Here is a 70869-nt window from a genome sequence, read left to right as displayed (position 1 = left end):
TGACCGAGACACGGGTGAGCAGGAGGTAAACCTGAGGCTTTAGGTAAAAGGGGCCCAGGGACACCATCCAAGATGCAGCCTTTGCAGGGCATGGACCATCATACCCTGGGCCAACACTCGGTCTGCTCTTCCTCTAGCCCTGTAACTGTCATAAAGTTCCAAGTGTCTCTACGCCTGAGATCCCTCAGCTCTTGGAGTCTTAGAGCAAGTGGTGCCCTCTCTGTCCAAAATGACGGCTGGATATGGGAGCAGGACAGGAGGCCAGCAGCCCCTCAGGGGATGGTGGATGAGACACTGAGCCACCAAAATGAGTCCTAGCACAGGATAGCCTGGGAAAAGATGAGAGGAGCATGATCGCCCAGGAGGGTCACAAAGATCTCAGAGCCCCCCCCCCCCCCCTTTATCACAGAGCTACATTCAGCCTCGGGGAGACACCCAGGGACTGAGAAAAATGTCTGTGACTTAGAGAATTCCAGAGGATGAAAATGAAGACATGAACAGTATTGGCCTAGGGCTGGGGCCTCTGTGGAGAAAGACTGTAGCAGAGGTGACAGCTGCATGCTTGTGGTTTACATGTCCCCCATAGGCTCGTGTATGAGATGCTTGCTGCCTGACTGGAGAAGCTGACTTGGGAGGCCATGGAACTTGTAAAAGGCGGCCTCAGCTGGCGAAAGTAGGGGTTGAACCTTTGAGGGCTGTACCCAAACCCTGGCTCAGCCCCGCCCACTCTCCTTGGCCATCACATGCCCTGTCACCCGCCCCTGCTGCCATTGAGCAGATCTAAGGTTGGGGAGGTGCAGACTGAGGGTTCCAGGTTCTCGTGCCCCTGAACAACGCACTGGACAGGTGGGGCGCAGCAGCAAAGGAGACAGTTTAGTAACATGAACTTCGCGATGGGTCAGAGCTGGACCCAGGTCTGGACCTGAGGTCAAAGTGGTACCTATGACCTTTGAGGGTTCATTTACTTATTAACCCCCCTCTGTGTGTTCATGCTCCATTTTATCACACAACAGAAGCGGGGCCAGGGGGTTTCCAGTCTTTCTCTGCTGTTGCTCCACTCCGTGAGCTCCCTAAAATGGCGCCACCAACACTATGGACCAAGTGTTCAAACATGAGCCTGTGGGGGAAACTTCACATTTGAACCCCAGGAGCACGGGAACTTTTAGTATTTAGGGGATTTTTTTTTTTTTTGGTTTTTCGAGACAGGGTTTGTCTGTGTAGTTTTGCGCCTTTCCTGGAACTCACTTGGTAGCCCAGGCTGGCCTCGAACTCACAGAGATCCGCCGGCCTCTGCCTCCTGACTACTGGGATTAAAGGGGTGCGCCATCACCACCTGGCTGGGATTCCTGAAGTAGAACAAGCGAGATGCATGCTGCCCTTGCTCATCCCACATGGCCGTGCTGTCTCTGCATGCTCAGAGAGGATGCGTCCCGCTGTGCTGCCTGTGGATTTGCCTTTTGTGACATTGGTTTACAGTTTCCCACACTGCCCTCATTAACTCCTAAGAAGTGAAGGTGTCACGGAGAGGACGACGGCCCGGCCCACGGGAGGAAGGGGGGCCGGTTTGGCTTTTGCTCCTGTGCTTGGGTGGCAGAGGCACTGTGATGGCTGGTTTTGTCCACTTGGCACAGCCTCACATCCTTTGGGAAGAATGTCTTAACGAGGGATGGTCTAGAGCAGGCTGGCCCGTAGGCACGTCTTTGGGGGAATATCTGGATTACATTAGTTCGTGTGAGAAGACCTGCCCCGCATGGGTGGCAACATTCCCTAAGCGGGAGGTCCTGAACCGTACCCGTGGGGAAAGCAAGCTGAGCAAGGCGTGCATGCATTTTACCCCTGTTCCGCTCCTGACTGTGGTTGTGACTAGATGTCTCAAGCTTTGTTTGCACCTGGACCTCCCCGCCATGATGGGCTGTAACCTGGAACTGTGAACTGAAATAAGATCCTTTCTCCCTAAATTGCTTTTCCATTTTTTTTTTTTAATTACAGCAACGTGAAACAGAACTAAGAGAAATAACGGTGACTTCCCCATCCAAAGCACACAGATAAACTGGCATGTGAGCCAGAGCTGGCTTAGACACGTTGGAGGTGGGATTCTCGTGGGACAGAGACAGAGTCATTATCACCAACAGTCAGGGGAGCGGGGCTCAGGCATGGGGAGCTACAGGGCTCAAGAAACCTGGTGGGCAGGCACGGGGAGTCTTCAGTGGCCTCACCAATGAGGCTGATACTGGTTGTTTTTCACAGTCCTTCCCCCACTGAACCCTGAAATTACTTGGGGGTGGTAATGTCTGTGCAGAGGAATCCAGCTCCCAGAGGCCCCGTATGGCTAAGAGTTACAATTCATGATTTGTAAGTACAGCTTATGTCTGTGAACTTCTTTGCATGGCTTTTGGAACAGGCTCTCACTATGTAGCCTTGGCTAACCTTGAATGCATGGTGATTCTCCCGCCTCACCCTCCCAAATGCTGAGATTGTAGGTCTGTGACACCTTCCTAAGAAGTGTTTGTAAATTCTTGAAGTGGGGCCATGTGCCGTCCTTTATCCTCTCAGACGGGATGTTCCGCTGGAGCGCTCACCTTGGTCTGGGAGGCTGTGAGGAAGAAGGGAAGGCCCTGCAAACAGCTGGATCTGCATTTCACATACAAGTAAACGTGGCCTGTGGACGTCACTTTTAATGTAGCTTTCTGTGACATTCAGATGAACTTGGTCTAAATGAATCCACGATAATTCTGTGACATTTGGTCACGCTTCTGCCTCACACCTGGGGGCATTTTCGCCTCGGCATTAATCTGTGCGAGATTAACAGGGCTCCAGCCTGGCCTGGCCCTGTTGGCAGTTTGAAGTGTTGAGCGCCACCTGGCGGCCACATGGCACATGGCGCTACCCCAAGGTGCCCCAGGGAAGACTTGTTTCCCCGCCATTTGCATCCCAGGCCCAGTTTATCCTTTGGTCAGCACCCTGAATCTTGAACGTCAGCGGCTTGGCAAGCACTACAGGAATTTAAGACACCATCGAACTTCCTAGCTTATGTGGGCTCCGGAAATTGGGGGGGGGGGGGGTTGCTTCTAGGAAGTGTCTGGCTATCCTTCCCCTCCTGCCAATCGAGAACTGGCTACTAAATAAAGATGCCATGTGACCTCCCTTCTGCAGACTCCAGTCTCAGAGCAACAGTTAAAGTGGAGAGGAGGGAGGCAGATGACTCACCGATACTCCGGAGCAGGAAATTAGCACCCTGGGAGCCTGACCCGGCAGCAGCTCTTACAGAATTGACTGGCGGCGGTTTTGAGCCGTGGGTGGAGTGGCTTTAATGTAGCCGAGCTTATTAATGCTTCCTTCTGCTGACCTTGGGTACAAACCTAAAATGGAGCTAGGTATGGTGGCTCAGGCCTGTAATTTTAGCTCTCAGGAAGCTGAGGCAGGAGGATTGCCATGAGTTCCAGGGCAGCCGGAGCTCAAGAACAAAACAAACAGAAGAAAAAACCCCAAACAAATTCTGAAATGACCAATAATGGCTCCCACTGGCATTCTTCAAGGTTCAGACATTGGCGAGGTTGATGGAGAGACTCTGGGCGGGGCCACACAGCCTGCCACCCACACCGGTCACTGCAGGTGGTGGGCTGTCTTCTCCCTAGGGGACCCTTTTCTAATGGAACTGCCTGATGCTGCCTGGGTGCAGGGTCCCTCTCAGCCTTTGGACTAAGTGTGGCTCCAAGCAACAGAGACAAGATGGCAGAGGTCCTTGGAGAAAGCGCAGCGGAGAGCAAGAAGCAGACAATTTCTACCTTTCAGTCAAGAGCAGAAACTGCAGCGCTGTGGTGGCCGTGGTGGCCGTGGTGGCCGTGGTGTGCAGGCTGCTCCCCAGGGGTGTGTGTGGGAGGAAGGCATGGATCCGTGGCAAGTGCTGTTCTGAGAACTCAATGTCTGTGGCTTGCCTTGCTGGGGTCAGTGAAGCAGGTGAGGTGGGGAGCCCTGTCCATGTGGATGACAGCCCCAGGGCAGACAGAGTGGCCACAGGGTCACAGTCTCAGCTGACACTGAGAAGCCGGGCCAGGGACACAAAGAACTGCTTGCCACCTAGGCAGTGCACCCTTCAGGCCTGGGACGAGGGGACTTGAAAGTCAGCTGGACATTTTCCTGCTAGAGAAATTGAGGTCCCAGAGGTCATGTGACTCCTCTGTGAATCTGAAGAGCTAGGTGGCACCAGCCTTCCACCCCAGTAGAGCTTCCTCCCACAAGGCTGTGGGGTCCAGACAACCCAGAGGCCCCTGTTCCAAAATGCTTTGCCTTGTTTTGTGCTTAAAATAACCAAGTTTTTGTTTGTTGTTTGTTTGTTTTGGGTTTTGAGACAGGGTCTCCACTTAGGTTCACTTAGGCTGGGCTTGAACTCCTTCATAGGAGAGCTCTGATCCATGCTGATGCTGAGCCAGGATTTCTGTCTGTTGGAGAATGCAGGACAGGTGGTCACAGCCTCCCTCCCTTCCCTCTCCCAAAGGCCTCTAAAGCAACAGGCTCCGTGGCCACATGGCTTCCTCCTCCTCATGTGAAACAGTCGAGTTCTCCAACAGCTTTCCATTTGCATCTCCACCTGGCAGGGGAGGAACCACAAACAAAATCACATTCTGCTTTACATGGGGCTGACATGAATCAGGGTTACAGGGAGACAGGTGGGCAGGACACATCGGGCTTATGTCCTCTGCTCTCCCTCTGCTGCAGGCTGGGCTGGCTGAGGGTCTTTGTAAAGATGGCTCAGGGCATGGCAGGGGTATCTCTTCTCCGAGCCCGGCCCCACGTGCTCTTCCCATGCATGTGGCACTCCTGCCAGCCTGTCTGTCCCGGGGGAGAATGGCTCTGTTCCTGGTGAGGCACAGGTGGGTGGCTGTGTGTTGAACAAGGCTCTCCCTCCTGGGAATGTCTTTTGGTCTAGAAACCAAAAGCACACAGAGAGGTGTCCCAGGCAGATCCCAGCCTAGATCCCTGCCCCCTGCCCACATTCTGGGGCCTGAGAGCTGCCAAATGACCAGAGCCATCTGGGGCCATGGAGGCAGATCATCAAACCAAGATCTTTACCATCTGCTACCCCAAAGGGTGTTGCTGGGGTCCTCCTCCAGGGCCTTTACCCATGGGTGTGACTTTGTTTCCAGGCAGGTGGTGTCTGTCCGAGCTCAGTTGGCCCTGGGTCCTGAGGCAGATGGTCCTGGAACTACTTAAGGGACAGCAGTGCCTGGGGTCAGATGGGGACAGAGGTGACACCTTTTCCTGCCTTCCCACCTGTGTTATTGGGTCCGGGTGTGTTTACCAGAACGATACTGGAGGGGGCCTCAGGGGCCATCTGTGACACAATGTCCAGGTCCTTCATGTCTGGAACAAGGACTTGAGACATAGAGTAGCAGGAAAGTGTAGATGTATTTGGAGTGAGAGTGAGTACAGTGTGTTCTCCGTGGACAGAGGGGGGCTGAACAAGCTTGTGGCTCATAGGCCCTCTGGCTGGGGCTTTTCTTTACAAAGTGGGTGTGTGTGTGTGCATTTTCCTGACAGGAGTGGACCTTTTCTTAACTGTAGCAAGTGATTGATTTTTCTTTTTGGTTTGCACAATCCTTGGAGGTCCAGGGCAGTCCAAGGGAAGGTCTTTCGGTCTTTCTTCATTGCTGGGCACCAAGTTAGCCTTCCTATGACTCACAGTCACGTGTGTCTGACTCTGGAACCCTCCCCTGCTCTCCTCTGTTCTGCTGCAGGGACAGACTCCTGCAGGTCACGTCTCTGTTCTTCCTGCTCCCATCCCTGGGAGGCGCTGCTGGGGCACTATGGCAGGATGGAGCCGGTTCCTCCTGTCCCCTTCCAGCGGTGACAGACAAGACTACAGAGGCTCCAACTTCCCTGGGTAACCCATCACTGGCCTTGAGGGCACCTCCCCCTCCTTCTGTCCCTCAGCTGTGATGTCAATTCTGGAATGCCTGGCTCATTTGTCCTTGGCTCCTTTATGCCCTGAGTTACCAGTTCCCGAAGGTCACGTCTCTGCATTAAACACTGGACACCTTCTTTTCTCCAGACCCGTGCAGGCATACACAGCAGAGGAGGACCTTGAGTGTCTTTCTCTGCTGCTCTCTGCCTCATTCTGTTGGGATAAGGTCTCTCACTGAATCTAGAGCTAGGCTGGCAGCCGACCAGTACTCCTCTCTACCCCACACAGTAAAGAAGTTACAGATATCAGTGGCCAGATTTCTTAGTACATCCTTGGGGGCTAGAACCCAGGTCCTCATATTTGTGCGGCGATAGCCCTCTCCCCCGGGCCAGCTCCCCAGCTCCTCTCCTGCTTTTTGACTATGAACCTGTCAGGCTCACAGAAAACCCTCAGCTGATATCCACTTCAGTTTTCCTACGCATCTCAGGTCAGCCTGACCCCCGGCTCAAGGCCTCTGCCAGGTCAGTCCTTCCTTTCCTACACCTGCAGTACCACTGGGACGAGCAGGTGTCTGTGTGGGGGGCAATTTTTAGGACAACTAGTTCTGGAGGAGGTGTCTTCTGGCTCCCACAGCCCCCAAGCTCTGCTTGGAAGATATGCAAATACAGCTCTGTTGCTGTGCTTGAGTTCTTCCAGAACATGGTGGAACCCGGAACTGCGTGGGGCCCAAGGACTCTGACACCTGCCTCCCGCCATCATCCACTCTGCAGCCCCCACCACGCAGCCTCTATCCCCACCAAGCCGCTCACATGATCTAATGTAGTAGGATTATCATTCCAGACTCCTGTGGCCATCGTTACAAGGTGCTCAAACCGAGTGCCTTGTAATAACGGGAATTTATTCTCTCAGAGTCTGGGGTCTGAGAGCATCGAGTGTTGGCAGGGCCGTGCTCTCGCCGAAGCTTTTAGGGGAAGATCCTTCCTTAGGCTCGCTGACTTCCAGAAGGCCACTGTTCCATGGCAGCGTTGTTCTAATCTCCGCCTCCGTTTTCATTTTTAAGTTATTTTTCTTTTTAGATAGGGCCCCAGTATGTAGCTCATGTTGGGCTCAAACTTGGGATCCTCCTGCCTCAGCTTTCTGAGTGTTGGGCTCATAGGACACATGCCACCACATTTGGCTGTCTCCATCATCAAACTTTTTTTTAATATTTATTTAATTTGTGTGTATGTTATCTGTGTGTACCTATGTGAACCATGTGTGTGCCTGGTGCCATCATTGGTCAAAAGTGGGCATTTGGATACCCTGGAATTTGAGTTACAGGCATCTGTGAGCCTTGTGGATGCTGGGGATGGAAACTGGGTCCTCTGTAAGAGCAGCAGCAGGTGCTCTTAACTGCTGAGCCATCTCATCACCCCTAAGCCCCTTTCTTTATGTGAACTTCTTTTGTAAATGTGTCTCTCTGTACCCTTTCCTATTGGAAGAAAGGAAGGAAAGGAGGGAGGGAGGGAAAAAGAAAGAAGAGATGAAGAAAGGAGAAAGCAAGTCAGAGGGAGTTATTGCAGTCGTGGGTGGCCCACAGAGGCCCCATCTGGCAGGCCAGGCCACGGTAGGAGCAATTTATAGCCAAGAAGTAATTGAACAGATTCAGGTCTCACAAGTCCAAACAGAGTCCCGGATTCTTGCTGTTAGGGAAGCTCATTAAAAAGAAGAATGAGAAGAAGGCAGCAGGCCAGGGAATAGAGCTCTCTCCAGAGTCTGGCGATTTTTCCAAAGCTCAAAGTCAAGAGCATCCAGCACTTTTCACCCTCTGAACTGTGACGGTGAGCTCTGGGGCTGTCTCCAGATGTGAGCCCACCCTGTAGAGACTCTGCCCACCTAGTTCCCCTGCCAGCCAGAGTCTGCTCTCACCTGGTCTTCAGGTTTGACTCACTTACCTTGTCTGTGGAATCATTCAGAGCAGCCAATCACAGCCTCCTGTGGGAACCAGTGAGACTTGCCTTCTTGCCGCTGCCCAGCCTATGGTCCCGGGGTTGCTGGCTCACTCCGTTCCCCAGAGCTTTTCGGAGATGTGACTGATGGCAGCTGCTGTGTGCTTGGCTCTCTTGTGCTAGTTAGTGCTGGAGAGTCTGTCCTCACTAACGGGGTGAGGTGGAGGCTATCTGAACATTCTAAACAGGGAGCAGTCTCAGCTCTCAGGCTATGTTGAGGTAGCCTGGGATCGTTGCCCACCTCCAGTCTCTTGGAGCAGGAAGGGAGTCGTCCACTGACGTGAGGGAAGAGGTCAGTGTGTGTGGGAGTGTGCTCCTCTCTCCACAGCTAACCAGGGAGGCTCCCCTAGGGAATAACCCTGAGAGCTTGCATATGCCTGCCTGGAGTAGGGACGAGGGAGGGCCGGTGCCCTGGAACTTGAAAGGTCATGAAGTCTACATGAACTTGAGAACTGGAGCCTACCTCTTGTCAGAAGTTTGAATCAACTGGAGATAGCCAGGCAGAGAGATCAGCCCTAATGCCACCCGCCTCAGTGATAAGGCTGACGACCTGCCCAACTATGGGGGACTCCAGAGAGTGGCTTGTCCTGTATGTCTTGCACACACCTACTGTGGATTGAGTTGTGTCTGCAAGCCCATGCTCCCCCCACCTGCCTACCTTCTCTGCTCCCCCCACCTGCCTACCTTCTATGCCTCCCCAATCCTTTAAGCTTGCAACTTACGAATTCAAATCAGTGTTTTTCCTGGCTATCAAGGCACAAAGTTTGTATTTTCCTGTTCTTTTGACTCAGAATTGAAAGCAGGCCTCACAGCACTCAGGAGATGTGGGGAGAGATGGAAGAATGCTTTTAGAGAGGACAGGAGAAGATGATTCCTGGGTTGGGGGCGCGGGGACAGGGGAGAAGGACCTGGGCAAATAAGACATGTCCCTTTGGGGCCTTCAGTGGAGACACAGGCTGCGAAGGGCAGGCAGGAGGCTGCTCACTCTTTAGCCCTGGATTCTTTCCAGCATCCTGTCTGGGCCTTAAGTTTGAGGTTTTGGTTCTGGTTGGAGCTGTAGAAGTTGGGGGTGCATGGGCTCCACCTACTGTCCAGTTGGTGTTGGTGCCGGAAAGGCATGCTGAGAAGGGAAGGTGGAGCCTGGCTCAGGGTGGGCCTGGGGTGACCGTGAGGACAGGAGCAGTCTGAGCTCACTTTCTTAAGAAACAACACAGATCCCTGAATTTGTGTGTAAATAGCACATGAATACATAGATCGTGCTTATCTGGTATGTGTTTGTAGATTAATGTCAGATTTGGATTTAAAAAACGATGTCGGGACAGGAAGGTGGTTTAGTGGGTAAAAATGCTTGCCACACAATTGTGAAGATGTGAGCCTGGGTCTCCAGAACACACATAATGGTGAGCATCTGTAATCCCAGCACTCCTGGGACAAGATGGACAATCTCTGGCAGCTTCCGGGCCAGCTAGTCTGGTGTGCACAGAGGTACAAGGCAGATGAGGACCAGCCGGATACCTTCTGACTTCCGCATGTGCGTTCACACACAAGGGTGCACACACACAGGCAGACTAATAAAGGAATACAAACCGTGTCTGATATGTATGTATAGATGAATGTCAAGCTTTATATTTAAAATAGTGCTCCATCTCTTTCTGTCTACATGGTCTTTGTTATTTTTAATAAAGTAGTAATTTCCAGGCTGCTTGGATTTTTCTTTTGTAGAGACAGGGTCCTGCTATGTCGCTCTGCTTGTCTAGAACCTACTGTACACCTTAAGCTGACCTTGAACTTGCTGCCATCCTCCTGCCTCTGCCTCTCCAGTGCGGGGCTTCCGGGTGTCCGCTGGCCTGCTGTCTTGTGAGTATCCAGCTCTCACATGAAGGAAGTGAAGAGTTGGTGCGACATGGCCACCACAGTGATCACGTATCTCGTCACCTTCAACAGCTTACAGCAGAAGACACCACACAGTTGAGAAGGTGACCGGCCGGCTTCACTCTTTGTGCATGCATTAAAAAAAGACTTTGAGCTTTGGAATAATAAACTCATGGGGGAACTGAAAAAAAAAAAAAGCAGACAATCAGACAATACTCACCCAGTTCTGTGTGCCCTTCGCTTCATTCCTTCAACAGTGAGAGCTGCAATGAAGGAAAAAATTCTTTTTCTCTAAAATCCCCATCCAGAGATCGTGGTTACTACAGGGCTGGCACTGGGCGGGGAGACCTTGGTGAGGTGTGATTAGGTCATGAGAGAGTCTTCACAAATGGGATTAGTATCCTTATTAAGCACACTCTGGAGTGCTTTCTTGTTATTTCTGTCTGCCACATAAGGCGACAGTGTGGAAGGTAGAATGTGTGAACCAGGACCCAGGCTGCTCCCAGGTTCGAAATCTACCGGTACCTTGGCCTTGGCCTTCTAGCTTCCCGAACCACGAGGAGCAAATGCATTCCTGCTGTTTAAGAGTCACTCAGTGTGTCGGGGCTCTCTCAAGGAATGCAGCGGGAGGCATGCACACGTGTTAGAAAAGGGGATTTCTTGCATGTCACTATAGGAGCTGGGTAGCCGTGTTAGTTACTTTTCAGTTGCCGAGATAAAATACTGTGAGTGAGGCAACGTTTGGAAGAGGGGTTCATTTGGGTTAAGGTCCCGAGGGTTAGACTCTGCAATGGCGGCAGGTAGCAGGAGCAGGGAGCTGAGGGCTCACACCCTGAGCCGCAAACCCAAAGCAGAGAGAGTGAACGGCCAGTTGGCGAAGCCTCAAGCTCTCAAAGCCCACCCCCAGCGACATACTTCCTCCAGCAAGGCCAGATCTCTTAAATCTCTCAAACAGCCCCAACAACTGCCGACCAAGTATTCGGATGCCTGAGACTCTGAGGCATTTCTCATTCAAACCGCTGTAGCTGCCAACGATTGCTGTGTGGACAGTGGGGAAGCGGAGAACCCGGTGCCCGCTCAGTGGTGAAGTTGGATGCTTTGGTAGTCCCAATCTGGAACTGAAGGCCTGGAAGATTCCCAGAGTGCTGCTGGGCTTCAGGCTGTGCTGGAAGGTTGAAGAAGCTGGAGTTTGACATGAATAAAGGGCAGTGGCCGCAGGGGGGCGCACTCACCGGTGAAGGCACCACTATCCTCCGGTCTTCTCACGTTGGGATGTGCCATTCATGACGAATGAAGGTCTTCTCTCCTCAGCTAATTCTTTCTGGAAATGTCCTCATAGACCCACCCAGGGAGGCCTGTCTCTTAGTTGATTCCAGACCCTGTCAAGGTGACAATAAGATTATCACACCTGGTGTGGGGTAGAGTTGGGGTACAACGTCAAAACCAGAAGATAGACATTAGTATAGACTTCGGGAAGTAATTCAGTTCCCACCCTCCCTCTGTCCCTCCCTCCTCTCCTCCTTCCCTCCCTCCCTCTCTCCCTCCCTCCCTCCTTCCCTCCCTCGCCCTCCCCCTCCCTCTCTCTCCTCCCATTCTTTTACTCTGTCTCCTCCTCCAGTTTTAGGCATTTTTGACTCACCTGTAGATTGGTTTAACCCCCATTTCAATGAAGATACCAAACTGCTCCATCATGGAGAAAGAACTCTGTCCAGCCGCCTCCTCCTCCTCCTCCTCCTCCTCCGTTCACACCCCTGTCCAGCTCTGCAAACCAGTTAAGCTCCACCCCATCTCTGCACTTCTGTCGTGAGCATGCTGTCTGAATAACGTCCTCCGGGTGCTTTCTGATGACTTATACCGGTGATGCCCGCCTAGCAGCAGTGCCTTATTGCCCCGCAGTAGCGACTTTGTTCAACGTGCCGTCCATCCCTGCTGCCTCTCAGCTGCTGTATGAGCAAGGCTGCCATGAACTCAGTCACAGGCTTTTGTGTGAACAGAAGTTTTCATGTCTCTGGGATGAGTGCCCAAATGTGGTTGTAGGACCATATGATAAGCGAGTGTTTAGTCTATAAAAAGCTGTCAGGTTCTTTGTTTATATTAAGCGGGATACAGCAGACTGAGTTTCTCAGAATTCCTCATTGGCTGATGCTATCGTAAGTTTTTTCACGTGTGTGGTATATGTGTGTGGTATGTGCATGTGTTTGAGTGTCAGAGGATGCCAAGTGTTCCTGCTCTGCTACTCTATGCCATGTTCCTTTGAGATGGGGTCTCTCACCGAGAGCCAGTGGGCCCCAGTGATCCACCGGTCTCTGTGCTGAGGCCTTAGGCACTCCTGTGGCCATGTCCTACTTTTTATGTGGGCACCAGGGATCTGAACTCATGTCCTCGTGCTTGCACAGCAGGTACTCTTACCTGCTGAGCCGTCTCCTCAGCCCACTATTAAGTTAACTATTCTAATTGATGTGCTTTGGAATCTCATGTGGCTTTAATTTGCATTTTACAGGGCTGTGTGTATGTAGTCTCTTTGAAGTCTGCCTTGGTTTCTGAATGAGTCCCTTCTGTCTTCTGCATTCCCCGAGCCATGACTAAGGAGCAGGGGCCAGGTGCTCTCCACCTTCTGCTTCCCTCCCCATCAGGCCATCTTTGCTCCTGAGCTCCTCTGGGCACTGGAAGAGACTTGGTAGATAGTCAAGTCTTCTGGTTCCCCAGGCCAAACTTGGTTTCTTTTTCTTTAATTTTTCGGGTCTTAGCTCCCTAGAAAATCTAACTCCATCTCAGCTTCTCAGTGTCTGCTTTCTGGAGAACTTCCTGGTACTTCCTGATATATACTCAGTACATTTGACTCATCTGTTCTCTGGTGATGGATCTGAGTTGCCTCCAACGCCCACACCCATGACACACACTGTGATGAACAGCCTTCCCATCTCCTAATAGCCCTGGGTGGGAATTTCCTTCAATCATCTAGTCCCTGGAATGTGATTTCTGAGTTTTATGGGATGTAGACACATTCCAGTTCATAATGTACATTCAGATTGTGTTCCAGAAGGTCTGCGTCCGTCTGTGTTGGCACCCATGTCTGGCTCACTTCTGTCCGTTCTCCCAGTGCCTTGCTTATATTTGACAGTATCTGCTGACTTTGAGTCTTCCTTGATATATTTGCTATCACTGTGCGCTTCCCTATAGATCGCTTAAGTACTTTACCATTTATATAGAGAGTTGCTGGCTTTTTCTTATTGATTTTCAGACATTCTTTATATAGTTTATTTTAACCCCTAATCCTTTTTTAATTTGAGGTACTAAAAGCACCTCTTCTCAGTCCATCAACTTTGTGATTTTGTTTTGTTGAATAGAAATTTGTAGTCTTTAAAAATGTTTTTAGTTTTTTTCCCATGTATGTAGATGTTTTGCTTGTGTGTATGTATGTGCGTGCAGTGCCCGTGGAGTCAGGAGAGGGAGTTGGATCTCCTGGAACCAGAGTTAAGGATTATTGTGAGCCACTGGGATCTTAGCCTCTAAGCCATCTCTTTAGAACTGAAGGCTTAACCCCTCCCTTTGTTTACCTAGGGACTTAAGCTTTTCAGGTCTTGTTTAGGAAAACTTCCATTGTTAGCTCAGAGAGATGTTTTCTTCCATCTTTGGACTGACTTTTCATGGAAGGCCCCCACTCTGTCGGGAGCCCCTGGCTTTACTCTTTGCCAGACTGCGGGATCGCTTCTCATTCTATTCCACCACAGTGCCTAGTTTTCACTCGCTGTTCTTTAAATTCATGGTTTGGAGTGTGATGTCTCTCTGCTTCCATTGTTCTGTCGGTCTGTGTTCAAGCCAACACCGTGGTTGTGAAAAATTCTATGGCCTTATTGTATAGTTGAGTATCTTACAGAACAAGTTCCACTTTGCCATTTGCACATTTGATCTTTTCACACATTGTAGAATGAATTCACACTACAATAGTGAAGGATTAGATTGGGGCTAGATGCCTTTACAGTGAGTGCTAGATGATTCCATCCAAGAATATGGTTCCCTTCTCATTACATCTTTTCATGATCAATGATTGTGTCAGAACATGGTCTGTGTGTTCTCAAAACTTTAGAATTTGAGACTTCCTCTATAATCATTATTTGGTCAGTTTACTGGAACGCATATACTCTGTGTATGTACATTCTTAATCTGCTAAGGATGGAGGCTCAGTATGTCAGTTTGCATTTATTAAATGCCACTCAGATAACTTGTATCTTTGCTTATGCTTTTAGAATGCCTGACAGTGTCTGGAAGTTACATACTAAATTCAATCATACTGTTGGTTTTTTTTCTCTTATACTTGAAAATATGTTGTTAATTACACGTGCACTGTATCTTGATCTCTCTTTTCTCTTATAAAGATGCATCATGCCTACCTCAAGTAATACCAAGAGAGAGTGAAGGACATAAGGAACCTCTTAAATCTATCACCCAGCTTGACAACCCAAGGCTATGCTATTCCATCTATATTCTACGTGCTCTTCTACACCTTAATTTGAAGCAAATAGAAAATGTTTTAACAATAAATATACTAGCATCTATCTGTGAAAAACAAAGAATTCTTTAAAAAAATGTAATCAAAACAGTCATGTCTCAAAAAAAAATGAAGATCCTGAATAACAGCAAGAGTCTGTTAGTAAAATTTTACAACATCCTATAAACAAGGTTCTCTTCACTGAAATAAGTGTTAATAAGGTTTGTGCATTGTAATTGGTTGGAACTCCTCTAAAGCTTGCTTGTCCCTTTGGAATTTCCTCACTACTAATCCTATTTTTCCATATTAGGATTGCTATCTTGTGATAATTAAGCCTTTTCAAAATTACAAAGGCAATATCTGAATAAATGATTATAAAATATTAAAACTCACACAAATATCATCCTTTCTATTTATGTAAATGAAATCATACGATGTTTGTTGTCCTGTGACTTACCTTTGTTGCTGAACAATAAATATCTCAGAGTATTATTACTTTCAAAGGATAATAGCTTTAGTGGGATATAGTTCACATGCTATAACATTTATTTTCTTAAAGTGTATATCCAACGACCTTTAGCATATTCAGAGTTGTGTGCCTATGACCACAATCAACTTTGAGCATTTTCATTACCTCATCTTAGTCAAATGTTCTGTTGCTGTGAAGAGAAACTATGACTATGGCAACCCTTTTTTTTTTTTTTTTGGTTTTTCGAGACAGGGTTTCTCTGTGTAGCTTTTCGCCTCTCCTGGAACTCACTTGGTAGCCCAGGCTGGCCTCGAACTCACAGAGATCCGCCTGCCTCTGCCTCCCGAGTGCTGGGATTAAAGGCGCAACCCTTTTAAAAGAAAGCATTTACTTGGGGCTGGCTGGCTTACACTCTCAGAGGTTTAGTTCATTATCGTCACGGCAGGGAGCATGGTCGCACACAGGCAGACATGATGCCTGAGGAGCTGAGAGTTCTGTATCTGGATCCTCAGGCAGCAGTCAGAGAAAGACCCTGGGCCTAACTTGGGCATTTGGAACCCCAAAGCCCACCCATAGTGATACACTTCCTCCAACAAGGCTACACTAATCCCTAATCCCTGTTAAGTCACCCCACTCCCTAATGACCAAGCATTCAAACACATGAGCATGTGGGGTCCATTCCTATTCAAACCACTACAACCCCCAAAGAAAACCCATTACTAATCCTTGTAGGCTCTCTCAATTTACTATGAAAAGAATCATATATTATGTGATTCTTTGTATCTGTCTTCTTTCATTCATTATAATGTTTTCAAGGTTCCTTCATGTAGTAGCTTGTGTAGTATTTCATTTTTTTATGGAATAATATTCCATCTTGTTTGTTCATCAGTTCTTGAACATTTGATTGTTTGCATTTAAAATATTTTAAGCTTTATTATAAAAATGTTGTACATAAGAAGATACCACACATGAAATTAATTGAACCCAAAGACCATACAACTCAATGAACTTCTCTACAGTTAGAGTAGCCATTTGGAACAGAAACTGTGGAGTTTCCCATTGGATTTTACTTTCACTATTGAGTGTATTTTGATGCACTTATCTGTTACCCCAAAATGAAAAGTCCATGATAGAGTTAGAAGTAGAAAGACAATTAACTTTATATCTTTTATAACTTGTATTCATTGCCTGCATTCAGTCACTCTTCATCTCCTAATTTTTAGCGTTTTTGACTCTTGGGGATATTGCTGCTATGAACATACATGTAAAAGTTCATGTGTGGACACGTTTTTATGTTTTATGTACATGGTTAGTTGTGGAATTCCTGTATTATGTGATAGCTGTGTTCAATCTCTGAAGAACATCTGGAATGTTCACCAAAGAGGTCTTAACATTAAAAAAAAATTCATTAATTTTTTAAATATTAGTTTATTTTGTTTTATGTGTATGGGTGTTTTACCTACATGTATGTGCACCATGTGTATGCAGTGCCTGTGGAGGCCAGCTGAGGATGTCAGATCCTCAGGCAGGAATGAGTTACAGACAGGTGTGAGCTACCATGTAGGTGGTAGGAACTGAACCAGGTCCTCTGGGAGAGCAGGTAGTGCTCTTAACCATTAAGCCATCTCTCCAGCCCCACCTTAACATTTTATATCCCCATTGGTCATGTACAAAATTTATAATTTCCTACAACACTTTACCAGCTTTTCAAAATTGTGGCCATCATGGTGGGTATGTGGTAACATCTTGTGATTTACATTTCCTTTGTGATTAATGACACCAAACAACATCTCATGTACTGTTGGCTACTTTTATACCTTTCTTGGAGAAATATTTGTTCAGAAAATTTGTGAATCTTAAATTGGGCTATTGGCCTTTATGTTGGTGGGTTGTAAGGGTTCTTTGTATATTCTAGATACAAACTTTTATCAGATGTGTGATTGAAAGTGTTTTTTTCCTGTGGTTTTCTCTGTCCCTGTTTCTGAAATGGGGATTGAACCCAGATCCTCACACATGCTCAGGGAGCTCTCCACCACCAGGCTACATTCCTCTTTCCCCCTTTTATTTTGACCCAGGGTCTCCCTAAATCACACAGGTTTGAGCTCCCTGTGGCTGAGGCTGGCCTTGAACTTGTGATCAGCCTGCCTTCACCTCTCTATAGCTGGGATTATAGGCCTGAAGCACCAGGCTGGAACATTTTCTTGAAAATGTCCCTTGAACCACAAAGGTTTTAAAATTTTGATGAAATTCAATGTATCTTTTATTTTTTTTCTCTCCTGTCTGTTTGGATGTCCTATCTCAGAAACCATTGTCAAGTCCCAGGCTATGAAGACTTAAGCTTTTATTTTATTCTTAGTTCAGCTGTTACATTTAGGTCTTTGATTTGTCTTGAGGTTATTTTTGTATATGATATGACAGGGCTCCAGTTCCATTCTTTGACATGTGAGTGTCTGGTTGTCACAGTGCGGTTTGTTAAAAACGCTGTCCGTTCTCAATTGAGTTATTTTGGTAGCACTGTAAATACCAGCTGGCTGTAAATGTGAGGCTTTATTTCTGGACTCTGCTCTGTTCATTGATCTGTGCGTCTGCTCTTTGCCACATTGTCTAGCTTCTGTAGGAAGTTTTGGAACCAGGAGGTACTGGTCTTTCAGTTTTGCTTTGGTTTCTCTGGATCCCTTGTGTTTCCATATGAATTTTAGCTTGTGCATTTCTACCAACAATTCAACAGAGGTTTTCATTTTTATTTTATTCTATTACCAGAACTTGCTATATATCCAAGGCTGGCCTTGAACTCATGATCTTCCTGCCTCAGCCTCCTGGTTACTAGGATTTCAGGGATGTATCACATGGAGGACTTATACTTAATGTTTTTTATAGATGTTATATTGATTTCAATTGCTTGTTTTTGTTTTTGAGATAGGGGCTAACTATGTAGTCCTGTATGTTTTGGGACTCACTATGTAGACCAGGCTGACCTTGAACTCACAGATATCCACCTGCCTCTGTCTTCCGAGTGCTGGGATTAAAGCATGCACTACCATGTCTGGCATTGAATCTGTTCATCAGTATTGCATATCTTGCCATCTCAACAATGTTATGTCTCTGACTCATGAACACGGTGTCTTTCCTCTGATTTAGGAATCTTTTGATCGCCCCCACCAATATTGTGGAATTATCAGAATATACATTATGTTCTTTTCTTGCTAAATTATTCCTAAATGTCTTATTCATCTTGATGGATTTAAAAATAGAATTAAACATGACTTTTGGCTATAATGGAATCTTGGAAGTCAGAGCTTTAGTTTTCTGGCCTCTGCTATCCAGAAAGATGCATTAGAAGAAAAGCAGATAAAGCTAAGGGAATGTCTGATGCACCGGCCAGTATGTGAGCTGGGGTGCTGGCCCTTCCCAGGCCTGGGAGACTGTTTGCAATCCTACCCCCACCTGTCCTCCAAAAGTCAGAGATACAGGGAGGATTTGTGTCGTGGGTTGAATTGTGAACCTCCAAAACATATTTAAGTCCTAACCCCCTAGTTCCTGTGAATGTGGCCTTATTTGGAAGTAGTGTCCGGAATGAGTTAAGATCTGGACATATAGGATCAGTGTAGGCTGTATTCCAACCTAAGAGGGGTCATGTAGAGGTACTGAGGCAAGATGGCTATACGAGGAAGAAGGCGAAGAGCTGTGTGATTCCAAAGTCTGCATGGGAAACTATGGCTGTGTGAACTTCTGGCCAGAGCAGCTACAGGGAATCCAGGATGTCTCACTGTCCTCTCATACTCCCTCTCCACATTACTTCACACTTTCTTCCTGGAGTTAATTTTCCATCTTAGAGATGGCTTGGGTAACATCAGGGTGGGGGGTCAAGGCTGGATCTACTGGAACAACATACTGAAAGTCATGTAGCAAGCCTCTTGAGATGCTGTGTGGGCAGCCCCTGCTCAAGAGGAAAGCCTATGATGATACAGAGAAGGGACAAACATCTACCGTTTGTCAGGTGTCAAGAGTCTAAGCTTTGTGGTTTGCTTTAGGAACTTAAACACCTACTGTGATATTGCTGTTAAGGGTCAGCCTCAAACCCAAGCATTGATATTTATTGTCACTACTGTTCTGGACTCAGAGAGGTGACAAGAAATGAATATTTTAAAATAAATTTTTTCATAATGTTAAATTCAGCATTCTCCAACCTGGCTCCTTTCTCACTACAGTGACCTTAAGAGCTGGCTCTCGGGGCTGGAGAGATGGCTAAATGGTTAAGAGCACTGACTGTTCTTCCAGAGGTCCTGAGTTCAATTCCCAGCAACCACATGGTGGCTCACAACCACCTGTAATGAGATCTGGTGCCCTCTTCTGGCCTGCAGGGACACATGCAGGCAGAATACTGTATACATAATAAATAAATAGGGGTTGGGGATTTAGCTCAGTGGTAGAGCACTTGCCTAGAGGGCCCAAGGCCCTGGGTTCGGTCCTCAGCTCTGAAAAAAAAAAAGAGCTGGCTTTCTCTCACACACATTAGGATGCTGAAGAGCTCACTCTCACACACACACTAGGATGCTGAAGAGCTCACTCTCTCTCACACACACTAGGATGCTGAAGAGCTCACTCTCTCTCACATACACTAGGATGCTGAAGAACTCACTCTCACACACACTAGGATGCTGAAGAGCTCACTCTCACACACACACACTAGGATGCTGAAGAGCTCACTCTCACACACACACACTAGGATGCTGAAGAGCTCACTCTCACACACACACACTAGGATGCTGAAGAGCTCACTCTCACACACACATCAGGATGCTGAAGAGCTCACTCTCTCACACACACTAGGATGCTGAAGAGCTCACTCTCACACACACACTAGGATGCTGAAGAGCTCACTCTCTCACACACACTAGGATGCTGAAGAACTCACTCTCTCTCACACACATCAGGACGAACTCTCAGGCAGTCTGGCATCATGGTCTTTGGCAGCAGCTGGACACTGGAGGCCTTTCTTTACAAATGGTGGCTGTCAGGTGATTCTAACACGCACTGGGAGAGACATGGACAACGAGCACTGTCTGAGAATGACGAACAAGAGGCACAGAGCGGCCACTGAGGGACAACCGGTGAGAACCAGGGGAGGCAGGGAGAGCCTCTTGGGATTGTATGGGGAGGACCACTCCACTAAAAACTGGCTGGAAGCCAGTATAAGGTGGTCTGATGCTTTTCCTCCCTCCCAGGAGGACCCCGCTCCTTTCCCTCCCTGTGTTTTGCTCACCACCCCACCCCTCTCCCTAGGAGATCAGATGCACAGCTTTGCACACTCAGGCAAGCCCTCTGTCACTGAGCTGCATCCCCAGCTCCGTATTCATAATGAATAAAATCCCACAGTGCTGGAGGCATCTGGTGTGTCGAGGAAGTCTTCTTTTATCAGAGTTGGGATAGCTGAGGTGGTGAAGGGTGGGTGAGATTAAGAAGATCAGCTGCATGGGTGATGGGAGAATTCCTAAGCTTCCGCTTCTGGGGTGTGCCACTCTTGGGCTGTGGCTGGGGTCTTGGCTAGGAACAGTTCATCCACCTGAGGAGGGCTGACAGCCGGGTCAGTGCTGCCCTCCAAGTGCTCATGGTCCTCGGAACTTGGTTTGCTATGGATTCGTGAAGGGTGTGCATCACACAATAAATCGAATGAGCTCTCAAAGACCAAGCTTTAGCTCACCAAGTGGGGACACTTGCAGCCCTACTACAGTCAGGCCGTATTTACATTTTTTATTCAAACAAACAAAACCTCCAGGAGACAGCAGTGTGAAGATGCCCACTTCAGGTTTTACCCTACTGTCCTTCAGACCTCTCTTCCCATGGGACTGTGGATGTCTTAAAGGCTTCAGTGAGGGAACATACAAATATTTTTCGGTGTTAATGGAGAGATCCTGGGGGCAAACCACAGACAATGCCTGAAGAATGAAGATGTTGGTAATTCGATTTCCCTGTAGCAGCTTCCTTAGGCATGCCCTTCACTGAAGTGACAATTCCCCTACAGCTTCTGAGAGAGAGAGAGAGAGAGAGAGAGAGAGAGAGAGAGAGAGAGAGAGAGAGAGAGCGAGAGCGAAAAACCCCACCTGGTGGTAGAGAAATCCAGCATCTTTGCCTGGGTACTGTGCGAGTACGTTTTCTGGGGAGACAGAAGCAAACTCCTGCTGCTCCCCGGATAGAGCCGTGATAACAGACCAAAGCACGATTCTACCAGAGTCCAAGCTGGGGAACTGTTGGGTTTAGTAGACCTTCAGGGCATGGGTAAGGGGCTACTTCCAAGGACATGAGTAAGAGCAAAGCAGCCTCACCCTAGCCTGGGTGGCTTCTTCCCCATAGCTTCACAGATGGAGTCCCCACCTTAACCTTCCCCGCACACTATATTCTAGAGCTTCCTGAGGTCATGAGGTCACGTGTAGTTAGGAAGAATTATACATAGCTTGTTGGAGGGTGCAGGTGGGAGTGGCTGGCATCTCAGATGAGAGCCCAATGACCCTGACTACTCCCTTCTTCTATGAAGGACCATCAACAAGCAACAGGCCTGATCTCCAGGGTTTCCTGCAAGTAGTCCCAGTTGCTTCCATGAGGATGGCAGTTCTGCTGGGGAGACAGGACTCTACAATTCCTGGTCATGAAAGCCTTTTTGTGATGTATTAGCTAAATATGAGTGGAACCCATAACCATCCATCCACATATGTGGTGCACACCCTCCACAATCTGTAAGTAGCAGCATACAATGGAGGAAGCCGAAGGGTTCATTATTTGCCCATGTGGATCTCTGGGACAATTCAGAAGAGTTTGGAGCTGGGAACCTCACAGAGGATATATTGTAGGTCCCATTGTAGCTGAAAGGGGGTAGGCCCTGTTCTCAGGGATCCAGTGCTGGGCATGGTTGTGACTTTGGTTTCTGGAGGCCATAGGTGGATACTCTGGAAGAAAGTTGAAGGTCTGGAACTGTGGCAGCACTGGGGACATCCTCAGGGATGTGCAGGAAGCCCACTGTCACCCAGGCCATCAAATCCTACGGGAAAGACACAGGATGCAGCGGGTAGGGCAGTGTGGAGAACCAGCTACTTCAGAGTACTCTGGCTTGGGACAGAATTGCTCTGAATGAATTCCTCAGAGACCATCAGTGGATCCAAAAGTTTGTTATGGTTGTAGATGTTGCTGCTCCAGTGCCCAGACTTCTGGTACTTGGTGACTGGCAGGGAGTGTCTGCATTCTGAGAAGAAGCCAGGTACCTCTGGCCACCAGGGTTGACTTGCAGCCTTTTCCAGGGAACAGCCTTAGGGCCAAGGATGGCAAAGTCACTGCTTTCCCAGAGTTATTACTTCCTTGGCATCTGCAAGACTGATCCTCAACGTCCCAGGGCCAGGAGTCCTGTTGGTCCTCTCCTCCCTCGCCGAGTGCATGAGGATGCATGCCAACACACACACACACACACACACACACACACACACACACACACACACACACACACACACACACACACACATATCACTAAGGGGAGTCCTTGCCCCTGCTTCCCAGCTGCCCTGGGTCTCCTCAGCAGGCCCAGGTGACAGCCCTCTCCTCCTGTCAGCATGGTGCAGCCGTGCCTCAGAGAAGAATAGATCTGCAGGTGGAGGCTGTGTCTGCAGCCCCAGAAATTCTCTCTAGGCTGTTGAAGAGCAGGTCTTTGGGCAGAGTCTGAAGTATAAGGAACGCTGTGTCTGCTTGAGGGTGGGGTTGGCCAGGCATACTCTTGGGCTCTGGGGTTTGGTGATGTTTTTCAATCTCATCTGGAGTATCTAAGAGCTGTTCTTGATGCCTGGAGGTATGCAGGGGGGAGGAGAGTTCCCTGGGTTCTCTGTCCTAGACCACACCTGCAGCCAGCTGCCAGCAAGAAGCCCAGCTGGGGACAGATGCAGGGCTAGCAGTGTGGGCAGAAGGGAAGCCAGAAGCCCAAACTGGAGGAGCTAGAGGACAGCTCATGGGTCAGTCCTGGTAACTGTGGCAATTTTGGTGTGACCCAGGCAGTTCTCTTTGCCTGTTGCTGTGGTTTTATCCTTGGCGCAGAGACACCCATGTTTCAGCAGGCTTGGGCAGTCTGTGTTGTCTGGGACAGTGGGTTAAGTGGGAAGAGCCACCCATCTGCTTTCCACATAGCACGGCAAGATAATTCAGCTACAGTGTTGGCTAGGCCACACCACAGCTATCGAGGATGAGGACATGGGGAGAGGTGCTGGCTTTTACAGTCATAGGCTGAGAAGCTGGTGCTGTCAAAGAAAATCAGGGCTTGGTGGCCTCCTTCAGGGTGGCATAGAGCAGGGCAGACTTTACACATGGGTCTAGATGCCCAGGATGGATGTTGCCCTGGCCTAGGGGACAGGGCTCCACAGAAAACTCAGTGACACTGAGGTGCTCCTGAGCATCAAAGAAGATGACCACACAGGCTTCCTGCACAGGATCTGTTTTACTTTTATCCAGAAAATTCAGCACATGCTTCTTTTTGGGCAGCAGCGTCTCAATGAGGAACACGGAGTTCTTGTCGAAAGCCTGTGTGCTGGATGGCTGCAGCTCCAGCTTCGGCCTGCTCATCAGTAGGGTGTACCCAGTCTTCAGCCCATGAGCACTGAGGCCCCAGAACACCCTGGCATTACTGTTCAGGGTCCACACTTGCTCTGCTAAAACTGTCTGCAGTACCAAGATGGCACTTGCCCAGGTCAGAGTGGGGTTGTGGGATACCAGCTTCATGGGTCTGGAACTCAAAGTACCTCATTTTTAGGCTGGCCACTTTTCTACTGCTTGAGGTTGACTGAAGCCAAGGCTTGACCTGTGTTCTCCCTCAAGGTTCCTAACACTCTTTCAGGGCCTGCACGTAAATTCACCAATTGCCCCCCTTCTCTGCAAACCTCTTCCATTTTCTCTCACCCACAAAAATGTCCGTACTTTGTCTTTTACTAGGGGCTATCTCAGTTGGGATCATTCCTCAGTCGGGGCCACTATGAGTCAGTCACATGGTCACCAAGGCTTGGTTCTCAAGGGCTGCCATGAGCGGATGTCCTGGTGAGGCAGAGGGCTGTGCTGACGGCAAAACTACCTTTTTGATGCAAGGAATTACCCTTCAGGGGGTCACATTCTGGGATTTCGTATAGCTGGTCATTGTGCATACTATTGGGTCAAGCTGCCTGGGTGACAGTCCCGGACACTGACGGAACTAGAGACCAGCAATGTCACCTTGACCATGCTGCTAGAAGTCTCCATTGTCTCAACTATGAAATGGGAAAGACAACAGCAGCATGCCCTGCACACAACAAACCCTGGAGTTGTTGAGAGACACAAGACCCGAGAGTGAATATGAAGTGTTTGGGATGACGCCAGCCCTCTGGAAACACAGTGTTAGTTCTGCTTCTTTTAAAGTGAATGGTGAGGACGTAGTCTGGATTCCAGCAAACTGGAGGTTCTGAGAACTGCAGACTCTCCGGACTGAGTCCAGGTTATGGAGTAAGGATGGAGACAGCGCTGTCCCTGTTCTCCACTCTGGCCCCTGCCATGGGATACTCAAATCAGTGTCTGCATGCCACCTGCATGATGCCACAGGCTATAGAAACACCCATGTGGCATCATTCCAGATAGTGAGTCAGGGAGATGCCTTCCCCTTTTCCTATTTGGGAGATAGCATAGCTCAGGGTATTCACCTCCTAACTCTGATCCAAGCTACCAGTAAAATACTGTATATACCCCAGTACAGGGATGCTTCCAATGCTGGCCATCTTGGTGGTGTCTCTCCACCCTCCTTTGTACCTGAGAGTATGGCTGCTCTCTAGGTTTTGCTGTGTCATTGACAATGGCCTTGAAGTTCTGATCCTCCTGCCTCCGCCTCCATGGTGGTAGATTATCATGTGCATGTTTGTACCACCACACAGGACTTTTTCTTTTTTCAATTTTGATACTGGGTCTAATATTGACTTAGAACTTGGTAAGTAAGCTAGGTGCCTTGTCTCTGCCTCCCAGCTCTGGGATGACCAGGATCAGCTTGTTTTCCTATGAGTTCTGTGGACCAAGTTTGTGTCCTCATGTTTCCAAGACCAGCACTTACACAACTGAACTCTTGTCTAGTCTCTAGAGTTTATTTTTAGAAGTGTTTTTATATTGGCACATGTTTATTGTGACTTCTTTTATTGCTTTTGTAAAAAATAAAACTCGGGAGTTAAACATTAGGGAAATAAACCTGAGATCACCTGCTCTCTTCTCTACCTTCCCCTGCTCGAAAAAAGATTGTGCATCTCCACTGGCCCCTCCTTCCTCTTCTGTGTGTCCTTCTAGCTTCCTTTCAATCCATCAGAGAACTCTATGGTCCACTCTGGCCAGCTTAGTGTGGACTCTGCCCTTTGAACCAAAGTCTGATTCCATTGGCAGTCTTGGAGGGGCAACACAAACAAAACAAAAAAAACACATATACATTATGCATCATAATGGGTTTCATGGGGTTTTCATAGGTACATATAATGCCTTTTGGTCACTGTGGGTCTACCTCTGGATTCTCTTATTGCATTTCTTCTTCTCCTAATGCATTTTCCTTCCCCAACTAGCCCGCTTTCTGCCCCATGTCTTCCTCATTCTATTTTGGTGCAAATGAACATGTGCATAGTGAGGGCAGAGGTCAGTACTATAAGCCTTTCTTACTGTCCACCTTATTTTTTGAGACAGGGTTTTTCACTGAATCTGCTAGACTAGCTGGGCATTGAGCTCCAGAATCTCCCTGTCTCCACCTGTTCTGGAGCCTAGTGCTGGAGTTACAAAACATGGGCCACAGTGCTGAACTTTACATGTATGTTGAGGATCTGAACTCAGATTGTCTTGCTTGCATAGCCAGGACTTTACAACCGAAGCATTGTTCCAGCTCCAGCTCTGTGGTTCTTTAGGGTTGTGTCCCTAATGGAGGCAGGAGAAGAAAACCAGCTTCCTTATCCTTTTGAGCTTTTCAAAGGTACCTAAGTGCTTTCTACCTCCGGTTCCTGAAAAAATAGATTTTAGTCTCTTCCCATTCCTTTTTTTTTTTTTTTAAAGTGATTTATTTTTACTTTTAAATTGTGTATATGTGTGTGTATGTGCATGTGAGTGCAATGACCACAGAGGCCAGAAGAGGGTGCTGGATCCCTTGGAGCTGGAGTTACAGGCAGTTGTGAGCTGCCCAGTGTGGGTGCTGGGAACTGAATCAGGTCCTTTGCCTGAGCAGCAAGTACTCTTAGGCTTGAGCCAAGTGTTCTTATGCCTGAGCCATCTCTTCAGCTCCTTCTCTTCTTGTTCTTGCACAGAAGTCAGAGTACTATACACACTATTATCTGTCATTTTCTTCCATTTAATAGGCTATGCGGGGGTTTCCCTGTAGTCCACAGACTGTCCTCACTCATACACACACATTCCATCACTCAGCACCACTGTGCAGCTGTGCCCTAATTTATCGGACTGTTCTTCCCTGCAGATGGGAAGCTGCCCGTCTCCAGACTTCTGTTGTTACAGACAGTACTGTAGTGAAGCCCACACATTTTCACGTGTTTGTAGAACGTTCTCGAAGGTGAACTGGAGATGACAGAACAAGGGCCAACGGATGAGAGTGTTGCTAATTTTGATAGATTTACTGAAGCAGCTTCCTTTACTACGGCCATCATTGAGGTGGGACATTCCCCTGTAGCCTCCCTGAGAGGGAGCTGAAAGTTCCAGATAGTGAAAAACTCATCGGACAGAGAATTCAGTGGGTTTCCTTTGCCCTGGTCATGGAGATATTTTGGGGTATAATAGGAAACCATGAATGGAGCCCATGACCAGCCCACTTGACTATGTGGCTCACAACTGCTCTGGCTCTAAGAAGCAGCACAGTGGAAGCTGAAGGGTTAATTGTCTGTCTTTGTGGGGACCTGGGGTTATTAGGCAGGATCGGGGCCAAACTGTTTGCACAGGACTGTAGGTCTCATTGGAGTTGAAAGGAGCGGCACCAGGCAGGCTCTGTCTTCAGGGATCTATTGCCTGATGTAGTTATAGTCAATGTGTCTGGGTGTCTCTCAATGCCAGGGAAGATGTCAAAAGGCTGCAGCAGGAAGCCTGTGGAGTTCCCAAGTGTAGCCATGTTGGAGACATCCTTAGAATCAGGATGTGCAGGAAGCCCACTGTCACCCAGGCCACCAAATCTGACGGAAGAGACACAGACTTCACAGGGCAAGTGCTGAGTACTAGCCACCTGAGGACACTCTGGCCTGGGACATTTTTAGATGTGTCTGTAAACTTCTTGAGATGGCCTCAGCCATTTAAAAGAGGTAGGCCCCTGTGTCATCGAACTTTGAACTTGCCCTCCGTTTAGCCAGTCACAATCCTGGGACCTGTCCAGGTACGGGCTGGTGAGGAGGACAGAAGTGGGCAGGGGTACAGGGTGTGCACCTCACCAGTAATGTTTTCATGGTTCTGAATGAAGTCCTTGAGGGTCATGGGGGGATCCCAGGGGTTGTACTGCGTATAGAGGCTACTTCTAGAGTGCTCAGACTCCCAATACTTGGATGATTGCTAGGGGTACCTGAAGTCAGAGTGACTCTGGAAACTGGGGTTACCTCTGAGCCCTTCCCAAGGAATATTCTCAAGGCCCAGGGTCAGGAATTTGCTGTGCCCACAAGGAGCATTTATCTTCCCTGTGGCTGTAAGACTCCCTGTTGCCATGTGAGGGCCAGGAACCTCGTGTGAGTGCCTCCACTCCCATCTCATCCCAAGTGCACACAGATACACACACAGACACACACACACCCCTATATACACACACTTACACATATATGTATACATATACATACTCCTATACACACTCACACATACATGTACACACACACACACACACACACACACACACAGGGCCTTAAGTACAGAAACAAAGATGACAAGCATCACTGGACAAAGCCACCGTCTCTGTCCCAGCCTCCCTGGGTCACCTGCTTGCGGCAGCAACTGCTCCGCTGTGAAGTGGATCTGCAGTGAGTAGCTACACCTGCGGCCCCAGATGTCCTTTCAGGGGTTTCTGAAAAGCAGAAACTGGTGCCATTTCTGTTTGAAGCAGAAGGCTTCCGGCCACTCCAGAGACTACTCTGTGGGTGGGGACCAGGTGGTGCCTCACGCACCAGAGTTCGGTGACGTCTCCAAGTTGCAGGGTCTGGGAGCTGGTCTTGGTTCCTGGAGGCACGGGGTCGGGGGCAAGAACTGGAACAGAAACCTCCCACCTTGGCTCAGGGATCTCCGGCATAGACCGTGTCCAGGCCAGCTGCCAGTAAGAAGCAGAGCTGGGAACAGGAGCTGGGCCAGCAGTGTGCGCAGGGAGCTAAACAAACAGATCCGGGAGGAGCTGGGGAAAGTTTACGAGTAAATGACGGCAACCGTGGCAGTCTAGTGTGGTGGCAGCTGGTTTCCTAGGGAGCCACGCTACAGTCTGTTTGATGGGATTTTAACCGTGGGGCGAAGGCAGCTTGTGTTTCTGACGTCTTGACAACTGTTGATATACAGAGGGCCAAGTGGGGCTGATCCCGAGGAAGCTGCTCATCTGGTCCCCGTGGCCACGTTCTGTTGAGATTTGATGACAAGCTAACAGCCCTGGCATCCCTCAGTGGTGCCATCCTTTACCTAAGAAATATACTGAGCCCCCAGATGGTGCCATAGACCATCACAAAGTGCTAGGCAGTGAATATTTCTTGCCCCCCCCCCGTGCCACTTCCTTCCCCCACCCTATCCCTGCACTGCTTCACTCACCCCAAGAGTGGACACACACCTCCCACTCAGGCTAACCCTAGGGTACCATTCACTGCCACCGTTTTCCCCATGTGTGTGATGTTTCATTTCAAATGGAAGAAGGCTGAATAAATACTTGTGATTTTATGTCACAGTTTTGTCTCCTGTGGGTGAAGTTAGTCATGGGAAGCAGCTGGGTGCTTGAGAGGGCCTGGTCTCAAGTCCTACCTGCCACATCCAGGCCAACTCAGTAGTGCTCTAGGTGGGAGTAGGTATTTCTAAGTAAGTGGGCGTACAAGTGGGTGCTGCGGCCCAGCCCCTCGGGATTGTAGGCGTCGGAGTGCATCTAGGCCTCTGCCACTCCTTAGGGTGGACAATGTAGTTCCAGATACAACTGAAATTGTAGACTGTTGAGGTTGTCCCCAGCACCACTGCGAGTCCCTTCAGCCTGGCATGGATGTGTTACGTTCATTTATGCTGTGGAACATTAGTTTAAGATGTGTTATGTTCATTAATGCTGTGGAATATTTGTTTAATGATGCAAAGATGTGTTGTATTCTTTTATGCTGTATTTGTTTAACTCTGTAAAGCTGTGTTACTTTGTCTGCCTAAAACACCTGATTGGGCTAATAAAGAGCTGAATGGTCAATAGCAAGGCAGGAGAGGGATAGGAGGAGCTGGCAGGCAGAGAGAATAAATAGGAGAAATCTAGGGAAGAGAGTGAGGGGCAAGAGAAGGAGAAGGAAGGGAGGACGCCAGGGGACAGCCACACAGCCAGTCACGGAGTAAGGAGGAAATAAAGATATAAAAATAAAGGTAAAAAACCCAGAGGCAAAACGTAGTTAAAGAGAAATGGGATAATTTAAGTTAGAAAAGCTGGCTAGAAACAAGCCAAGCTAAGGTCAGGCATTCATAAGGAAGAATAAGACTCCATGTATTTATTTGGGAGCTTGGTGGTGGGCCCCCAAAGAGTAAAAAAAAAACAAAAAACCAAAAATCCAACTACAGAAGATTTCTGTAAAGCTGGAGTAAAATTGCTGCCTAAGGGGCACCCTGTAGGCATCTCAAAGACACAGGGGCTCCTGGAGAGGGGATGGGGTATTCAGTGTCGTAGTAGTAGAGGGCATCCAGAAAAGTGGCTGTGTCTGGCCAATTAATGCAGGGGTTTACTGGCAAGTGACACTGTTCAGGCCCCAGCTCACATCCATGTATTTGATCTGCATGCCTGCAGGTGTGTGTCCTCCATACAGTGCCATAGCTGCTTGCATGCTGGTCTCATAGGTGATACCCTCACCTGTAAAGAGCACATTAAAGATCTGCAGCCCAGAAGAGGGTTGCAGATGGGAGGAAAATCACAGTGTCTGCAGAGCACAGTGTTGTGTTGTAGGTTGTAGCAGGGAACATTGGGTTGGACCACTTGAGGGCCAACCTTGCTGACAGACATGGGAAATTCAGCATGGGACAGCGGGTCCTCGAGGACCACCGTGTCCACTTCTCCATCTGCATACTTCTGAGCCAGTTCCTCTGGGCTGATGTAGAACTTGCCGTTTTACCAGAGCTGCTCCACTCTCCAGTCCTGGACATCTGTGCTCCCGTGATCCACTTGGAGTAAAATTTCTATGCCCCATAGGGGCATAGAAAGTGTCCTTTCACAAAGTGTTGCAAGATAAACCATGTATGGTGCCTGCTAGACTTCACAGCATGAGGGGCCACATAAATGAAGGTCAGACAGCCGCCATTACAGTCTCATAGTGAGAAGCCAGGGGTGTCTAGAAAACCTCTGTAACAAAGCCTTCGTGGCCTCCTTTAGAGTTGCAGTAGTACAGACTGTACTTTGGATGGGTCTGGATGTCTAGGACAGTTGATGCCCCAGCCTGGCAGCCAATTCTCAAATGTAGATGGTCTGTGGCAGGGGCCTCACAGCACACTTGGTAACACTAGGGAGCTCCTAGGCACCAGAGAAGATGACAGCACAGGTGTTCCACACTGACCATCTTGTTCCTTTATCCAGAAAATCCATCACATTCCTCTTGAGAAGTATCTTGATGGGGATACGGAGATCTTCGCCAAAGTCAGTATCTTGGATGGCTTCGGCTCCTGCTCCTTCTTGCTTCATCAGGAAGTTGAGCTTCCAGGTTCCAGAACACCCAAGTCTTTTCCTATGGGGTACAGCTGGGACACTCTGCCATGGCCATCTGTAGCACCAGGCGGCAGACACCCAACCCAGTGCCAACCTCCTTCTGGCCAGCCGTATGACTCTGGAACACAGCCAAACGGAAGAGACAACTTGGGTATTTCCTCCTCCTAGGAGAACCTCAGAGTGCCGTGGCCTGGCCAAGCCTTGGTATCATCTTATCAACCAGGCTTCTCTGCTCACCCTCACCAAAGCCAGAGACAGTCTCAGAGTCTCCACTCTGATTCCCGTGCTTCCCGGGCCTCTGGGTGTGCTTTAACTACTCCCCCTCATCTGAAAATTTCTATCTAGATGGCAGCCCATGTTTCTATCCTTTGTTTCAGAGTTGTCTCAGTGGGGGAATACTCCTCATCCAGAAGCACCGTAAATCACAGCTGCCCAAGGCTTGGTCCTCAATGGCTTCAAAGCACTCATGTCCTGGTGCAGCAGAGGGCTACTGTGACAGCCAAGCTACATTCTTGATGCCATAAATTACCTTTTAGGGGCATGCATTTTGAAGTTCAGTGTGTGGGCGTTCAGAGAACAGCCTCTGGGCTCAAGTCGCCTGGGATCAGATCCGGGGAAATCACAGAGCTAAGGACAACTTGGGTGACTTTGGCCATGTGTTTCGACTCCCTGGACTGCCACTGTCTTCAACTGTGAAATGGAAACAGTGGCATCAGTGTGCATGTCCCCAAGGCCACAGAGAGAAAGAAGAAGAGGACAGTAAATGTAAATGTGTGGAACCACGGCGGCCTTCTGGAACACACGGTGTGTTGGCTGTGGTTTTCTTTAAAGTGAACCCTGATGAGAGTCTGGACTTCAGCACATTAGAGGTTCTGGGCACACAGTAGACCGGCTGGCCTGAGTCTTGGGGGTGAATCAAGGGTGGGGAAAATCCTGCCTTGCCCAGCTTTTCCTGCCTTCTCAGTGGGGACTCAAGCTGGGGTCCCTTGATTATCAAGACTATAGGAGCACCTCTGTCATGTCATACTAGGTTATGAGCCAGAGTGAAGCCCTTCCTCCTTTTCTTTAAGGGAAGATATGGTCAGGGACTTCACCATCTACCCCTGTCCTCAAGGCACCCATGAAACACTGGGCATGTATCCAGGCAAGGTTGCTTATGATACTGCCAGTGTTAGGTGGCTCTGTCTTCCCTTTTGCCTGATGTGGGACTGCCCACCAGACCCTGGTGTGCCCACAGTTTGTGGGAGATCGTGGCTCTTCCACAGATGGAGGCAGCTGCCACACTCACCGATTCTGTTTTCTGCAGATCTTAACCCAGCCTTGATGCAATTGGGCCCCTTTGGGAGACCCCAGCGGTGGTATTTCTCTACACAGAAGCTGCATTGTGCCTGTCTCAAGCTGGAAGCCTCTTTGTGACAGTGGGGTCCTGTTCAAGGGTCTCTGGCTACACGCCTCACTCTAGTAGGTAGGGGTGAGACTCAGGGTCTTGGCCTATGGCTTGGGCTTCTGAGAGAGTGGAAAGACTCTGAGAGGATCTTGCTCTTACAGGTAATTAATTTCCTATGTTTTTTTCCTGATCAGAACACTCTGTGAGAAATGCAGAGAAAATGCTCCTGTTGAGACAGAGACACAGAGAGAGGCCTGATGTCTTCATTGCTGGGTGTCCTCCATTATTGGGGGAATATGGGCTAGATCTGGGTGAATTTCACCTAAGATGAGTGGCAGGGTAAGATGTAGGCAAGGCATATAGTATACATATAGTATACATATACTAATACATATACTATACATATAGTATACATATACTAATCAGGCATACCAGGGAGGAACTAGGCCACAGGACCTAAGCAATGTGGATGCTTTGTGTTTTCTATTTGAAAATGTGTTTCCTTGTTGGGCATGTGCCTTCCCCAAGGGTTGGAAACGCGTGGGAGATGCTTCCTTCCAGATAAGCTTTCTCATTTAACTCTCTATGCCAAATTTAACCTTGTCTCTTTTCAAAATTAGTTAAAATCCTACCCTATCAAGAGACTTCCTATGTTGACCTTGGGCCTGACTCTGTCCATGTCCCACTCACTGCCCCTCGGCACTTAAGTTTTTAGTTTTCAGAGAACAAAATTTCCTGACTGTGGCAGTGAAAGGTGCGTGCTGCACCTGCCCTATCACCTGTGAGCTGCTGGGCTGCTGGGAGCCTCAGCATTCTGTCCTTGTGTCTGCTGGGAGCCTCAGCATTCTGTCCTTGTGTCTGCTGGCCCTGGCGATCACTGTCAAGGCTGGTCTGTGGGCTCCTTTGCACTCTCCTAGCCTCCTACCTGTGGATTGTCGTGGTTGTTTGGCTCTGCGGACATCATGTGCTCTGGGAACTTCTCTCTTCCCTCGTCTTGCTCCTCTGCTGGCCTTGCCCTGTTATTGGTCAGGAAATCATGAGGCTCCATGCTTTCAGGGTCCATCTTGGCAGGAGTAGGTGAGACAAGGGGCTCTGGGCAAATCCAAGCCAGGGGGATAGCACGAAGCGTGTAAACTGGTAAGCTGGATTTACCTCTCTCTTTCTCTGTATACTGGTGTGTGAACGTGTGATATGTATTTATATGTGTGTGTGTACCGGTGTGTACACTGGTGTACATTCACTTTTATACACATACATGTGCAGGTCAGGAGACAAAGGAGTTGATCTACAGGCACCATTCACCTTATTTTGTTCCTTTTCTTTACTTTCTCTCATGTTTTGTAGACAGCATCATGTGGACCATGGCTGGAATCTAGTTTAGCTATGTGCTTCTGATCCTCTTGCCTACATCTCCCCACTTTTAAGATTATAGGTAAATACCACCACACTGTACTTTTCTTTTCTTTTTTTTTGTTTTTTTTTTCCATTTTGGAACCAAATCTCTTATTGGCCCAGAGCTTGACAAGCCTGCTAGGTGGGCTGGCTAGGGTACTCCAGGTCTCTCTCTCTCTCTCTCTCTCTCTCTCTCTCTCTCTCTCTCTCTCTCTCTCTCTCTCTGTGTGTGTGTGTGTGTGTGTGTGTGTGTGTGTGTGTGTGTGCACGTGCGCGCGCGTGTGCCTGGCTCCCCAGGTCTGGGATTACAAGTATGTGTCACCTCACCCTCTGTCGTCCTCTGGGTGCTGGATTTTAAGGTACTGTCCTTATTTTCCAAGGCTGTCACTTAATTCAGCCATCTTATCTCTAGACTTCATGTAAAGTATTTTTATGAGAAAATATTAATTATACATAGTTTGTGATGATATCTTCATACATGTCCACATGCAGGCTCCCATTTTACTCTCTTTTTTATTCCTTTAAATGTCTTGAATCTCCTTCCCAGCTAGGCCCCTTCTACTTTCATGCCTCTTCCTTCCCTCCCTCCTTTCCTCCCTCCCTCCCTCCCTCACTCCCTCCCTCCCTCCCTCACTCCCTCCCTCCCTCCCTCCCTCCCTCCTTCCCCCTCCCTCCCTCCTTCCATAGCAGTGCCAGGGAGTGATCTCACAGAGCCTCAGTCCTCCAAGTTCTCCCCCCTCCTCCCTCCCTGCAGTCAGTCTCTGCCTACCAATGATCTCTGCTGTCTTTCCAGAAGGGGGCTGGCACCTCCACTGGGCAGTGTGCATTTCCAATGCTTTCATGTCTTTATAGCTGGCTTCCTGCTTTCTAATCTTCTCCCCAGATGTCTTTCTTCTTTGTCCAGAAGGAAGGAGGTGAGGAAGAGATTGAGAACAGTCTCTTCCAAAATGACATGGGCAGCACAGGGAGAGACACACGGGCTGTGGAGTCACTGAAGACCCTCCTTGTTGTAGACAGGAGGCATGCCTACAGCCCAAACACACTCGTTTGCAGTGCCATCCTCTATCCCTAGGGGCCTGGGCTCTTGCTTTCTTGCCGCTGTGTCTTCATTTCTCCTGTCCCTTACGTCATACCTGGTCCCTTTCCTTCTGCTCCCTCCCTGCTAGGCTTTTTAGTGTCCCGTTGGATGTACATGCGAACTCTGCTCTGTCTGTCTCTGCTCCGCTCAACAGGCCCCACTGAACTCCATCGCACACACAGTCCAGCAGATAGAGAGGGAACGACCGGACAAACATGGGTGTCAGCTCTCACTTCTTTTATCCTTCTGTGTGTGTGTGTGCGCTTGTATGTGTGGCAGTGTGTTCTTTGATGCATGTGCGTGGGAGCGGAGCATGGCAGTCAATGTCATGTGTCTTACTCATTCTCCACCGTATTTTTTGAGGCAGGGTTTCTCACTGAACCCAAGTTCACTGTGTTCTGCTAGAGTGGCTGGCCAGCAAGCTCCAGAGATCTCCTATCTTTGCCACACCTAAAATCAGTGCTGGGTTACAGGCATGGGCCACGGCACCTGCCTTCCCATGCGTGCTGGGCATCTGGACTCGGGTCATCATGCTTGAGTGCGAGCACTCTGCCTGCCGAGTCTCTGCCCTGCCTCGAGCCCTGCAGTCCTCTAGGGTTGTGTTCCTAATGGAGGCGGGAGGGCAAGTCTGTTTCCTTGCACGGCTCAGCTCTTCAAGGGCACCTGTATGTCATCTACCTTTCATTCCTGGAAAAGTGGTTTTAGTCTCCTTCCGTCCTTACACACACACACACACACACACACACACACACACACACACACACACACACACACACACACACACACGTATACGCACACATCTATGTATATCATGCTATCCATGTTAGTCTCTGTCTGTTTTCCTTTGTAACTTGGTGTGTCCTGTAGGGTTTTCTTGTTGTCCACAGACTGTAAGACTCATGTGCTTTTTGCATCATCCGGCACCTAGTTTACTGAACCATTCTTCACCACAGCTGGAAAGTCAGTTGTCCGCAAGGTTTTGTTGTACAGCCAACGCACAGTGAATCAGCATACACACTGGTAATGAGTCGGAGATGCTAGAAGAATGGCCAAAGGGTGAGATGTGGGTAATCCTGTGAGATTTCCCTGTAGCGGCTCCCTTCTGCGTGCCCATCAGTGAGCTGGGACAATTCCCCTAAAGCAGTGGTTCTCAACCTGTGGGCTGCGACCCCTTTGGGAGGGTCGCATATTGGATATCCTGCACACAAGGTATTTACATTACAACTTACAAAAGTAGCAAAATTATAGTTATGAAGTAGCAAGGAAATTATTTATGGTTGGGGGTCACCACAACACGAGGAACTGTATTAAAGGGTTACAGCATTAGGAAGGTTGAGAACCACTGCCCTAAAGCTTCCCTGAGAGGGATCCTCAGACATTGAAAACTCACCTAATAGAGATATCCAGTATCTTGCTGGGCTTCCTTTGCCCTGCTCATGGTGGTCTTTTAGGGTGCAATGGGGAAATGTGAATGGAGCCCATGGCTGCCCATCTGAGCATGTGGCCCATAGCCTCCCCTGCCTCTAAGAGGCAGCATGCAATGATAGAAAGCGAAGGGTTTGTTGTCTGCCTCTGTGGGGCTCTGGAACTACTAGGAAGGAGCCAGACAAGACTCTTCACACAAGGTTGTGTGTCCCATTGTAGCTGAAATGTGGAGGCATGGAGTAGACCTTCTCAAGGCTCTGGTACCTGATGTGGTTGCTGCTTTTGTGCCTGTATATCTCTGGAAGCCCTGGAAGAAATCACATGGCTGGAGCAAGAATCCTGCAGAGCTCTCTTGTGTCGCCATGTTGGGGCCATCCTCAGGTTGGAGGTCGTGTGAGAGGCCCACAGTCACCCAGGCCACCAAGTCCTATGGCAGAAACATGGGTCTCAGTGGGCAGGGCAGTGCCAAATACTGGCTACCCAAGGATCCTTGGGTTTGGGGTGGTTTTTAGATATGTCTTTAAATTTCCCAAGATTTGATCTGCCTATTTAAAAGATGTGGGCCCATCTGTCCTGACCTCTGAACTTGCCCTCTGCACAACCAGCCACCATCCTGGGACTAAGGAAAGCTCCAGTCACTGATTAGTGACAAGACCCGAGGTGGGCAAAGGGGACTGGATCAGTACCTCATCTTTAATGTTTTCATTGTTGTGAACAAAGTCCTCAAAGACCATAGGGTAAGCCCGGTGGTGGTTCTGGTTGTACAGGCTGCTGTGGAATCGCTCGGCTTCCTGGTACTTCGTCACTGCCAGCTGGTACCTGCAGGCAGAGAGAAATCCAAGGCGCTCCAGAAATGGGGCTGCCTCTGATCCCCTCCATAGAAACACCCTCAGGACCAAGGATAGAGAAATTGCTGCTGCCCCAGAAAAAGTGATCGTCTCCAGGAACCTGAGAGACTGCTCACCTCCAGCTGTCAGCTAGGATTCCTGTGAGCTCCCCACTCCCTCCTGCACTGCGTTAGGAGGCAGACCCAGAGGCCAGCACAAACGTGGCCTCGTGGACGAGGCCGATGACACACTCAGTCACTGAGGGAGCTCTGGCCTTCCTCTCCAGTTTGCCCGAGTTGCCTCACCTGGGCCATGTGAAAGCTGGTGAGCTCTGCCAGCCTGGGGGCAGCATTTGCTCAGCCACAGAGGGGATCTGCAGGCGGTAGCTCCGACTGTGACCTAGCACACTTTTCCCAGCATTGCTAAAAAGCAGGTACTTGGGCAGAGTCTGTCTGAAGTGGAAGGCTGCCTGGCGCTCCCAGAAGTGCTGAGTCTTGTCAAGTATGGGCTTGACCTGCTGGCTCCTCCGGGTCCAGGGACTGGTGATGTTTTCCACTCTCATCCTCAGTGTCTGGAATATGTTCTTGGTACCTGTATCATGAGAGGTGGATGAGAATCAAGGGCTGGGACAAACTTCCTCCTGTTTGGTATGTTCTCCCTGCTAGTCCATATCCGCAGCAGCCCCTAGGAAGAAGTGGGGCTGGGGGCAGGCACGGGGTAGCACTGTAGGAAGAAGGGAGGCCAAGCCCTCTTAACAGATAAGCTAGAGGACAGCTCATGGGTCCGTCATGGCAACTGGGTCAGAAGGGTGACCATAGCCTGTTTTCTAGAGCTCCAGTCTGCTTCCTGGGGTCTTAACCTATAGACATAGTAGCCTGTGTTTCTTCAGACATGAGGACTATTGGTGTACTCTGAGGGCCAAGTAGGACTAAGAGGGTGGCATCTAAGCATCTGGGCTGGTAGCCATGTTGGGGACATTGTTCCGTTATAGGATTTGAAGTCAAGTCTCACAGCTATGCCATGCCTCTGTAGTGATATCATTTATCCAAGAAACACTGAGCACTCAGGTGACACTGTAGTTATCTCTCAGTACTGGAAAGTAGCATTTCTTACCCTTCATGGCACTCCTCTCCCCCAACCCTGTCCACCACTCCACTGAGACCCAACAAGAGGAATGCACACCCCACATTTAGGGGCACAGCGGATGTTTCCTTATGTGTGGTGTAAGAAGGCTGATTTTTTTTTTTTTTTTTTGGTTTTTCGAGACAGGGTTTCTCTGTGTAGCTTTGCGCCTTTCCTGGAACACGCTTTGGAGACCAGGCTGGCCTCGAACTCACAGAGATCCGCCTGGCTCTGCCTCCCGAGTGCTGGGATTAAAGGCGTGCGCCACCACCGCCCGGCTTTTTTTTTTTAAATCAGGCCCTGTCTCTTGTTAGGAAATAAGAAGTTAGTACCTGAGAGGGTCTGGTCTCAAGTCCTACCTGACACATCCAGGTCAATTCGGTAATGTGCGAGGTGGGAGTGGATGTTTCCAAGTAGGTGGCTGTGCAGGTGAGTGCTGTGGACCAGCCCTTCTGAGGTGTAGAAAGTGGCGTGGACATAATCAGTGGCATACATCTTGCCCTCCATCACGCCATTGGGGTGGAATATGAAGTCCCAGATGTAATCATGATTGTGGATTGTCGATGTTGTCCTCAGAACCAGCATGGGTCCATTTAGCCTGGCATGGGAACTGAAGCTATTTCTGAAGTTGGAGTTGAAGTGCCGTCTAAGGGGGACTCCTTTGGGCACTTCAAAGATACAGAGGGCTCGTTGATAGAGGACAGGGCTGTCACTGTCAGAGTAGTGGATGACGTCCAGGAAGGTGGCTGTGTCGGGACAGTCAATGCCTGGAGTTAACTGGTGAGTGATACCTCCTAGGCCCCAGCCCACATCCACGTACTTGGTCTCCCTTCCTTCAGCTGTGTGTCCTCTATACAGTGCCATAACCTCTTGCACACCAATCTCATAGGCGATCCGCTCACCCCCGAAGTACACATTAAAGAGCTGAAGCCCATAAGAAGAGTACAGCTTGAAGAAGAAGCTCCAGTCCCCGTAGATCACAGTGTTGTGTTTTAGGCTATACCGGAACGCTGGGCTGGAACACTCGAGGACCACCCTTGCTGATGGGTATGCGAGATTCAGCACTGGGCTGGAATACTCGAGGGACCACCCTTGCTGATGGGTATTTGGAATTTAGCACTGGGCTGGAACACTTGAGGACCACCCTTGCTGATGGGTATTTGGAATTCAGCACTGGGCTGGAACACTCGAGGACCACCCTTGCTGATGGGTATTTGGAATTCAGCACTGGGCTGGAGCACTTGAGGACCACCCTTGCTGATGGGTATTTGGAATTCAGCACTGGGCTGGAACACTCGAGGACCACCCTTGCTGATGGGTATTTGGAATTCAGCACTGGGCTTGAGCACTCGAGGACCACCCTTGCTGATGGGTATTTGGAATTCAGCACTGGGCTTGAGCACTCGAGGACCATCCTTGCTGATGGGTATTTGGAATTCAGCACTGGGCTGGAGCACTTGAGGACCACCCTTGCTGATAGGCTTGGGGAATTCAGCACTGGGCTTGTAGGTTGAGTACTGTGGTGAAATCTTGGGCAGTGGGTCTTCGAGTACCACTATGTCCACTTCTCCATCTGCATACTTCTGAGCCAGTTCCTCTGGGCTGTTATAGACCTTGCCATTATACCAGACCTGCTCCACTCTCCAGTCCTAGACATCTTTGCTCCCATGATCCACAAGGATCTCTAGCCCTGTGGGCTGCAGGAAGTAGCCATTCACCAAGCGTTGCAATAGAAACCAGCTCCAGCGCTTTCTGAAGGTCATAGCATGAGGGGCAACATTAGTGAAGGTCAGACAGCTGCCATTGCAGTCTTGTAGTGTGAAGCCAGTGATACCAAAGAAAATCTCTTGTAAGGGCTTGGTGGCTGTCTTCAGAGTATGGAAGAGGAGGACAGACAGACTCTACTTTGGACATGGGTCTAGATGCCCATGACAGCTCCTGGCCTCCCTTGCGGCTCAGTTTTCTCATGTACATGGGCTGTTCAACTGGCCCCACAGCATACTCAGTGACATTTGGGATACTCTTGGGCACCAAAGTAGATGAGGACATGGGCTTCCCGTACGGGTGGCATGGATCCGTTATCTAGGAAATCCAGTACCTCATACTTCTTAGGCTTCAGCATCTCAATGAGAAACACAGAGTTCTTGGCCAACGTCAGCACCTTGGATGACTGCAGCTCCAGCTCTCTCCTGTTCACCAGGAAGTTGTGTACATACTCCAGCTCTTGAGGACTCAAGTCCCATAACGCCTGGGTCTTGGCATTCAGTGCCCACCTGGAGTGCTTGCCACGGACACCTGTACCACCAAGAGGGTAGTCATCCAGCCCAGAGCCAAGCTCCTTCCTACCAGGTTCATGGCTCTGAAACAGCAGAGGAGAGAGTGCTTAGGTATTTCCCACGCAAAGTTAGAGCACTCAGAGCACTCAGTTCTTACGTGAATTCCTTCCTTTTATCCAGATGAAGCTAGAGCTGTTCTCAGTGCTGTCCAGGCCTCTTGTTGTGCATGTAGCTGTTTCCCCCCCACCCTCATTTTCAAGTCTCTTATACTCTCTCTTATCTAGATAACACCCATGTGTTTCTCTTTTTTTCAGTGTTATCTCTGTGGGGTTGCATTTATCAGCTAGGGACAGAGTGAGCCACAGCAACAGAGTCTTGGTCCTCACTGGCTACAAAGTACTTCTATCCTGGAAGGGCACCAGATTGTGCTGACAGCAAAACCCCCTTTATTTTAAATTTTTTTTTAATTTTTATTTTGCAATACAATTCAGTTCTACATATCAGCCACGGATTCCCTTGTTCTCTCCCCTCCGGCGCCCCTCACCTTCCCCCCAGCCCACCCCCCATTCCCACCTCCTCCAGGGCAAAGCCTCCCCCGCGGACTGAGATCAACCTGGTAGACTCAGTCCAGGCAGGTTCAGTCCCCTCCTCCCAGACCGAGCCAAGCGATCCTGCATAGGCCCCAGGTTTCAAACAGCCAACTCATGCAATGAGCACAGGACCAGTCCACTGCCTGGATGCCTCCCAAACAGATCAAGCCAATCAACTGTCTCACCCATTCAGAGGGCCTGATCCAGTTGGTGACCCCTCAGCCATTGGTTCATAGTTCGTGTGTTTCCATTCTTTTGGCTATTTGTCCCTGTGCTTTATCCAACCTTGGTCTCAACAATTCTCGCTCATATAAACCCTCCTCATTCTCGCTGATTGGACTCCCAGAGATCCACCCGGGACCTAGCCATGGATCTCTGCATCAGATCCCTCAGTAGTTGGATGGGGTTTCTAGCATGACAGTTAGGGTGTTTGGCCATCCCATCACCAGAGTAGGTCAGTTCGGGCTGTCTCTCAACCATTGCCAGCAGTCTATTGTGGGGGGTATCTTTGTGGATTTCTGTGGGCCTCTCTAGCACTTTGCTTCTTCCTATTCTCATGTGGTCTTCATTTACCATGGTCTCCTATTCCTTGTTCTCCCTCTCTGTTCTTGATCCAGCTGGGATCTCCTGCTCCCCCAAGCTCTCTTTCCCTCGACCTTCGCCTTCCATTACCCCCACTCATGTCCAGGCTGTTCATGTAGATCTCATTCCATTTCTCCGTCATTGGCGATCCCCATGTCTTTCTTCAAAACTCCCTTTTTAAGGCAAGTTTTATCAGGATGCATTTTGAAATTCAGTGTGGATATTCAGCGTGCAGGCTCTGGGCTCTAGTTGCCTGGATCAAGTCCTGGGAAATCACAACACTAAGAACTACTGTGTGACCTTGCCCATTTTGTTAAGTTCTCTGGGCGTCCACTGTCTTCAGCTGTGAAATGGAAAAGGTAGCAGTAGCATGCGTGTCCCTAAGGCTGTGGAGAGAAAGAAGCTGACAGTGAATGGAAATGTGTGGAACAACGCCAGCCTTCTGCAACACACAGCTTGTTGACAATACTTCTCTTTAAAGTGAACGTTGATGATAGTGTGGACCTCAGCACACTGGAGGTTCTGAGCTCGGCAGACTGGCTGGGCTGGGTCTAGGCTGTGAAGCAAGGATCGGGAGAGTTCTGCTGTCCTCAGCCTTCTCTGTTCTCATAGCGGGGTAGTCAAGGCTTTGTGAGCACTCCCAGGTCATCCCAAGTAGTAAGTCAGGATATGCCTTCCTCTCTTCCATGGGGGGAAGACATGGCCAGAGTTTTTACTGTTCAACGAAGTCCCCCAAAACACCAGGAATCTGCTGTGTATTTGCAGAGTGAAGGATGTCTCGTCATGCTGGTGTTGTGCTGTTCCTTGTGCTTGTGGTTGAGGTGGGCTGTCTTGTCAAGCTGTATGCAGAGTTCATACAGCATGGAACCTTTGTCTCTTGTGTCCATGCTGTTAACCGTTACCAGTCCCGGTTTTTCCAGATGCTAACCTGATCTGGATGCTGCTGAGCCCCTGCAGGAAGCTCTTTCCTGTATATCCATCTACACAGAAGTGACCTCACACCTGTCCTTGACCCCACATGGCTCTTTCTGACCATGCCATCCCACTCAGTGGTTCCTCTGGGTCTCTGGCTCTACTCCTTCTTCCTGCAGGTTTGGTGAAGTCGAGAGGCCTGGCTTATGGCTTGGTCCTCAGGGTGGATGGAGGATTCTGAGAGATCCTTGCTGACACAGGTTAACCGCCTTTAGTTTCTTTGATTGTCAGAAATCTGGAGAAAACTCTCTCCCCTGTTGAGACAGAGGCACAGAAAGGGGCTCAGAGTTCCATGTTGCTATGTGTTCTCCACCAGCATGGGGCACATGGGCAGGGACCTGGGTGGATTTCACCTAAACATGGCTTGGAGAATAGGAATTCAGCAAAGGGAAGTATAGGTACTCACCAGGGACGTGGACCACAGGAACTGGGCATCAAGGATGCTTTCTGTTTGGAAAGGTCTTGTATTTTATGCACCTCTCATAAGTCTAAGGAACAGCCTGTGTGGTCACAAGGCGCCCGGTTTTCCTAGGGTTTCTTCCTTCTAGATAAGCTTTCTCACTTAGTTCTCTGCCAAATTTATACCCTATCTCCTTTCAAAGTTAGCTAAAATCTTACCCCATCAAGGAACTTCCTGCATTGACTTTGGACATAACTCTGTCCATGTCCCACTGACTGCCCCTCAACACTTAGGTATTTTTCCTGTAGAGAATGAGCTCTGACTGTGGCAGTGAAAGGCGCATGCTGCACCTGCTCCATCGCCTGTGAGCTGCTGGGCTGCTGGGAGCCTCGGCATTCTGTCCTTGTGTCTGCTGGCCCTGGTAATCACTGTCAAGGCTGTGGTCTGGGGGTTCCTTTGCACTCTCCTAGCCTCCTACCTATGGGATGCTATGATTGTTTGACCTCATGGACATGGTCCACCCTGAGGACTTCCCTCTGTTGCTCTGGTGCAGGGAACCCACATTACCTTATGCTTTCATGGCTCAGTCTGACAGGAGTGGATGAGATAAAAGGCTTATGGGTGAACTCAGAACCAGGGGAGGCTATGAGCTGCACTGTGGGTCTACTGTCTGTCTCTGGATAAAGTTCTTTTATTTAAAACTGTATTCCACCCCTTTATGTTGTATGTGTTTCTCTCTCTCTCTCTCTCTCTCTCTCTCTCTCTCTCTCTCTCTCTCTCTCTCTCTCCATGTATGCATGTGTGAGTGCATATATGCACTGGTGCATTTGTACTTACATGTGTGTCTGCAGAGGTCAGAGGACAATCTCATGTGTGATTCCCCAGAAGCTCTTTTCTTTCCCCTCCTTCCTTCCTTCCTTCCTTCCTTCCTTCCTTCCTTCCTTCCTTCCTTCCTTCCTTCCTTCCTTCCTTCCTTCCTTCCTTTCTTTCTTTCTTTCTCTCTCTCTCTCTCTCTCTCTCTCTCTCTCTCTCTCTCTCTTCTTTCTTTCTTTCTTTCTTCTTTCTTTCTTTCTTTCTTTCTCTTTCTTTCTTTCTTTCTTTCTCTTTCTTTCTTTCTTTCTTTCTTTCTTTCTTTCTTTCTTTCTTTCTTTCTTTCTTTCTCTCTTTCAAGTCACTGTCTCACATAACCCTGGCTGTCTCAAATTTGCTATATTGTTCAGGATGGATCCTATGCCTGATTCTGTTAACTGGGTCAAATCCCACATGCCCTAGTGAAAAACCTAGTACTACTGTTCTGCTAAATAGACACAGTCCCCTAAGTTCATATCTTTATATCACAGACCAGTGCATCTCTCATGCCTCATCAGAGAAATGTCATTTTGAAGTAGATGGTGGACCCACACCTGTCAACATCTAGAGATTAAGAGAGCATGGAATGCTCAGCTGTAAAGAGACATCTATGTTACATCTCCTCCCTACCAGGCTCCGAACCATCTTAGAAGAGAGAGCAGAAAGACTGTAAGAGCTAAAGAAGTAGAAGTCTTCAGAGAACCAGTATTTGTGGACATGATGGGACTGTTGAGCACATGAGCTCATGTCTGCTGTTACTGCATACACAGACATGCACAAAATCAAGCCAGCCCAAATCCTAGCATGAGTAGGGGAGAGCTGACCAAGTCCCACCACTGCCTGAGGAACTGTTGGTAACTCATGGCTGCTGGGGAAGGGAGCGTCAGTTTCCTTCAGGAATGCAGGCCCTGAGAGGCTACTCATGCTCCAGTAGATGATCTCACACTCATGTACATATGAGCAGAACTAAGTGGACCCAGTAAGTATTAAAAACAAAGCGTGCACGAAAAGGAAAAATTAGTGATATGGGGCAAAGACTTGGAGGGGAATAGATTTGATTTAAACATGTTTAATATATATAAATATTTATCTATTTTAAAGTAAATATATTATATAAATATACATAATATAATTTATATACAAAAATATATAATAAAACAAATAAATGTATATTTAATGAATAGTAAACAAAATATTTAAATTCCTGTTCCTCTCTAACTGCTGCACATCCCTGTCCACTTTACAACTGGCCTCTTTCACTTCATATCTTTTTGTTTTGGTGACCCAATGAGTTTTATTACAGTTGCTTACAATAGCATGGGAGAGAATATGCACATATGATTATGGGCAACTTGCTGGAGGATACACCACTGAAGAAAAATTTTCTTTCTCTTATTCTCAGGGAGATTGGGTCCCAGTGAGGCCCTCCCTCCTTCCATGACAGGGTTCTGATGGGCTAGATCTTGTGAAGACCTAGATGTTTTGGTTTGAATATATATATATATATATATATATATATATATATATATATATATATATATATATATATCCCTGACTAGTTTGGAATTTGTTATATTGATCTATATTTGTTAATAGATCTATATTGATCTATTGAACTCACAGAAATATGCCTGCCTTTGCTTCTCAAGTGTTGGGATTAAAAGCATGCAGCACCATACCTAACTCAGATTTCTTGTTCTTTAAAAAATTTGTTTGTTCACATTTTCACATCTCTATAACATGTACTTTAACTATCAATCCATTTTCCTCTCCTATGGAAACTCAATGGCTTCCTTCTCCCAACAATCCCCTTTCCTGCTTTCATGGCTATTTTCTTGTCGCTCACCGAGTTAATGAGGTTGCTTGCACAAGTACATTTGATGACTATTTACTTGACAAGGGTCATTTATCAGTGGCTTCATCACCAAGGACTATGACTCCAGCATCCATGAACTGCTTAAAGCTCACCAGGGAAGAACAGGCCCGTGACTCCCTCTTCCTCCCACACAGGCGTGCTGATGGGTCTGTACACTTCAGCTTTTAGAGGAGTTTTAGCATCATAGCTGTTTGAGGAGGAGGGAGAAATAGAGAGCTACCCTGTGTCTTTGATGCTTTCCCAGAGCCTCCCCAAACTATCAGCATCCACCAGTATGGTCCATGTGTAACAACTGCTGAACCATAGAGACACAACCATTGCCACCCCCCAAACCCATAATGTGTGCCAAAGTTCATCTTGCTGTGCATCCAGTGAATCCTGACAAGTGTGTAATGACAGGGACCTGCCATCACAGTGTTGGGGAGTGTTCTTAGTGAAGCTCTCCCTGCCTCTCCCCGCTCCTTCCCTGTGGCAGAACCACCTCTGCCTACCATTGATCTGTTGCAGTCATTCTAGACATCCCAAGTCCTACAGAAGGGAGCATGTTTTCCCTGTGTCTCCATGTCCTTCATGGCTGACCTCCCTCCTTGCAATCTCTTATCTCCAAATGTCATTTTGCTTTGCCCAGGAGGAAGAAGATGAGGAAGGGCAGTTTAGAACTCTCTCCTCTGACATAAGTGGGTGACAGGGGGAGGGACACAGTGGCAAGGGAGCCCTAGGGTAAGGGAGAACTAAGCGGTCAGTGACTCTTCCTGCTTCAGCTCAGAGACATGTCCACTCCCTGCAACCCACCTCTTGGTGGTACTGTCCTCTGTCCCCTCAAGATGCCCTGGAGTGACCTTCTTGTTCCTTTGTTCTCCTGGCTTTCCTGAAGCCTCCTCAGTGTCCTATTCCATGGGCCCCCCAGTGCCTCTGCTCCCACTGCATGCACAGCACCATTGGTCAACTGGCAAAAACAGGATAAAGGAAGGGGTGGCTTTTGGTCAGGCTACCCATTATGTGACTGGAGTGGAAACACATGAACATACACATGCATGCATACATGCACACACAAGTAGCTGCACATATACAGCTTCCTTAGGTATACCATCAGTGAGGTGGGGGAATTCACCTAGAGTTTCCATGAAAGGGATCCGAACAGAATACTTCACAGCGGAAAAAACTCATTTAACACAAAAATTCATTATCTTGTTTGGCTTCCCTTGCCCTGGACATGGTGGTCTTTTGGGGTACACTAGAAAAGCATGAATCCATTCCACAGTCACCCATCTTAGTACATGTCTTCCACAGCTCTAGGAAGTAGCAGGTGTGGTGGAAGCTAAGGGTTTACTATCTGTCCTTGTGGGGCTCTGAGACTATTAGACAGCAGATGGGACTGGACACTTGACACAGGGTTGTAGGTCCTATGGAGGTTGAAAGGAGGAGGCATCAGGTAGACCTTGTGCCCGAGGATCCAGTGTCTGGTGTATCTGTTGTACCTGGGTGTCCTTGAAGAAATGATATGGTGATATAGAAGAAATTGAAAGGCTGGAGCAAGAGGCTTATGAAGTTTCCAGGTGAGGCCATGTTGGGGACAACCTCAGAAAGAGCCTTGTGCAAGAAGCCCACTGTCACCCAGGCCACCAATCCTATGGGAGAGACAAAGGCTTTAGTGGGCAAGGAAGTGCTGACTATGGTCCTGTGGAGGATACTATGGCTGGGACATTGTTAGATGTGTCTACAAATTCCTCCAGATGACCTCAGCCCCATTGGAAAGAGGTTGGCTCATCTTTTATGACCTCTGAACTTGCCCTCCACACACTGGCCACACTCCTAAGACTAGGGACAGGTTAAGTTAGAGGGTCATGACAAGGCCAGAGGAGGGAAGGGAGGGACTGGCCTGGTGCCTGGTGGTCTTCAGTACTTTCATTGTTCTGAAGGAAATTCTTAAAGATCACAGGGGAATTCACAGGTGGTTCTGGTTATATAGACTGGTGTATGGGGTGGTGTGAACTTAGCTGGAGGTATGTATTTTGATCATGCCATTAGTGCACAAAATGAAGTCCCAGATATAATAAAAATTGTAGATTGCTGAAGTTGTTTGCAGCATGAGCATGTGTCTATTCAGTCCCTCATATGAGTCAAATTTGCCTGTGAAGTTGGTGTCAAAAATGGCCTTCTCAAAGATGAAGAGGAACTATGGATAATGGACAAAGCTACCAGCATCATAGTAGTGGATGAACTCTAGGAAGGTGGCTGTCTTTGGACAGTCTGTTGCAGGGGAGCTGACTCATGGGTGACACTGCCCAGGCCCCCGCACATGTGTGTGGTCTTGGTCAGCGATCCTGCAGGTCTGTCTTCACTATGCACACCCATAGCCTCTTGAACACTGACCTCGGAGGCAACATGCTCATTCCCAAAGGGAGCAGCTTCAGCCTTGGTAGATCACAGTGTTTTCTTCTAGACTGTATTGGAGACTATTGGCTTGTTCCACCTGGGGGCCAGACTTGTTGAAGAGGCTTGGGAATTCTCCACTAAACTTGTTAGATATTGATGGCTTCTCTGCTCTTTCTTGGACAGTGGGTCCTCAAGGACCACCATGTCTGCTTCTCCATCTGTATATTTCTGAGCCAGTTCCTCTGGGCTGTGGTAGAACTTGCCATTATACCAGAGCTGCTCCACTCTCCAGTCCTGGACATTTGTGTTCCCGTGATCCACAAGGATCTCCAATCCTGTGGGCTGAAGTAGGTGGTCTTTCACAGTGTGCTGCAAGAAAAACTGGGTGGCCTGATGTCCAGACTCCACACTATGGGGGGCCACGTGGGTGAAGGTCAGGGACTGGCTATTGTAGCCCTCTAGTGAGAAGTTAGTGGTGTCAAAGATGAATGAATGCAAGGTTGTGCTGACCTCCTTGATTCAGTGGTAGGGGAGACATACTCTTCTTTGGACATGGGTCTGGATGCTCAAGATTCTTGTTTCACTGGCCTGGGGGACAGTTCTCTTATGCAGAAGGACTATGGCAGAGGCCCTACAGCCAAATGAATGACATTAGGGCACTCCTGGGCACCAGTGAATCTGACAACATGGGCTTCTTGTACGGAACATCTTGTTCCTTATCCAGAAACTCTAAGACATCCTTCTTGGGCAGCAGCATCTCAATGAGGAACACAGAGTTCTTGTCTGAAGCCTGTGTGCCAGATGGCTGCAGCTCCATCTCTGGCCTGCTCATCAGGAAGCTGTGCACGGCTTCTAAACACCTGGGCCTTGCCATTCAGCATCCAGTTGGGGTACTCTGTCATGGCCATCTGTAGAACCAAGATGATGGCCATGCAGCCCAGTGCTAAACTCCTTGGTGCCAGCCCCATGGCTCTGGAACTCAGCAGAAGAAAGCAGAGAACTTAGGTATTTCTCTCCCCAAGCCAGCACTCAGAGCACTCTGTCTCTAAGCCCGTTGCCCCTGACTGTGCTTCCTCCCTTACCCAGCTGAAGCCAGAGTTGGAGTCTCTGGGTCCTCACCCACAGTTCACAGCGCTGTCCAGACCCCTGTGTGCATCCACCTGTTTCCTCCCTCTTCTGGAAATCTCTTATATTCTTTTTATCTAGGTATCTCCCATTGTTTCTCTCTCTCTCTCTTTTTTTTTTTAGTTTTTTAACAATTGGGCAACATTCATGAGCTAGGGCTACCATGAGTCAAAGTAACCCAAGGTTAGCCCAACAAGGGTTGCAAACTGCTTCTGTCCTAGTGGGGCCAAGGACTTTAGTGACAGCAAAATTCCTTTCTAATGCAACAAATTACCTTTTATGGGGATGCATGTTGAAATTTAGGTTAATGTTTGAAATATAAGAAGGGAGAGAGGTACAGAGGGAGGAAGGAGACATAAGGATGTTTGAAAAGGGAAATGTTTTATGTGGTTACTGAAGACTACATTTTGTATATTATGTTGCATATTACATAGTTGTAGTGGCATGCACAGGTGCTTGCTTTTTTTTTTTTTGTCAACTTGACTCAAGCTAGAGCTATACGGAAAGAGGAACTTCAATTGAGAAAAATGCCTTTATCAATTTGCCTATAGGCAAGTCTATAGGGCATTCTCTTGATGAATGATTGATGTCAGAGGGCTTAGCTTATGGGGGTGGTGCAACCTGTATACAGATGGCCCTGGGTTGTGTTCTTACATCTGCCTCCAGGTTCCTGCCCTGACTTTCCTTCATGAGGAACTGTAAGTTGTAAGGTGAAATAAACCTTTTCCTCCCCAAGTTGGTTTTGGTTATGGTGTTTATCACAGCAATAGAAAGCAGACTAAGGCACATGGGATACCATCCTTCAAGTCCTTGTCAGGGTGGTCCAAGAGATTCCAAAATAATATAGGGACTACCATTGCTTTTGTTCGCCTCCTACAACTTGAAGGTCAGAACCTAATGATGAATACACTCATACTTTGGACACAGGACTTGGAAGCATCAAGCTGGAATGGACCCAGAAGCCTCATTCCTGGGGACTAGCTCTCACAGCATCAAAAGATTCAATTTCAGCTGCCAAAGGAGAAAAGCAATCTAAATCCTGTCCAGCTGTAAAGCCTATGAATCACCAATAGTGACCAGCCTGGCAAGATATCCCCAATGGTACAATAGTGGCATTTTTATCTTGGGGTAACCAATAACTATCTAATTGGACTTAGGTTTCCCTCAATAGAAGGGAGTTCATGCTTGCTCTTGTATACCCAATCAACTACCCATGGATTTGAGATCACAGACCCTAAAGGAAACTTACTACTGCCATTTTCCTGAATCAATATAATTTCTAACTGTATTCTAAATACTTACCCTTATACCCCTGGGTAAATGAAAGCTCTCACCCCTCATCAAAGAAGCTTCCTTTTGAAACAGATGGCAACTGTTACAGACATTGCAACTGATCAAAATGCAGAGAGAATGTGATCTTGGCGTGCCCATTCCCGCCTGGTACATCTACAACACAACTCCTATGCCTTTGGGAGAGAAAGCAACAGAAGCAGAGTGCGGGGCTTAGGGGTCTGTGCTGCTGGGCCAATTCCAGGGGACCAGGGTGCATCCAGCAGTTCCCATGAGGGTGAGACCGTGGGTGCGCTTCAATTAAAATCCAGTTGTAGAACAGGACTTAGGCAAAGGGAAGCGTGGGCACTCGTCAGGACATGAGGGGGAGCTGTGCGCAGAACCTGAACATCATCAACACTTCAAGTCTGCTGTTTGAAAACGTGTTCCTGTGTCACCAGCCCCACTCACAAGGATGGGGAACACAACTTGTGTCCTCAAAAAAGGCCTAATTTTCCTCTTGGCTTCTTCTCTACAAGAAGATTTTTCATTTGGCTTTTTACACCGTTCGTATCCTGCTGCTCGGATCAAAGTTGCCTAGAACCTTCTTCTACCAAGGGACTTTCTGTCCCAGTCCTGGATCTTACTCTGTCCACATCCCACTCACTGCCCCTCGGCACTTTGGTGTTTAGTCTACAGACAGTAAACAACTCATGACTGTGGCAGTGAAAGGTGTGTGCTGCACCTGCTGTGAGCTGCTGGGCTGCTGGGCAGGCACCTCGGCATTCTCTCCTCCTGTCTGCTTGCCCCAGTGTTCATAGTCGTGGGATGTTTTGAGAAGTTTTATCACTGTCCTGGCTTCCTACTTTTGAGTCCCATGCTTATTTGACTTTGAGGAAATGTCCCAGCCTGGACACTTCCCTTGGTTGGACACTCTTGCTCTTTTGGAGTTGGTGGCTTACAGGAGTGGGTGAGAGAAGGATCTTTTATACAGTACAAGCTGAGCGGGACATGAGCTCAGCTCTGATCTTAGTATTTAATTTTGAAAAATATTTTTAAAAGATTTACTTTATTTTACCAGTGTATGAGTATGCTTGAGTGTATGTATATGCTTGAGTGTATGTATGTACACGGCATATAAGATTGCCATGGAAATCTGAAGAGGGCATTGGGTACCCTGGAACTGGAGTTATTGACAGCTGTAAGCCTCCATGTAGGTGCTGGAAACCAAACCTGGGTCCTCTGCAAGAGCAACAAATACTGTTGACATCTGAGTCATCTCTCCATCTTTGGAAGTAGGCTTTTTTTTTTTTTTAAATAAGCAAAGTGTAGTTCATTTTGTGTGTGTGTGTGTGTGTGTGTGTGTGTGTTAGTGTGTATTTGCTAAGGCATGTTGCTTCTTTGTGCGTGGGTGTGGATTTCAGAGGAAAACTAAGTATTTCGTTCTTCAGGGGCCATCCACCATCCTGGTTCTTCTCCTATTACTCTTCTTCCTCCTCTTCTTTTGTTTGAAATAGGCTCTAATTTTTTTTTTGGGGGGGGGAACTATTTTCTCTTTTTTTAAATATTTTTTTTATTTTATAATTTAATTTAATTTTACATATCAGCCACGGATTCCCCCGTCTCTCCCCCCTCCCCTCCCCCCCTTCCCCCCAACCCACCCCCCATTCCCATCTCCTCCAGGGCAAAGACTCTCCTGGGGATTCAGCTCAACCTGGTAGATTCAGTCCAGGCAGGTCCAGTCCCCTCCTCCCAGGCTGAGCAAAGTGTCCCTACATAGGCCCCAGGCTCCAAACAGCCAGCTCATGCACTAAGGAGAGGTCCTGGTCCCACTGCCTGGGTGCCTCCCAAACAGTTCAAGCTAATCGACTGTCTCACTTATCCGGAGGACCTGATCTAGTTAGGGGCTCCTCAGCTATTGGTTCATAGTTCATGTGTTTCCATTAGTTTGGCTATTTGTCCCTGTGCTTTTTCCAATCTTGGTCTCAATTCTTGCTCATACAATCCCTCCTCTTTCTCACCAATTGGACTCCTGGAGCTCCACCTGGGGCCTGGCCGTGGATCTCTGCATCTGTTTCCATCAGTCACGAAACAGGCTCTAATTTGACCCAGGCTAGAATCAAACTGATCATGTAGCTGATGATGACCTTAAACTTCAAATCCTGCGGCCTCTACCTCCCAGTCCTGGAATTACAGGTGTGGATTTTATCTTTTGTCATTTTGAGACAGTCTCTTATTGGCCCAGAACTAGACCAGTAGGCCAGTGGGCTGGCCAGGATGTGCCACAGACCAGCCTGTCTCTGCCTCAATGCTCTGGAATTACAAGTATGTGCTACCACACCCTGATTTTTTTTCCTGTGGGTTCTGAGGATGGAGGACAAGTCCTGGTTATTGCAAGGCCAGCACTTACACAAATGAGCCATCTATCTTGCCTCTAGATTAAAAAATGATTTTTATTGGCATATACTGATTATGCATAATAGAATGTATTTTCAAATGTGTACCTATGTGTTTGGATCATGTTCACCCACTGTTACCCCTTTCCACTCCTACCAATCCCTTCCCCTTCCCAACCAGCCCACCAACTCCTTTCATGTCGGTCTCTCTCTCTTTCTGACCCAACGAGTTTCCTGAGTGTTGTTCATATGAGCATGGCTGAAGGTCTGTATACGTGAACACGAGCAATCTTCCCAAGGCAACACCACTGTAAAATATGTCTCTTTTCTTCCTCAAGTGTTTTATATTTATATAAACCCTCTAGGATGGGAGGGTCCACATAAGCCCCTCTTCCTTCCAAAACAGAGCGCTGCTTGTCCCAATATCGTGCATACGAGGACTTCATTTGCAGACTTGTTTTAAGAGGCATTTCAAGTTTGTGCCAGAATTGAACAGGAAGTACAGAGCACTGCCTGTTCTCCTCCTGGCTTTACATGTCCCCAGCTACCAGCATCCACCCACTGGTCCATGTGCCACAAAGGTTGAGCCATAGGGACACCCTTTACCATCCAGAACCCGTATTGGATTCCAGGGTTCCTGTTTGCTGTGTATCATGACAAGGGTGTGTGACAGGCACCCACCACGGCAGTGTTTGAGGGTTCCCACCTGCCCCCAGTCCTCCAGACTTTCCCTGTCCCCTGGTCCTTCCTCCCTGCCGTTGGATCTGGACCGTGTACTGACAGTTGGTCTTTTCGGAGGGCACACCTGTAATCCTACAGTAGGCAGTCTGTGTTTCTTGGGTCTCCATGTCCTTCATGACTGATCTCCCTCTGTGAAATCTCTTATCCACAAATATCCTCGACCCACCCTGGGAAGGAAGGAGAGGCAGGAGAGAGGCTTAGGACCCTCTGTGGATGTAATAAGAGCAGCAGGATGTTGTGGGGAGGTAGCTGGGGGACAAATGACAGAGGAGACATACAGGCCAAGGCACAACCTGGCGGCAAGTGTCCCTCCCTGCTGCAGACAGGAAGCATGCCCGCTCCTTTTAACCCACCTCTTCTTGGGGACCTTCTCCATCCCCCAGAGTGCCCTGGAGACGCCGTCTGCCACCTCTTTCTGGTCTTTTCTCTGCCTGGCCTCTAGGTCTTTCTTTTTGTTCCTCTCACACCATGATCTCACCCCTGGCTGACACTCTTTCCCCGACAGCCTCTTTGGTGTCCCATCAGGTGCACCTGTGAGCTCTGCTCTGTCACACCACTGTCCCCACTCACAAGTGCCACTGAGCCCCAAGCATGTACAGCATGATCAGAAAGCTAATAAAAAACGAGGAAGAAGTGGATGGTGGATTTCAGTCCCCAAGCTACCCCCAGCTTAGCAGGGGTAGTGTGGTGGTTAGTTTTATGTCAACTTGACACAAGCTAGAGTCATCTGAGAGGAGGGAGCCTCAGTTGAGGAAATGCCTCCATAATATCAGGCTGTAGACAAGCCTGTAGGACATTTTCTTAATTAGTGATTGATGTGGAAGGCATCCCATTGTGGGTGGGGCCATCTCTGTGGTGGTGGCCCCAGGTTCTATAAGAAAGCAGGCTGAGCATGCCATGAGGAGCAAGCCAGTCAGCAGCACTCCCCCATGGCTTCTGCATCAGCTCCTGCCTCTAGGTTCTGCCCTACTTGAGTTCCTGTCCTGACTTCCTTTGATGATGAACTGTGATGTGGAAGCTTAAGCCAAATAAATTCTTTCCTCCCCAAGTTGCTTTAGTTGATAAGTCTTTTGCACCCTGAAGGCTTCTCCGATGAAGCAGCAATTCAAATTAAACCGAATCAGACTGAATTGGAAAAGCCCAGGTTTAACGGGTAAAGCATTCCCAGGTGATTTCCTGGCCCTTCAGAGAGAAGATTGAGAGAAGAGACCGGAAGAACCACGTGTCTGTTTTCTGGGATGCAGCTTATATACCCTATGGGAGTGGTCTTGAGCCTCTCTGGGGGAGAAGCTGTGTTTGGTATGCTTTGAAGGGGCAGGTTTGGGGAAAGAGATGGGGGAGGGGAGTTGAGGTAGATCTTCCACCAGAACATTCCAGACTCTTTGGGTATAGGGATGCCAGGGTGCCGGGGGTTGAGGTGGAGCTCCCACCCAAACATTAGTCATGGTGTTTCATTGCAGCAGTAGAAACCCTAACCAAGACAGGCAGCAACAGTCCCCCCCCCCTCTCTCTCTCTCTGTCTGTCTGTCTGTCTGTCTCTCTCTCTCTCTCTGTCTCTCTCTGTCTCTGTCTCTGTCTCTGTCTCTCTCTCTCTCTCTCTGTCTGTCTGTCTGTCTCTCTCTCTGTCTCTCTCTGTCTCTCTCTCTCTGTCTCTCTCTCTCTCTGTCTCTCTCTCTCTGTCTCTCTCTCTCTGTCTCTCTCTCTCTCTGTCTCTGTCTCTGTCTCTCTCTCTGTCTCTCTCTCTCTCTCTCTCTCTCTCTCTCTCTCTCTCTCTCTCTCTCTCTCTCATGTCCAGGGCAAAGGAAACCAAAATGAGATACTGAATTTTTGTGTTAGATGGATTTTTCCACTACGTGAGGCGTTCAAGTCTGTTTCATGGAGACTGTAGGTGAATTGTCCCACCTCAGTGATGTACCTAAGGAAGCCGTAAGTGTGTAATTGCTGTGTGTGTGTGTGTGTGTGTGTGTGTGTGAGAGAGAGAGAGAGAGAGAGAGAGAGAGAGAGAGAGAGACAGACAGACAGACAGACAGACAGAAAGAGAGACCGTTGCTATCCCTGCTGTGCTAAGAGGACCTCAGCGGGAAGGAGACACTCCGGCCTCCGTACTGTTGCCCTCTAGGCTGTAGAGAGGAAAGTGGGACCAGCCTGTGTGGGGTCAGCCATGTTCATGGGCACGAGGAAGTCCCGAGGGGCTTGTAGGAGGATGAGAGTGGGGGCCGCTCTGTGTTCTTGGGTAGTGGATTTTGAGGACCACCGTGTCCACTTCTCCATCTGCACACTTCTGAGCCAGTTCCTCTGGGCTGTGGTAGAACTTGCCGTTATACCAGAGCTGCTCCACTCTCCAGTCCTGGGCATCTGTGCCCCCGTGATCCACAAGGATCTCCAGACCCGTGGGGTGCATGATGGCATCTTCCATATATTGCTGTATGATAAAAATCCCCTGGCTCTGGTGAACTCCACACATGGGAGGGCCACACTGGCGAATGGCACACACTGGCCGTAACTATTTTGTAGTAAGAAGCTGGGAGCATCAAGAAAGAAACCAACACAGGCTTATTGGCCCTCTTAGGTTTTACAGAAGAGGCTATATTTTACTTAAGAGATGGGTCTTGAAACTCAACATTCATGGCTATCCCCCTGGCTCAGGGGGAAGTGCTGTAGTATAGACTGGCCGCAGTAAGGCCCCACAGCAAACTTGGAGATACTGGAGTGCTCCCGGGCATCAGTGATGATGATAGGGGCTGCCACCCCAGGAGATGGTTTTCTTTTATGGAGAAAATTCAGCACATCTTTCTTCTTGGGCATCATCTCAATGAGGGACATGGAGTTCTTTGTTGAAGTTACTGTCTCGGATGGCTCCAGCTCCAGCTCTTTCCTATTCATCAGGGAGGTGTGCACCAACTTCCACTCATCGATGCTCACGCCCCAGGATACCTGTGGTTTGAAACTCAGGCTCCACCTGGGGCGCTCAGCCGTGAGCATGTGTAGCACCAAGACTGCACACACCCAGTCTGGTGCCAAGCTCCTTCACACCACCCCCATGGCTCTGAACACAGGAGAGGAGGGGACACAGGTATTTCCATCTCCAAGCCAGTACCTCCGAGAGCCTTGCTAGGCCTAATCATTCTCCACATCTCAGCTTCCTCTCTAAATCTAGCTGCAGCCTGAGCTGGAGCCTCTGGGCCTCCACTCATAGGTCGCAGTGCTGGCCAAGCCCTCGTGTGCCCTCGTGTGCATTTCTATCTATTTCCTCCTTCACTTGCATCTCTCCTGTGTAGATAAACTCCCGCTTTCCCCCTTGTTCGGTGTTATCTTAGTGAGGGAACATGCTTTAGCCAGGGGCACAGCTGCCCAAGGCTTGGTCCCCAAGGGCTACAAAGTGCTCTCTCCTGGTAGTACAGAAGGCTGTACTGTAAGCCAAACTTCCCTTTAACGACACAAGTTACCTTTTAGGAGATGCATTTCGAAATTGGTAAAGATATTCAATTTCAGGCTCTAGGGTCAAGCGGCCCTGGGTTCAAGTTCTGGTAAATGACAACAGGAAGGACTGCCTTTGTGTAGGCTCTGAGACATGTTATGAGTGACAGCTCTGAACGGCATTGAAGTCGTAGTGTTGGAGGAGAATGTAGGGTTCTCTGTCTGTTTGCTCTTGTTTCTTCTGTTCACAATCACAGGTTAGGAAAGTCCACAGCTGCCTCTTCAGTTCTGCAGGTTGCTCTGAACAATGTTCCCCTGCGTTGGGTAACATGTTCTTGGCTTAGGAGCTCTCTATTCCATCCTTACCTCCCTCCTTCCCCTCTATCTCTACCTCTCTCTGTTTGAGACGGGGTTTCACTGTATAGCACTGGCTGACCCAGACCTTGTTATGTCGACCAGGCTGGCCTTGAATTCACAGAGATCTGCCTTTATTTCTCTGCTGATACTGAAGGCATGTGCCACCACAGCTGCCTTTGTCCTCTCTTTCTCTTTTGTGCATCTTTACATGCCTCTGTGCGTGCCCATGCTCCTGTGTGCCCATGCTCCTGTGTGCACCCATGTTCCTGTGTGCACCCACGCTCCTGTGTGCCCATGCTCCTGTGTGTGCTCATGCTCCTGTGTGTGCCCATGCTCCTGTGTGCCCATGCTCCTGTGTGTGCCCATGCTCCTGTGTGTATGTGTGCACCCATGCTCCTGTGTGCCCATGCTCCTGTGTGTGCCCATGCTCCTGTGTGCCCATGCTCCTGTGTGTCCATGCTCCTGTGTGCCCATGCTCCTGTGTGCCCATGCTCCTGTGTGTGCCCATGCTCCTGTGTGTGTGTGTGTACCCATGCTCCTGTGTGCCCATGCTCCTGTGTGCACCCATGCTCCTGTGTGCGCCCATGCTCCTGTGTGTGCCCATGCTCCTGTGTGCTCATGCTTCTGTGTGTGCCCACGCTCCTGTGTGCCCATGCTCCTGTGTGCCCATGCTCCTGTGTGTGCCCACGCTCCTGTGTGCCCATGCTTCTGTGTGCCCATGCTCCTGTGTGCGCCCATGCTCCTGTGTGCGCCCATGCTCCTGTGTGCACCCATGCTCCTGTGTGCCCATGCTCCTGTGTGTGCCCATGTTCCTGTGTGTGCCCATGCTCCTGTGTGTACCCATGCTCCTGTGTGTACCCATGATCCTGTGTGTGCCCATGCTCCTGTGTGCACCCATGCTCCTGTGTGCCCATACTCCTGTGTGTGCACCCATGCTCTTGTGTGTGCACCCATGCTCCTGTGTGTGCCCATGTTCCTGTGTGCCCATGCTGCTGTGTGTGCACCCATGCTCCTGTGTGTGCCCATGCTACTGTGTGCCCATGCTCCTGTGTGCCCATGCTGCTGTGTGTGCACCCATGCTCCTGTTTGTGCCCATGCTCCTGTGTGTGTGTGTGCACCCATGCTCCTGTGTGTGCCCATGCTCCTGTGTGTGTGTGTGCACCCATGCTCCTGTGTGTGTGTGCACCCATGCTCCTGTGTGTGCCCATGCTCCTGTGTGTGCCCATGCTCCTGTGTGTACCCATGCTCCTGCGTGTGCCCATGCTCCTGTGTGTACCCATGCTCCTGCGTGTGCCCATGCTCCTGCGTGTGCCCATGCTCCTGCGTGTGCCCATGCTCCTGTGTGCACCCATGCTCCTGTGTGTGCCCATGCTCCTGCGTGTGCCCATATTCCTGTGTGTGCCCATGCTCCTGTGTGTGCCCATGCTCCTGCGTGTGCCTTCCTGGTGAACAAAGTCTGTTGTCTGACTTCCCACCCTTTTTTTGAGACAGGGTCTCTCCCTGAACCTGGAGCTTACTGCTTCTGCTAGACTGGCAGGCCAGGGAACTCTAGGAATCTGCCTGTCTCCATTGCTGGGGTAAAGGACATGGGCCACCATGCTTTCCCCTCTTATGAGAATGTTGGACGTCTGGCTGAAGTTTCTCATACCTGCAGGGCAAGGACTAAGCTACTAATCTAGCCCCAGCTCTGGTTCCAGTAGAGGCACTCTGGAAAATTCTGTTTCCTTGTCCCCTTCAACTGTTTGAGGGCAGCTATATATCTTCCACCTTTAATTCCTGTAAAGGGTTCTTAGTTTCCTCCTATTCATGCACAGAAGTTAGCACACTGTGCACACGATTGCCTGCCATTTTCTTCTTCTATGAACTACACCCTCTAGGGGTTTCCCTGTAGTCCCGACTCATACACTTTCCCCTGTCATCTGGCACCACAGTGGGGCTGTGCCTTAGTTGATTGACTGTTCCTCCCTGCAGGTGCAGACTCCGTGGTCTCCAGACTTTGCTTGCTGCAGACAGTTCTGCTGTGATCAGCATACACATATGTTTTTATTTGTTTGTTGATAAAGGGATCTTAGGGTGAACTTTAGATGCTAAAACAACAACAAAAGGGTGAGATGTTGGTAATTTTGTTTAATTTCCTCTTAGCAGTTTTCTTCTGCATGCCTAGATTTGAGGTGGGACAATTCCCATAAAGTTGCCCTAAGAGAGACGGGAAAGTCTCAGATATTGAAAAATCCATCACCTAAAGAAACCCAGTATCTTTGCCCTGGCCATGAAGGTTATTTAGCATGTAGTAGATATATGGAGCCCATGGCCACATGTCTGAGTAAGCGGTACACATACCCCCCAGTTCTAGAAGCAACACGGAAGGGTAGAATGTCAAAGGTTATTGGATGTCCTTGTGGGGCTCTGGGGCTGTTGAGCTGAAGCTGAGGCTGGACTCTTGACACAGGGTTGTAGATGCCACTGAGGTTGAAAGGAGGAGGCATCAGGCAGACCCTGTCCCCAGTGATTTAGTGTCGGATAGATCTGTGGCAGTTGTACCTAGGTGTCTTTCAATGATAGAAGAAATTGAAAGGCTGGAGTGAGAAACCCACGAAGTTCTTCGCTGAGGTCATACTGGGGACAGTTTCAGAATGGGGCCCATGAGAGAATCCCACTGTCACCCAGGCCACCAAATCCTGTGGGAGAGAAAAAGGCTTTAGTGAACAAGGAGGTACTGTGGACCCTGGAAGGACTGGGCCATTTTTTAAAATTTATTTTTATTAGTTAATTATTTCCAGCCTGTCACAGTTTCCCCTCCCTCCCTCTCTCCTCTCAGTCCCTTCCCCCAACCTCCCCTTTTCCCCACCCCCAATCCATTCCTCCTCCTTTCTCTTCAGAAAAGGGCAGGCCTCCCATGGATATCTTATCAGCCAGCCATGGCATATCAAGTTGCAGTAACACTAGGCACCTCTTCCCCTATTGAGGCTGGATGAGGCAACCCAGTAGGAGGGAAAGGTCCCAAAAGCAGGTAACAGAGTCAGAGACAGCCCTTGCCCCCACTGTTAGGAATCCCATAAGAAGACCAAGCTACACATACGTGCATAGGGCCTAGGTCAGTTCCATGCAGGCTCTCTGGTTGGCTGTTCAGTCTCTGTGAGCCCCTATGAGCCCAGGTTGGTTGATTCTATGGTTTTTCTCGTGGTAGGATTGGGTCATTTTAAGATGTGTCTACAAACTTCCCCCAGATGGCCTCAGACCCATTGAAAAGAGGTTGGCTCATCGTTCATGACCTCCGAATTTGCCCTCCATGAAAGCCACACTTCTAGGACCAGGGACAGGTGAGAGGGTAGTGACAAGGACAGAGGAGGAAGGGAAGGACTAATCCAATACCTGGTCTTCAATGCTCTCATTGTTCTGGAGGAAATCCTCAAAGACCACGGGGGGATCCCAGGGGTGGTTCTGGTTGTAAATGCTGGTGCTGCACCGCTCAGACTCCCAATATTTGGTCACTGCCAGGGAGTACCTGAAGATTGAGAAGCCAGGTGGCTCTGAGCACGGGGGCTGCCTCTGAGATCCAGCTAGGGCTCAGAACATCCCCAGGGCCTCAGATGAGGAAGTTAGTGCTTCCTCCCAATGTGCAGCCATCTCCTGGGACTTTGTAAGAGTGCCCAAAGCCATCCAAGGGTCAAGAGCCCCACGAGCACCTTTCTTCCCTCCCCAAGTGCATGCGGATCACACTCAGACTCACACATGGGCTCGTGGGCTCAGAGCCTCGAGAACGGAAGCACAGAGATGCATTCACTGTCAGAGAGGAGCCCCTCCCCTCCTCACCTGGCCCAGGTGAAAGCCAAGTCCTCCTGGGATTCAGGGGTCAGCTTCTGCTTAGATGTGGAGTAGATGTGTAAGCGGTAGCTGCGCCGGTGTCCCCAGATGTCCCTTTGGGGGCTGCTAAAGAGCAGGAATGGAGGCAGAGTCTGTCCGAAGGGGAAGGTGGCCTGGCGCTCCTGGGAATACTGTGTCTTCTCCATTGTGTCCTGGACCAGGTGGTGTCTTAGGCTGCCAGGGTTGGTGGTGTTCTGCCTGGTCTGCAGTGTGTGGAAGCTGTTGTTGGTGCCTGGAACCATGAGGGGAGGGAGAGATTGAGAACCAACTTCGATTAGAAGCTTTTTCCTTCCACCCTGGATCTCCAGCATAGGTCACATCCACAGCCAGCTGCCAGCAAGAAGCTGTGCTGGAGCAGAGGCTGGGCTAGCAGTGTGAGCAGCGAAACTAAGTGAACCCCAAACCAGAGGAGCTGGAGGACACAGTTCAGGGGTCAGCTCTGGCAGTTGTGGTAGTTTCAGTGTGGCCCAGGCAGTTTTCAGGAGAGCTGTGACACAGCCTTTTTGCCACCGTTTTAACCCTGGAGAAGGGATAGCCTGTGTTACTGAAGGCCTGAGACTGGCAATAGATATATTCTGGGCCATAAAGACAAATGGGATTCATGAGTGACAGAACATAGTGGCCTTGTTCTGTCAAGTGTCACAGCCATGACGCTCCTCTGTGGTGACATTATATATCCAGGGAACACACTAAGCACCCCTGATGGCACTACAGACCCTCTGGGAGAGCTAGGCAGTGGCATTTCATCCCCCCCCCACTTCTTCCTCACTAGGGTACCACTCACAGCCACTATTTCTCAGATATGCGTAATACTTTTTTTGCGGGGGGAGGAGGGAGGAAGCTCAATGAATACTTCTGATTTAACATCAGAAAGTCTCAAGCCCTATCAATCTTTTGTGGAGTAAAGTTATTGGTAGGAAGCAGCTGAGAGACAGGGAGGGTCTGATTTCAAGTCCTACCTGCCACATCCAGGTCAACACGGTAATGCACAAGGTGGGTGTGACTGTTGCCAAGTTGGTGAGTCATCAGGTGAATTTCGCCCAACCCCCCAGGGGTGTAGATGGTGGTGTGGGTAGAGCCTATGGCATGCATCTTGGCTGAGAGCATGCCATTAGTATAGAAAACAAAGTCCCAGATGTAATCAAAATTGTAGAGCGCTGAGGTTGCCCGCAGAACCAGCTTGTGTCCCATGACATCCGAAAAGAAGTTGATTTTGCCTGGAAAGTCAGTGTTAAAGATGGGCCTAACAGGCACCCCCATGGGGATCTCAAAGATGCAGAGGGCTCGTGGATAACGGACAGGCCCATCAGTATCATAGTAGTGGATAACATCTAGGAAGGTGGCTGTTTCTGGACAGTTGATGCCAGGGGCTAACTCATGAGTCACACTGCCCATGCCCCAGCCTAGATCCATGGTCTTGGTCAGCTCCCCTGCAGGTGTATTTTCTCTATGCACAGCCACAGCTGTCTGCACGCTGATCTCGTAGGCTATAGGCTCATCCCTGAAGTGCACATTTAATATCCGCAGCCCAGAAGAGGGTCTAAGCTGGAAGGAGAAGCTCCAGCCTTTGTAGATCACCGTGTTGCCCTCTAGTCTGTATCTGGAACCATTGCCAGACTCACTAAGGGGCATTGGGAATTCCCCACCAGGCTTGTTGAAGATTTGTAGTTGCTCTGTGTTCTTGGGCAGTGGGTCCTTGAGGACCACTGTATCTACTTCTCCATCTGCATACTTCTGAGCCAGTTCTTCTGGGCTGCTGTAGAACTTGTCATTATACCAGACCTGCTCTACTCTCCAGTCCTGGACATTCGTGCTCCCATGATCCACAAGGATCTCCAACCCTGTGGGTTGCAGGAGGTCGTCTTTCACAATGCGCTGCAAGAGAAACCAGGTGGCCCGATGTCTAGACTCCACACTGTGGGGGGCCACGTGGGTGAAGGTGAGGCACTGGCCATTGCAGTCCTCTAGTGAGAAGCCGGTGGTGTCAACAAAAAACTTCTGTAAGGGTGTGGTGGCCTCCTTGATTTTGTGGTAGAGAAGGCTTTGCTCTGCTTTGGACATGGGTCTGGATGCCCAGGATCGATGTTTTGCTGGCCTGGGGGACAGTTCTCTCATATAGATGGGCTGTGGCAGGGGCCCCACAGCAAACTCGGTGACATTGGGGTGCTCCTGGGCACTAAAGAAGATGACCACATGGGCCTCCCGTACTGGAAGTCTTGTTCCTTTATCCAGAAACTCTAGGACATCCTTCTTCTTGGGCAGCAGCATCTCAATGAGGAACACAGAGTTCTTGTCTAAAGCCTGTGTGCCGGATGGCTGCAGCTCCAGCTCCGGCCTGCTCATCAGGAAGCTGTGCACAGCTTCTATCTCCTGGGCGCTCAGGTCTGCAAACACCTGGGCCTTGCTATTCAGCATCCAGTTGGGGTACTCTGCCATGGCCATCGGTAGAACCAAGATGATGGCCATGCAGCCCAGTGCTAAACTCCTTGGTGCCAGCCCCATGGCTCTGGAACTCAGCAGAAGAAAGCAGAGAACTTAGGTATTTCTCTCCCCAAGCCAGCACTCAGAGCACTCTGTCTCTAAGCCCGTTGCCCCTGACTGTGCTTCCTCCCTTACCCAGCTGAAGCCAGAGTTGGAGTCTCTGGGTCCTCACCCACAGTTCACAGCGCTGTCCAGACCCCTGTGTGCATCCACCTGTTTCCTCCCTCTTCTGGAAATCTCTTATATTCTTTCTTATCTGGATATCTCCCATTGCTTCCCCCTTTCTGGGTGTTATAACAGTGGGGAACGTTCTTCAGCAGGGTGTACCATGAGTCACAGCAGCCCAAGGCTTGGTCCTCAAGGGCTGCTAATGGCCTGTGTTCTGGTGGGCCAGAGGGCTGTAGTCATAGCAAAATTCCCTTTCTGATTCAACAGATGATCATTTAGGGGGTTGCATGCTGAGATTTAGGTTAAATGTTCAAAGTGCAGGAAGGGAGCATGATACAAGCGAGAAAGGTAGATGGAATGGAGTGATAATAATGTTTGAAAAAAGCCACAGGGAAACATTTTATAAGCTTACTGAAAACCACACTACACTACACAGTGACACAGACACAGACACAGACACAGACACACACACACACACACACACACACACACACACACACACACACACACACTTAAATGGAATATACCACACCAGGTGATATTGATCCCTCCAAGGAGCTGTTGACTAACAACAGCCACAGTGCCAGGCATGAGAGACTTCCCCTTGAGTTGTTCTTCAGGAGGATGTCCAAGAGACTCCAAGAGACTCCCAGAACAGTGGAGGCTATTGCCATTGCCATTGGCTGCTTCTCACAACTTGAAGGCAAGACTCAATTGCTGAAAACACCACACCCTTCAGATACAAGACTTGAAGAAATCCAACTGCATCTGGCCTGGAAGCTTCCTACTTAAAGACCAGGTCTTACTATTTCACAAGGTCTGTTCAAGCTCCCAAGGGAGAAAAACTATCAATATTCCTACTCAACTGTAAAGCTCACAAACAAACAATGAATGGCCCGGCAAGACACCCTGTATGGTGCAACAGTAGCATCTATCCCGGGGTGATGGACAGTCATCTAAATGTATTTAAGACCCACTCAATAGGTGGGAATTCATACCTGATGACTGTAAATGTAGTCAATTCCCCATGGCTAGAGAGGCAGGGTTGCTTGTGATACTGACAGACTTCAGCCCCTGCTGCCCTATCCTTTCCTGTACCTGCTAACAAGGCTTCCTGCCTCATCCTACTGAATACAGAGTTCCTGGAAAACTTTGGCTTTGCATGGGAGCAGACTGCTGTCACTGGCATCAGGCCTTGTCTCTGCAGATCCTAACCTGACTGGGATATTCCTGGGCCCCAGATGAAAGTCCCTTTCTGAAGCTTTGCACCCGTCACTGATGCTGGAAGACTCCATCTGACCTTTGCTTTCCACTCAAGGCTCCCTCTGGGTCTCTAGCAGGATTTCTCACTCATGAAGACAGAATGAGGTCAAGGCTTAACTCATGGCCTGAGAGTGGGTGGAAGGAGTCTGAGTGGTATTTTCTATAATAGGTAGTTAATTGCTTTTGGTTCTCCAGATTAGAAACCTTTAGGAGAGAAAGCTGGTTATAGAGGCACAGTGAGGAGCTCAGGGGCCTGTGTTACAGGGGTCCAGGGTACAGCCAGAAGTTCTGATGAGGATGAGGACTTAGGTGCATTTTGATTAAAAAAAATTTTTTTTCAAGACAGGGTTTCTCTATGTAGCTCTGGCTGTCCTGAAATTTGCTCTGTAGACCAGGCTGGCCTTGAACTCAGAGATATGCCTGGGTCTGCCTCCCTAGCGCTGGGATTAAAGTCAGGTGCTACCATACTCAGCTTTAAAGTTTAACTGTAGAAGAGGAATTAGGCAAAAGAAAGCATAGGCACTCCTCAGGGACATGATGAGCAGCTGGGCACAGAACCCAAGCATTGTTTGGAATTGTGTTTTCTTAGGTCACATGTCCCACTCACAAGTGTGAGTGGCACAACCCTGAGGCTTGAACTTCCTGTTGGCTTCTACCCCAAAGACAGACTTTCCCATTTGTCTCTTTATGTCTAGTACATATCCTGTTCCTCTGGTCAAAGTTGGCTTGAACCATCTCCCACCAAGGGACTCTCAGTCTTGGGCCTGGGCTTAACTGCACTCAGGCCCACTCACTGTCCTTCAGCAATTTGTCCTTCAGTCTGTAGACACTACAGTGTAGAGGATGCTGTGAATATTTCCATACACTGTGTGCAACCTCTTAGCTCTGGGCTGTTTTCCTTCTCTTTCTCTCTCTCTCCCTCCCTCCCTCTCTCTCTCTCTCCCTCCCTCCCTCTCTATGTGTGTATGTTGTCTTGTGTGTCTATGCATTGGCGTGGAGAACAGAGGCTGGCATCATATCTCCTCACTCATGCTCCACAACAGTATTTGAGGCAGGATCTCTCACTTAACCTGGAACTCACTGATTCTGGAAGGACTTTGGTGTCAAGAAGCCTCCAGGATCTGCCTGTCTTTGTCCTTTAATTCCAGTTCTGGGTTGCTGTCCTGCTACACTGTGTTCCATTTTGCATGTGTGTCAGGGATCTGGACTCAGGTCTTCACGCCTGGTGGAAGCACTTTATTGACTGAGCCTCTTTTCCACCTCCATCCCTTCAAGGCCATGTTCCTAAGGAGAGGAAAATTGCTTCCTTGTCTTTCAGCTTTTTGAGGCACCTCACCACCTTCTGCTTTCCGTTCCTATAACCCGGATCTCTAGTATCCTCCCATTCTTTCCCCAAAATTAGCATATGATGCTTGTTATTCCCCACAGGTTTCTTCTCCCACTTAATATACCCTGCAGGGTTTTCCTGTCAGTCTTCAGACTGTCATCACTCATGACAGTTTTTTTCTATCACCTGGCACCAGGGTACAGCTGTGCCCTAATGTATTGATCTGTTCTCCTATACAGATGGAAAGTCTATTGTTACCAGACTTACTGGTACAGACAGCACCACAGCGACTCAGCACACACAATACCCCCCCCCCCCCCATGTGTTTAAAGAGAGATCTTTAGGGATAAGCCTTAAATGCTAGAACATGACCAGGTAAAGGTATTGGTGATTTTGCTAGATTTCTCATAGTAGCCTCCGTCTGCATGCCCATCATTGAGGTGGGACAGTTTCCCTGCATGAAAGGGCTGAAAGCCTCAGACATGAAACACTCATCTGATAGAGAAGTCTGGTATCTTGTGGGCTTCCTTTGCTCAGGTCATAAAGGTCTTTTGGGGTATGATAGTGCAATAGGAGTGGGTTCCCTGGCCACACATCTGTGCATGTGAGCTCTCCACAGCTCTAAAGACTATACAATGGTGGACACTGTCCTTATGGGGACTTGGGGTTTTTAGGTAGGAGCTGGGGATAGACTCTTCCCACGGAATTATGTGTTCCATTGTAGCTGAAAGGAGGAAGCATCAGGCAGACCTGGTGTCCAGGGACCCAGTGTCTGATGTGGTTGTGACCTTTGTACATGGGCCACATGATTACAGTGTCTCTGAATGCCACAGGTGGGTCCTCGAGGAAGAAGTTTGAATCAGAAGTCTATGGAACTCCCTGGTGTGACCTTTTTTGGGAATCTTCAGAATGGGTTATGTAAGAAGCCCACTATCAACAATGCCACCAAATACTATGGGAGAGACACAGAATTCAGTGGGCAGAGCGGTGTTGAGTACCAACCATTTGAGGGAATTCTGTCTTGGGACTTATTCAGATGTGCCTATGGACTCCCTGACATGCCCTCTGTCCCATTTGGAAGAGTAGGCCCATGTGTCATCACTGTGGAACTTGCTCTCCACTCAGCAAGCTACTGTGGTGATATATTGTGTACCCAAATAGAGCTTGTCTGGGGATCAGAGGACAAAGTCAGCCACTAAATTAGACATAGAGGTCAGGCAGTGGTAGCACACACTTTTAATCCTATCACTCGGAGGCCACACCGGGCTACATGAGAGAAACAGAACCAGGCAGTGGTGACACACACCTTTAATCCCAGGAAGTAATAAAGTATGACACAGAAAGGTATATAAGGCATGAGGAGACAGGAACTCACTCTCTTTAGACTGAGGATTTCATAGAGGTAAGAACTAATGGCTGGCTTGTTCTGCTTCTCTGATCTTTCAGCTTTCACCATGATATCTGGCTCTGGGTTTTTTATTAAAAGACCATCTAAGATTCAAACAGCATCTGGCACCCAATATGGGAACAGGGAGAGATCCATGTAAAGACTAAAAAGAAGGCCAGAGGTGGCAAGGGGGGTGGTCAGAGTTGGTAGCTCATCTTCACCATGCTCACAGTTTTGAGTGAACTCATTAAAAACTCTGGGAGGATCCAAGAGGTTGTTTAAGTTTCAACTGCTGCTATACAGGTCAAATTCCCAATACTTGGTCAATGCCAGGGCTACCTCCAGGCTGAGAACCAGTTAGGTAGCTCTGGGCAAATGCATGCACCCTGATTCTCTGAGTACTTAAGTACACCCACCAAGACACACAGACACAGACCTCTAGGACAGAAGCATATGACACATGCAGTCACTGGTGTAGGTCCTCTCCTACTTCTTGGCCTCCACAGGTCTCCTCACCTGGCGCATGTGACAACTGGTTTTTCCCTCAGCATAGAGTAGATCTGCTGGCCATAGTTGCTCTGTGTTCCCAGAGGTTCTTTTTAGGACTCTGTAGACTGGTTATTAAGCGAAGTCTGACTGAAGTGGGGGGCAGCTGTGTGTTCTGGGGAGTACTTTCTATTTGGGTGTTGAGTTAACCAGGTGGTGTTTCATGCTTCCAGGCTTAGTGATGTTTCCCCCTGCTGCTCTGTGGTGTCTGGAAGCTCTTCTCAGTGCCTTGAGGCATTAGGGGAGAAGAAAGGTGGGAATCAAGTGTTGGTACCGAAATGTCCTCTTTCTGCCTTGGCATCTCCAACCTAGACCACATCCTTAACCTGTTAACTGTCAGGAAGAAACGGTGCTGGGGCAGGCACTGGGTTAGCAGTATGTGCTAGAGGCCAAGAAACACACACACACACACACACACACTCACACCTCACCACACAAACACACACACATACACATGCACACCACATATATACTCACACCACACACACACTCACACCACACATATACTCACACCACACACACACCTCACATATACTCACACACCACACACACACCTCACATGTACTCACCATGCACACACACACACACACACACACATACACACACACACACACACACACACACACACACACACACACACACACACACACGGAATCTAGAGGACATCGCATGGGCCATTCCTGGGTCTGTGGCAGTTTCAGTGTGACCCTAGCCTGTTCTTTGAGAGCTGTGTGCTACTCTCTTCACTGCCTGGAAGACGAGGTGAGGGCAGAGTCTGGAGGCCTGGCTTACACCTGGGGCCCTGGAGAAGCTGGGAGGACTCTGAGAGGTCCTTGCCATCCAGGGGATTAATTGCTTTTGGTTCCTCAGATTGGAAGGTATTGGCAGAAATCTGGAGTAGCTTTTATTCTCCTCTTGAGACAGAGATACAGAGAGGCTCAGGGGCTGTGTCGCTGTGTGTTCTCCATCAGCAGGAGCACAAAGGCCAGGGCTTGGGTGAATTTCACCTAAAAAGGACTGGTAGAGTAGGAGTTAGGCAAAGGGAAGCATAGGTTCTCAGGTTAAGATGCATCATGGATGTTTCATGTATGTGTACTGTGTTTTCCCGTGTCACAGGTCTCACTCACAACTGTTGTGTGTTCACAAGATTTTCCTCCTGGATTCTCCTGCTAGTCAAGACTTACTGCTTAGATCTTTGTGCTCAGATCTCAGTTCACGCCATGTTCAGAGTTGGCTGGACCCCTACCACACCATGCAACTGCCTGTGTTGTCCCTGGACCCAACATCATCCACTTCCCATTCCGACCCTCGGCACAAGATCTCCTGACTGTGACCATGAAAGGTGTGTGCTGCACCTGCCCATCGCTGGCTGAGCTGCTGGACTCACCCAGCACGAACCAGCCCAGTGTGTGTATCTGGGGGCAGCTCTTCTGTCCTTGTGCCTGCTGGCCTTAGCGGTTATAGTCATAGAATGTTCTGAGAAGTCTTGCTGTCCCAGACTCCTACCTCAGGACCCTCAAGCTTGTTGGGATCCATGGAAATAGCCCACCCCAGGGACTTCTTATTTACCCTTCTGGTATTGATTAGCAAGCTCAGAAACTCAAAGGACCTTGTGCTTTCTGGATCTGGCCTCACAGGAGGGGATGAGACAAATGACTCTCAATGAACCCATAGCGATTGGAAGGGCAGGAGGCCAGCCGCTGAACTTTGGTCAGACTTTTAAAAATGTAAAACTAGACACCATTACTTCGAGATATGTGGGCATGTTTCCTTCCTTGCCTTTACATGTGTTTATGTGTGTAGGTCAGAGCACAATCTTTGTAGGCTTCTTTGGGGGCTGTTGAACTTTCCTTTTGGCTTTTTTTTTTTTTGAGAGTGTCTCATGTGACTCTGAACTTGCTACATAGTCAAGGATGCTTCTGAACTTCTGGTCTTCCTGTTTCCACCTCCGTGATGCTGGGATTACCCGTGCAAGCCAAACAAGGTAGGCTCGCTGCTCAGGATGCCCCAGGAACCTAACTTCTCTGCTTCCTCAGCTCTGGGATTGCAAGTGCGTGCCATCACCCCCAGCTTTGTGTCTGTGGGTTCTGGACATTGATTCTGTGTCTTCACACTTACAAGGCCAGCACTCAAACGACTAGACTGTCTGCACATCCTCTAGGTCTCAGGGCAGAAAACAGTTTTAAATTAGCACATGTAAATTATACACAACAATCAGGTTCACTGTGGTGTTTTTGTACATATGCTTCGTGGTTGATGACAGTCACCACCGTTACCCCTCAGGCCCCTTTCTTGTTCCCATTCATCTTCTTTCTCCAACTCCCCGTCTCTTTCATCTGTGTTTATTCCTTTTTCTGGTGACCTGATGTGTTTCATTTTGGTTGCTTACTGGAGCTTATTTTTTCTTCCTGGAGCTTGCGGGAGGGTTTGAATGTGTGATCACGGGCAGCTAGCCGGTGGCTACACCACTGAAGAAAATGTGTCTTCCTCTTCGTCAACCTTTAATTAGCAGTGGGCCACATGAGCCCCACTTCCGTGACAGGGCACTGGCAGACCTAACCTTGTGCAGACCTCAATACCACTTCTTATTTTATTAAAAAGATCATGTCAGGCAGAGCCAGGCGGATCACTGGGAGTTCAAGGCTTAGCCTGGTCTACAGAGCTAGTTCCAGGACAGCCGGGGCTGCACAAAGAAATCCTGTCTCGAAAAACAAAAAGATCCCCATCTTTAAATGGCAATGTATTTTCTGCGTTAGTCAGTTTG

General features: G+C 48.9%; 2 protein-coding genes and 2 pseudogenes across 2 annotated transcripts; all 4 read right to left on the bottom strand.

Annotated features, from left to right (window-relative positions):
- Nucleotides 1-23003: 23003 nt before the first annotated feature.
- Nucleotides 23004-30588, bottom strand: LOC128099545 (amiloride-sensitive amine oxidase [copper-containing]-like; annotated as a pseudogene).
- Nucleotides 30589-35474: 4886 nt separating this feature from the next.
- Nucleotides 35475-40198, bottom strand: LOC128099514 (amiloride-sensitive amine oxidase [copper-containing]-like). The gene is given in 9 exon segments (XM_052721487.1): nucleotides 35475-35506; nucleotides 36183-36321; nucleotides 36581-36713; nucleotides 37027-37312; nucleotides 38203-38853; nucleotides 38964-39741; nucleotides 39743-39859; nucleotides 39861-40129; nucleotides 40132-40198. Coding segments are annotated over 9 exon segments (2472 nt in total).
- Nucleotides 40199-47827: 7629 nt separating this feature from the next.
- On the bottom strand, nucleotides 47828-48638 carry LOC128099544 (amiloride-sensitive amine oxidase [copper-containing]-like; annotated as a pseudogene).
- Nucleotides 48639-59621: 10983 nt separating this feature from the next.
- On the bottom strand, nucleotides 59622-63435 carry LOC128099483 (amiloride-sensitive amine oxidase [copper-containing]-like). The gene is made up of 4 exons (XM_052721434.1): nucleotides 61893-63435; nucleotides 60883-61165; nucleotides 60442-60574; nucleotides 59622-59747 (listed from the first exon to the last, which is right to left on the bottom strand). The coding sequence occupies exons 1-4, from the start codon at nucleotides 63433-63435 to the stop codon at nucleotides 59622-59624; spliced, it is 2085 nt and encodes a 694-aa protein (XP_052577394.1).
- Nucleotides 63436-70869: the final 7434 nt, after the last annotated feature.

Source organism: Peromyscus californicus, unplaced genomic scaffold, assembly GCF_007827085.1.
Source record: "Peromyscus californicus insignis strain IS unplaced genomic scaffold, ASM782708v3 Scaffold_6__1_contigs__length_162567912, whole genome shotgun sequence".
NCBI lineage: Eukaryota > Metazoa > Chordata > Mammalia > Rodentia > Cricetidae > Peromyscus > Peromyscus californicus.
Note: the sequence above shows the minus strand (reverse complement) of the source record. Positions and strands in the feature narration are given on the sequence as shown.

Bases quoted from the DNA above. Each gene is read 5' to 3' on its own strand.
- LOC128099483 (XM_052721434.1), bottom strand. From the start codon at position 63,435: ATGGGGCTGGCACCAAGGAGTTTAGCACTGGGCTGCATGGCCATCATC. The intron at 60,575-60,882 runs GTGAGGAGGGGA...CTCAATCTTCAG, and splicing joins TTGGCTTTCACCTGGGCCAG to GTACTCCCTGGCAGTGACCA. The intron at 59,748-60,441 runs GTATTGGATTAG...TCTCTCCCACAG, and splicing joins ATGAGAGCATTGAAGACCAG to GATTTGGTGGCCTGGGTGAC.